The sequence below is a fragment of the Aegilops tauschii genome, chromosome 5, assembly GCF_002575655.3.
Source record: "Aegilops tauschii subsp. strangulata cultivar AL8/78 chromosome 5, Aet v6.0, whole genome shotgun sequence".
Classification (NCBI taxonomy): domain Eukaryota; kingdom Viridiplantae; phylum Streptophyta; class Magnoliopsida; order Poales; family Poaceae; genus Aegilops; species Aegilops tauschii.
Window position 1 is genome coordinate 511,993,355 of NC_053039.3, and position 71,336 is coordinate 512,064,690.

Consider the following 71,336-nt stretch of genomic DNA (forward strand, 5'->3'; position numbering starts at 1 on the left):
ACATAGTTCCTATTTGCAACAATAAGAACATCATTAATTCTTCCCATAGGTTTCTTAGTAGTAGAATCCGCAAGGTGCAAGTTTAGAGAGCAATCATCAAAATCACGGAAATCTAGCAAATCGCACAAAGTTTTGGGAATAGTGGAAACACTAGCACCCAAATCACACAAAGCATAGAACTCATGATCCTTAATCTTAATTTTAATAGTAGGTTCCCACTCATCATAAAGTTTTCTAGGGATAGAAACTTCCAACTCAAGTTTTTCTTCATAAGATTGCATCAAAGCATCAACGATATGTTTGGTAAAAGCTTTATTTTGACTATAAGCATGAGGAGAATTTAGCACGGATTGCAACAAGGAAATACAATCTATCAAAGAGCAATTATCATAATTAAATTTCTTGAAATCCAAAATAGTGGGTTTATCAACATCTAACGTTTTGATTTCTTCAATCCCACTTTTATCAATTTTAGCATCAAGATCTGAAAACTCCGAATTTTTGGAACGCCTTCTAGGTAAAGGTGGATCATATTCAGTCCCATCATTATCAAGATTCATATTGCAAAACAAAGATTTAATAGGGGACACATCAATAACTTTTAGATCTTCATCTTTATTTTCATAAAAATGCGAAGAACACGCTTTCATAAAGCAATCTTTCTTAGCACGCATCCTAGCTGTTCTTTCTTTGCACTCATCGATGGAAATTCTCATGGCTTTGAGAGACTCATTGATATCATGCTTAGGAGGAATAGATCTAAGTTTTAAAGAATCAATATCAAGAGAAATTCTATCAACGTTCCTAGCCAATTCATCTACTTTAAGCAATTTCTCTTCAAGCAAAGCATTGAAATTCTTTTGCGAATTCATAAAATATTTAACACTAGTTTCAAATTCAGAGGACATCTTATTAAAATTTCCATAAGAGTTATTGTAGGAATTACCGTAATTATTAGAGGAATTGCTAGGATAAGGCCTAGGATTAAAGTTTCCTCTATACGCGTTGTTACCAAAATTATTCCTACCAACAAAATTCACATCCATAGATTCATTATTATTCTAAATCAAAGTAGACAAAGGCATATCATTAGGATCAGAAGAAACACTCCTAGTAGCAAATAATTTCATAAGTTCATCCATCTTTCCACTCAAAACATTAATTTCTTCTATCGCATGCACTTTTTCATTAGTAGATCTTTCAGTGTGCCATTGAGAATAATTAACCATAATATTATCTAGGAGTTTAGTAGCTTCTCCTAAAGTGATTTCCATAAAAGTGCCTCCCGCGGCCGAATCTAAAAGATTTCTAGAAGCAAAATTCAATCCGGAATAAAAAATTTGTATAATCATCCACAAATTCAAACCATGAGTAGGGCAATTACGTATCATTAATTTCATCCTCTCCCAAGCTTGTGCAACATGTTCATGATCAAGTTGCTTAAAATTCATAATATCGTTTCTAAGAGAGATGATCTTAGCAGGAGGAAAATACTTAGAGATAAAAGCATCTTTGCACTTATTCCATGAATCAATACTATTTTTAGGCAAAGACGAAAACCAAGCTTTAGCACGATCTCTAAGCGAAAAAGGAAAAAGCTTCAATTTAACAATATCATTATCAACATCTTTCTACTTTTGCATATCACACAAATCAACGAAGCTATTTAGGTGAGTAGCGGCATCTTCACTAGGAAGGCCGGTGAATTGATCTTTCATGACAAGATTCAACAAAGCAGCATTGATTTCACAAGATTTAGTATCGGTAAGAGGAGCAATCGGAGTGCTAAGGAATTAATTATTGTTGGTATTGGTAAAGTCACATAATTTGGTATTATCTTGAGCCATCGTGACAAACAAGAAATCCAACACACGAGCAAACAAAAAACAAGCGAAAAAGAGGCAAACGGAAAAGAGAGGGCAAATAAAACGGCAAGGATGAAGTGGGGGAGAGGAAAACGAGAGGCAAATGGCAAATAAAGTAATGCGGGAGATAGGGGATTGTGATGGGTACTTGGTATGTTGACTTTTGCGTAGACCTCCCCGGCAACGGCGCCAGAAATCCTTCTTGCTACCTCTTGAGCACTGCGTTGGTTTTCCCTTGAAGAGGAAAGGGTGATGCAGCAAAGTAGCGTAAGTATTTCCCTCAGTTTTTGAGAACCAAGGTATCAATCCAGTAGGAGGCTACGCGCGAGTCCCTCGTACCTACACAAAACAAATAAATCCTCGCAACCAACGCGATAAGGGGTTGTCAATCCCTTCACGGGCACTTACGAGAGTGACATCTGATAGATATGATAGGATAACATTTTTGGTATTTTTGTGATAAAGATGCAAAGTAAAATAAAAGCAAAGTAAAAAAGCAAAGGAAATAACTAAGTGTTGGAAGATTAATATGATGAAGATAGACCCGGGGGCCATAGGTTTCACTAGTGGCTTCTCTCAAGAGCATAAGTATTTTACGGTGGGTGGACGAATTACTGTTGAGCAACTGACAGAATTGAGCATAGTTATGAGAATATCTAGGTATGATCATGTATATAGGCATCACGTCCGAGATAAGTAGACCGACTCCTGCCTGCATCTACTACTATTACTCCACTCATCGACCGCTATCCAGCATGCATCTAGAGTATTAAGTTCATGAAAACTGAGTAACGCTTTAAGCAAGATGACATGATGTAGAGGGATAAATTCATGCAATATGATAAAAAAACCCATCTTGTTATCCTCGATGGCAACAATACAATACGTGCCTTGCTGCCCCTACTGTCACTGGGAAAGGACACCGCAAGATTGAACCCAAACCTAAGCACTTCTCCCATTGCAAGAAAGATCAATCTAGTAGGCCAAACCAAACTGATAATTCGAAGAGACTTGCAAAGATAACCAATCATACATAAAAGAATTCAGAGAAGATTCAAATATTGTTCATAGATAATCTTGATCATAAACACACAATTCATCGTTCTCAACAAACACACCGCAAAAGAAGATTACATCGGATAGATCTCCACGAGAGAGGGGGAGAACATTGTATTGAGATCCAAAAAGAGAGAAGAAGCCATCTAGCTACTAACTATGGACCCGAAGGTCTGAGGTAAACTACTCACACTTCATCGGAGGGGCTATGGTGTTGATGTAGAAGCCCTCCGTGATCGATGCCCCCTCCGGCGGAGCTCCGGAACAGGCCCCAAGATGGGATCTCGTGGGTACAGAAGGTTGCGGCGGTGGAATTAGGTTTTTGGCTCTGTATCTGATCGTTTGGGGGTACGTAGGTATATATAGGAGGAAGGAGTATGTCGGTGGAGCAACAGGGGGCCCACGAGGGTGGAGGGCGCGCCCTGGGGGGTAGGCGCGCCCCCTACCTCGTGGCCTCCTGGAAGCTTCTCTTACGTAGGGTCCAAGTCTCCTAGATCTTGTTCGTTCCAAAAATCACGCTCCTGAAGGTATCATTCCGTTTGGACTCCGTTTGATATTCTTTTTCTGCGAAACTCTGAAATAGGCAAAAAAAACAGCAATTCTGGGTTGGGCCTCCGGTTAATAGGTTAGTCCAAAAAATAATATAAAAGTGAATAATAAAGCCCAATAATGTCCAAAACAGAAGATAATATAGCATGGAGCAATCAAAAATTATAGATACGTTGGAGACGTATCAAGCATCCCCAAGTTTAATTCCTGCTCGTCCTCGAGTAGGTAGATGATAAAAACATAATTTTTGATGCGGAGTGCTACTTGGCATAATTTCAATGTAATTCTTCTTAATTGTGGTATGAATATTCAGATCCGAAAGATTCAAGATAAAAGTTCATATTGACATAAAAATAATAATACTTCAAGCATACTAACTAAGCAATTATGTCTTCTCAAAATAACATGGCCAAAGAAAGTTCATCCCTACAAAATCATATAGTTTAGTCATGCTCCATTTTCGTCACACAAGAATGCTCTCATCATGCACAACCCCGATGACAAGCCAAGCAATTGTTTCATACTTTAGTAATCTCAAACTTATAAACCTTCACGCAATATATGAGCACGAGCCATGGACATAGCACTATGGGTGGAATAGAATATGATGATGGGGGTTATGTGGAGAAGACAAAAAAGGAGAAAGTCTCACATCAACGAGGCTAATCAATGAGCTATGGAGATGCCCATCGATTGATGTTAATGCAAGGAGTAGGGATTGCCATGCAACGGATGCACTAGAGCTATAAATGTATGAAAGCTCAACAAAAGAAACTAAGTGGGTGTGCATCCAACTTGCTTGCTCACGAAGACCTAGGGCACTTGAGGAGGCCCATTGTTGGATTATACAAGCCAAGTTCTGTAATGAAGAATTCCCACTAGTATATGAAAGTGACAAAACAAGAGACTCTCTATCATGAAGATTATGGTGCTACTTTGAAGCACAAGTGTGGAAAGGGATAGTAACATTGTCCCTTCTCTCTTTTTCTCTCATTTTTTTGGGCCTTCTCTTTTTTTATGGCCTTTCTCTTTTTTTAATTTTTTTATTCCTCACTTGGGACAATGCTCTAGAAAATGATGAGCATCACACTTCTATTTATTTACAACTCAATGATTACAACTCGATACTAGAACAAAGTATGACTCTATATGAATGCCTCCGATGGTGTACCGGGATATGCAATGAACCAAGAGTGACATGTATGAAAGAATTATGAATGGTGGCTTTGCCACAAATACTATGTCAACTACATGATCATGCTAAGCAATATGACAATGACGGACGTGTCATGATGAACTGGATGGTGGAAAGTTGCATGGCAATATATCTCGGAATGGCTATGGAAATGCCATAATAGGTAGGTATGGTGGCTGTTTTGAGGAAGATATAAGGAGGTTTATGTGTGAAAGAGCGTATCATATCACGGGGTTTGGATGCACCGGCGAAGTTTGCACCAACTCTCAATGTTAGAAAGGGCAATGCGCGGTACCGAAGAGGCTAGCAATGGTGGAGAGGTGAGAGTGGGTATAATCCATGGACTCAACATTAGTCATAAAGAACTCACATACTTATTGCAAAAATTTACAAGTCGTCAAAAACCAAGCACTACGCGCATGCTCCTAGGGGGATAGATTGGTAGGAAAAGACCATCGCTCGTCCCCGACCGCCACTCATAAGGAGGACAATCAAAGAACACCTCATGTTTCAAATTTGTTACATAACGTTTACCATACGTGCATGCTACGGGACTTGCAAACTTCAACACAAGTATTTCTCAAATTCACAACTACTCAACTAGCACGACTTTGATATCACTACCTCCATGTCTCAAAACAATCATCAAGCATCAAACTTCTCTTAGTATTCAACGCACTCATAAGAAAGTTTTTACTAATCTTGAATACCTAGCATATTAGGATTATTTAAGCAAATTACCATGCTATTTCAGACTCTCAAAATAATCTAAGTGAAGCATGAGAGATCAATAGTTTCTATAAAACAAATCCACCACCGTGCTCTAAAAGATATAAGTGAAGTACTAGAGCAAAAACTATATAACTCAAAAGATATAAGTGAAGCACATAGAGTATTCTAATAATTTCCAAATCATTTATGGCTCTCTCAAAAGGTGTGTACAGCAAGGATGATTCTGGTAAACTGAAAAACTAAAGACTCAATCATACAAGACGCTCCAAGCAAAACACATATCATGTGGTGAATAAAAATATAGCTCCAAGTAAAGTTACCGATGGAAGTAGACGAAAGAGGGGATGCCTTCCGGGGCATCCCCAAGCTTTGGCTTTTTGGTGTCCTTAGATTATCTTGGGGGTGCCATGGGCATCCCCAAGCTTAGGCTCTTTCCACTCCTTGTTCCATAATCCATCAAATCTTTCACCCAAAACTTGAAAACTTCACAACACAAAACTCAGGAGAAAATCTCGTGAGCTCCATTAGCGAAAGAAAACAAAAGACCACTTCAAGGTACTGTAATGAACTCATTCTTTATTTATATTGGTGTTAAACCTACTGTATTCCAACTTCTCTATGGTTTATAAGCTATTTTACTAGCCATAGATTTATCAAAATAAGCAAACAACACACGAAAAACAGAATCTGTCAAAAAGAGAACAGTCTGTAGTAATCTGCGAAACTCTGAAATAGGCAAAAAACAACAATTCTGGGTTGGGCCTCCGGTTAATAGGTTAGTCCCAAAAATAATATAAAAGTGAGTAATAAAGCCCAATAATGTCCAAAACAGAAGATAATATAGCATGGAGCAATCAAAAATTATAGATACGTTGGAGACGTATCACCCCCCCCCTTTCCTTTCTCCACCGGAGGGAATAGGAAGGAGAGGGGGAGGGAAAGGGAAGGGGGCGCCGCCCCTTCCTCCTTGTACTATTCGGACTCCCTAGGAGGGGGGCGCGCAGCCACCCCCGTGGGCTTCCCTCTCTCTCCCTTAGGCCCATGATGGCCTAACACTTCCCCGGGGGGTTCCGGTAACCCCTCGGTACTCCGAGAAAATACCCGAATCACTCGGAACCATTCCGATGTCCGAATATAACCTTCCAATATATGAATCTTTACCTCTCGACCATTTCGAGACTCCTCGTCATGTCCCTGATCTCATCCGGGACTCCAAACAAACTTCGGTCACTAAAACACATAACTCATAATACAAATCATCATCGAACGTTAAGCGTGCGGACCCTACGGGTTCGAGAACTATGTAGACATGACTGAGACACATCTCCGGTCAATAACCAATAGCGGAACCTGGATGCTCATATTGCTTCCTACATATTCTACGAAGATCTTTATCGGTCAAACCGCAAAACAACATACGTTATTCCCTTTGTCATCGGTATGTTACTTGCCCGAGATTCGATCGTCGGTATCATCATACCTAGTTCAATCTAGTTACTGGCAAGTCTCTTTACTCGTTCCGTACTGCATCATTTCGTAATTAACTTATTAGTCACATTGCTTGCAAGGCTTATAGTGATGTGCATTACCGAGAGGGCCCAGAGATAATTCTCCGAAACACGGAGTGACAAATCCTAATCTTGATCTATGCTAACTCAACAAACACCTTCGGAGACACCTGTAGAGCATCTTTATAATCACCCAATTATGTTGTGACGTTTGATAGCACACAAAGTGTTCCTCGGTATTCGGGAGTTGCATAATCTCATAGTCAGAGGAATATGTATAAGTCATGAAGAAAGCAATAGCAATAAAACTAAACGATCATAATGCTAAGCTAACGGATGGGTCTTGTCCATCACATCATTCTCTAGTGATGTGATCCTGTTCATCAAATGACAACACATGTCTATGGTCAGGAAACTTAACCATCTTTGATTAACGAGCTAGTCAAGTAGAGGCATACTAGGGACACTCTGTTTTGTCTATGTATTCACACATGTACTAAGTTTCCGGTTAATACAATTCTAGCATGAATAATAGACATTTATCATGATATAAGGAAATATAAATAACAACTTTATTATTGCATCTAGGGCATATTTCCTTCACAGAGGAGGGAGCTGTTGCAAAGTCCAGCGAGGTATATATATTAATTAAGCCTGTGCTGACTAATTGATGCATTACTTGTTTTGGTATGTACATATATTAAAGCTTCTTTCTTCTTTTATAGCCCTCCGGATCGAGCCAAACTTCGGTAACGAGACGAGGCCCGAAGAAAAGGTTGCGCCAGGATGAAAGGTTCACGATCACATCACTCACGGACGGTGGCCTACCGATTGAACCCAAGCGGACCAAGGACGCATTTGTTGCTCAGTGCAGAGCTGTTGTTAGGGACACCATCCCGATAAGCATCCAGAAATGGAATAAGCCTAAGGACGACCCTGAAGTTTCTTATGTCAATGATAGACAGAAAGCTGATCTTTGGACCTCGCTGAAGGCAAATTTCACCCTACCGCCAGAGGAGGATCTGAATAACCCAGTTATAGAGCCAAAGGTCAAGGCGTGTGCTCTTAAGAAGATGGCAGATCTATTCAGGAGGTGGAAGAAAGAGTTGAACACAAAGTTTGTCGGCAAAGGGAAGACTCCAGAATTCACCGGCCGATATGAGAAGATAAGAGATCACTGGCCCGCGTTTATGGCCTACAAGACATCGGATAAGGGTAAGAAAATGTTAGAGACAAACAAGATAAATGCTACAAAGAAGCAGTATCACCATCACATGGGGTCACGTGGCTACCTCAAAGCCCGGACGTTGTGGGACAAAGCAGAGAATGACCTGCTTGCTAAAGGGGTCGAACCGGCAACATTGAACTAGCCAGACCGTTCAAGGACTTGGTTCTTCGGGGTTGGGGAACTTTGGATCCTGAAACAGGGGAGTGCCTTTGGACGGACGAGAAACTTGCAATACCCGTCAAGAAGCTTCAGGAGTATATCACCGCAGCGCAGCAAGGGACGTTCATTCCCGGCAGAGAGAAGGACGAGCTGACTGAGGCCCTCGGGACTCCTGAGCACCCTAGACAAACACGAGGCACACCAGGCTCCGTTCCGTGGGTGGTTGGGTTTCCCGGCGCAGGCGGTTACAGAAGCCGGGAGAGAAAGAGGAAAGTGGAGCTGAGCGAAATGCAGAAGCTCAATGCAAGACTACTAAAGCTAGAGGAACTTGAGAGCCAGCGAGCTGCCGACCAACCATCTCAGCGGCACGAAGCTACCCCATAAGCTACCCCGCCATCTCAGCGGAGAAGCAGCGTGACTTCCATGGAGCTCGTTCAGCCTGACTTCATGGCTCCTAGCTACCCCGTGGATACTATCACGGAGGCTCAACATTGCCAGCTTATGACGAAATGGAAGAACCTCACTTTGAAGGCGGCTGTCGGCTTTGTTGCATTTCCTCAACCTGACAGAACTTTTCACTACCGTCCGATTCCACATGGCTATGCTGTTGTGACGGTGGATGAAGTAATGGAGGGATTTGAGGAGCTCGAGCTTGACCACCCTACAGGTGAAGGGGAGAATCAGCTGGGTTATGCTCTGAGGAGTACATATCTATGGCGGAAGGAGTACATCAAGCTTCCAAACTGGACGCCTCCGCCTCCTCCTCCTCCTCCTTTCCGGCTCCTCTGGCATGTGAGGGCACTCCGCCTCCTCCTTTGCCTCCTCTGGCGCATCCGAGCAGTCCTCCTCCTCCTCTGCCTCATCAGCAACGGTGGAAGACAGACGCCGCCGCTCCGGCTCCTCCGGCGCGTCGGAGCACTCCGCCTTGTAAGCAACGACAGAAGAGAGACACCGCCGCTCCGGCGGCTAGCAGTACAAGCAGAGGCGGGAGGCAATTCAGATACGGTCCATCTCTCAAGGCTCAGGAAAAGTTACCATACGAGGGGACCGAGAAGGAAAACACGGAGATCTGTGAATCCCAAGTGAGGGACTTTTTTGCAAAGAAACCTCCATCTCCGAAGGAGACGATAGATCCGGTGAAAGCAAAGCGCACTATCAATGCCCTGGAGCGACCACCACCGCCTCCGCCAGATTCCAACTATGTCCGCTGTCTTAAAAAGACATATCAAGATGTGTGGCCCTCCGGGAACTACTTCCAGTGATAAAAGGTTAGTAGAACGAAGAAGTGGGAAAAAATTCCCCAGCACGGCGAACAGGCGAACCAATCGTGCCCCCCGCTCAAGGTGTCTAGCGATATCGTCGCTAATCATCCGGGGATGGTGCCCGGTACCAATCCTGCTGATTACCTGAGCGATGATGTAGAGTTGAAACAATGGAGGTGGACGAATTCAGATACCAGTACGGGCAGCCTCTCATCAAACCTGATCATCGTCCTCTAACAACGATGATGCGAAGATTCCATGAATGGTACATGAAAACCTGCAGCGAGTCTGGGAAGGATACCTTGACGCTGAGAATTAAAGAGGAGCGCAACCTCGTTGGAATGGATCTGTTGTCTGTTGAATTTGACGAATTATTCCAGTTATACAATCAAAAGGCCCTCGACAACTTCAGGTGAGTGTTACTATCTTGTGCATATTCGGTTTCCCTTATTACTTGAGGTTATAGTAATGTAATTGATGAGTTATGCATGCGTGTGCAGCTTCCACTTTATTCTCCTAGAGATTAAGCTTGACCGGGGAGTAGTAACCGTCTTAGACTCGAGACGAAAAGATCCCCAGGACTATGCGAACATGACTGAAATGCTCCAGAAGTAAGTTCAATCGATCATTATCGCACCATATCGGCAACTTTGTTCATTTCCTGATATCAAGTAATTATTTTGTTTGTCTGGCAGGGTTTGGAAAGAGTTCACCGGAATTGTTCCGGGACTGCCGAGGGAGCAGTGGTTTACACACCCGAAAGTAAGTACTACTACCTAGTTTCTCGCATCTCCCATTGATTCTAGTTAGTTTCATCAATACCATCTATCATGCTTGGTTATCAGTTTGATTGAACTCTATTTCTTGTAAAGTGCTTGTGGCACGAAGGCGGGAATGATTTTTGTGGATACTACGTTTGCGAGTTCATCCGCCACTCGACCTGTGAGCGGGGCTACTCTGAAAAACAATATGAAGTGCATAAGCAAAAATATTCACAATTTTATTTTATCTGTGTTGAGTTTCATTCATATACATGTATTGACCCCCTTCTTCAAATTAGATCTGGCAGATGCGGGATGAACTCCTACCACATGATCACATACGAGCAATTCAAGAGGAATTGGCGGGATTCTTTCTTGACCACGTCATCAATAAAGCCGGAGAATACCATGTGCAAATTGACCTTAGATGTTAGGGATTGTAAGAGATCTTATATTGTATATATGTAGCTAGTAGCATCGGATAGATATACAAAAACTTGTTGTTCGACAAATCTCTCGGAGAAAGAGAGGTCACTCCTCTTTGTATATGTTCATGACGATCTTGTGTATCCTTCATTTGCTTACTAGCTAGCGTGTCGATTTCTCTCTATATGTATAGTAGCTAGTGTCGACCAAGCACGGAGATAAGAGAGGTCACTTCTCTCTATTAGCTAGCTAACACAATATATGAAACCCCTAAATTAATGTTCCAAAACCCCCTAAACCCCCCCCCTTTAAAAAAAACAAAAACCCCTGCTCCTGCCAGCTGCTGACGCGTGGATGCCTTTTTGAAAGGATCGAGAAGAGGTGTCTAGAGGGGGGTGAATAGACTCTAAGAAGAAAAGTTGCAGCTTTTAGATTCTTTAGGTTGATGTGGAGTTTTGGCACAAGTTTAAACATTCACAATACATATCAAGCAAGCATGACAAGAGTATATGAGCAGCGGAAAGTAAAGCATGCAAGTTGCAAGAATGTAAAGGGATGGGATTGGAGTGTGCAAACGCAATTTGGAGACACGGAGATTTTTTATCCGTGGTTCCGATAGGTGGTGCTATCGTACATCCACTTTGATGGAGACTTAAACCCACGAAGGGTAACGGTTGCGCGAGTCCACGGAGGGCTCCACCCACAAAGGGTCCACGAAGAAACAACCTTGTCTATCCCACCATGGCCGTCGCCCACGAAGGACTTGCCTCACTAGGGTAGATCTTCACGAAGTAGGCGATCTCCTTTCCCTTACAAACTCCTTGGTTCAACTCCACAATTTTGACGGAGGCTCCCAAGTGACACCTAGCCAATCTAGGAGACACCACTCTCCAAGAAGTAACAAATTGTGTGTTGATGATGAACTCCTTGCTCTTGTGCTTCAAATGATAGTCTCCCCAACACTCAACTCTCTCTCACAGGATTTGGATTTGGTGGAAAGAAGATTTGACTGGAAAGCAACTTGGGGAAGGCTAGAGATCAAGATTCATGTGGTTGGAATGGAATATCTTGACCTCAACACAAGTGTAGGTGGTTCTCTCTCAGAAAATATGTGTTGGAAGTGTAGGCATGTTCTGATGGCTCTCTCCACGAATGAAGAGTGGGTGGTGGGGTATATATAGCCTCCACACAAAATCTAACCGTTACACACAATTTACCAAACTCGGTGGGACCAAATTGCTGAACTCGGTCAGACCGATTTAGTTCATAATGTGACCATTAGGGTTTTCGGTGGGACCGAATGGATCAACTCGGTGGGACCGATGTGCTAGGGTTAGGGTAAATCCTCATCTCGGTTTGACCGATTACTCAAACTCGGTGGGAATGATTTGGGTAATAAGCAAAACAGAGAGTTGGCCAAGCAAACTCGGTGGGGCCGATTACATATCTCAGTGGGACCGAAATTATTGCAATAGGCAACAGAGAGTTTGCAAGCCCATCTCGGTGACACCGAGATCCCATCAGTGACACCGAACTGATTAGGGTTTCTGGCAGTGGCTATGTCAAGAGAACTCGGTGGCGCCGGATAGAAAGATTCGGTGGGGCCGAGTTTGACTTTTGGTCTGGGACATATGTGGATGTGGGAAAGTAGATGAGGGCTTTGGAGCATATCACTAAGCACTTTGAGCAAGCAAGCCATTAAGTAACACCTCATCCCCTCTTAATAGTATTGGCTTTCCTATGGACTCAATGTGATCTTGGATCACTAAAATAGAAAATGTAGAGTCCTGAGCTTTGAGCTTGAGCCAATCTTTTGTCCTCAGCAACTTGAAGGGGTTCCACATCCTCTAGTCCATGCCACTCCATTGTTGAACTTATCTGAAACATACTAAGTAGAAGCATTAGTCCAACAAGAGATATGTTGTCATTAATTACCAAAATCACCCAGGGAGCACTTGTGCTTTCAATCTCCCCCTTTTTGGTAATTGATGACAACATACATCAAAGCTTTAGATGAAGATATAGAGAATAACAAGTAAAGCTTTGGAAAGACATATAACATGCATAGGCTCCCCCTACATGTATGCAATCATATAAATATGGAGCATAAGAGCATGTGGATGCATAAGCATGACAGAGTAAGCCATGTGTTATATGTATCTTGGCTATATGCATTAGAGCAAATGATGTGAATATAGGAAATGTACCTCGATGCTCATGAGTCCTTCTTGCAAACAGTATGTACAACAGCAAGAGATCCTCATACACATGACTGTGATGCATATACTTACCTTGTGGTCTTGAGTTGGCTTAGGAAGAAATGAACCTGAGTAAACAAGGTTAGATAACACAGATACACCTACTAGCCAGAGCAAACAAAAGAAACCACAAGAGTACCAAGACTGGGATGACATGTAGAGAGTGAGTACTGAGTACTCTATTGGATATAGACATGTCCCCAAAGGTAAAGATATGCAATAAATTCAAGGATTTCCTTCCCTTAGATGTCTTGATCCCCCTGAATCTTGCATGGGATATTGGGAAAAGATAGAGAACAGAAAAAAACAGAGCAAAGACAAGAGACAGAGCTAATGCAAACAATCAAATATGAACATGTCTTTCCCCTCTTGAAGACATGTGACTTCTCTCCTCTTGAACACCAAGCATCCGGGGTTTCTATACTCTCCCCCTGAGTATTCTCTCCCCCTATAGAAATGATTAAGCTTTGATGTGATCTCTCTCTCCCCCTTTGACATCAATTTCCAAGAAGGGTTCTTCTGGATTTTTGTTTCAAATGGGTTTGGTCCTGGAGCCACAGAGCAAAGCAGCGAGTCGAATGTGATGCTGGTAGAGGACAAGAATCATTGAGTGGAGCTGGAGCAAAAAGAATGCAGGAACAAGTGGCAAGCTGTCTTTTCTGCAGTGAAATCGGTAGCACCGAGTGGTGTGCTTCGGTGGCACCAAAAGAATTCGGTTGGACCAAAGAAAACAGACCGGTGTGACCGAGTCCATCACAGTGAAAACACTTGTCACCTCAGCTCACTAGGCAATTAAGATCTCACAAGGATTTGCAAGGAATTAGCTGAAAGATTTGCAATGAATTGGATGCAGGGAATGCAGAACAAAAAAGAAATGAAATGAAAAGATCTAGATGAAGGTTTTTTTTTGAAAGGGGAAACACATATGCATGAGACAAAATGCAAGAGGCACGGGGAAACATAAGAGAACTTCATCTAGAATTGGGCGGTGACAAAGTCACCTATGTTAGAGTATATTGACTTAGGAGTCAAGTGAGGTCACTTGATATTTGGTCATACTCATCGTTTAAGCTCAAAATGGGGTTACCATTTTGCGTTTAAGCATCTTGATGTATTCACATCTTGTTGAGTTGCTTTGACCCATGACTTGGAGCAAAGCTTCTCTAAGATGGAATAACATACCTTGGGTGGTGGTGTTGATCTTGATCATGTAGTTGAACTTGTGTGGGTTGCTCAGGTTGATGTAGCTCATCAAGAGTTGGGAGCACCACTTGGAATTTGAGTTCATCTACCTACATGGGTTAGTCTTGCAAGGAAGAGCACTTGTGTATCCAAAATGACAATCATAAGACTTAACATAGAATTTGTCAAAGGATATGTTTGAAGGGTTTCGTGCTTCCTTGTCATCAACCACCATTGTGTAGAGACTTGGTGATGTAGACATTGCTCAAGATGTGAGTGGGTTGCAATCTCATAGATTTAGATTCATCCAAGTACCTACAAGGGTTAGATAGCATGCAAGGGTGCAAATATATTCAAGACATATAACTAGCATCATGAGAGAAATATCAAGGATTAGTCAAAGGCTCATGCCTTGCATGTATCCAAATGGAGTTCCTACTCCAAGTTTGAAGCATCAATGATGTTCAATTCACCTCTCAAACGACAAAAGACTTTCTCATCAAGCGGTTTGGTGAATATATCCGCCAATTGCTTATCGGTGCGAACATGCTTAAGATCAATGTCTCCTTTGGCAACGTGATATCGAATGAAATGATGACGAACTTCAATATGCTTAGTTTGAGAATGTTGCACGGGATTGTGAGCAATCTTAATAGCACTCTCATTGTCACAAAGCAATGGAACATGTTTCACATAAATCCCATAATCCTTAAGAGTTTGGGTCATCCAAAGTAATTGAGCACAACATGAACCGGCGGCAATGTATTTCGCTTCGGCGGCGGATAAGGATACCGAGTTTTGTTTCTTGGAGGACCAAGACACAAGAGATCTACCAAGAAATTGACATGTACCCGAAGTGGACTTTCTATCAACCTTGTCCCCGGCATAGTCTGAATCGGAGTAGCCGACAAGATCGAAAGAAGACCTCTTAGGATACTAAATGCCAAAATTTGGTGTATGTATTAAGTATCTCACTATCCTTTTCACAGCCTTAAGATGACATTCTTTGGGGGCCGCTTGATATCGTGCACACATGCACACACTTAGCATAATATCGGGCGAGAGGCACATAGATATAACAATGAACCGATCATAGAGCGATAAACCTTTTGATCAACCGGTTCACCATCTTTGGTCAAATCAAGATGTCCACTAGTAGGCATGGGTGTAGTCATACCTTTGCATTCTTGCATATTGAACTTCTTGAATAAGTCCTTGGTGTACTTTGTTTGAGAGACAAAGGTACCTTCCTTGGTTTGCTTGATTTGCAAACTGAGAAAGTGAAAGATCGTGGATGTCGCCTAGAGGGGGGGTGAATAAGCGCTTTAAAATAATTACGGTTTAGGCTTGAACAAATGCGGAATAAACCTAGCGGTTAATTTGTCAAGCACAAAACCTACAACAACTAGGCTCACCTATGTGCACCAACAACTTATGCTAAGCAAGATAAACAACTAGGTGATAGCAAGATATATGACAAGAAACAATATGGCTATCACAAAGTAAAGTGCATAAGTAAAGGGCTCGGGTAAGAGATAACCGAGGCACGCGGAGACGATGATGTATCCCGAAGTTCACACCCTTGCGGATGCTAATCTCCGTTTGGAGCAGTGTGGAGGCACAATGCTCCCCAAGAAGCCACTAGGGCCACCGTAATCTCCTCACGCCCTCGCACAATGCAAGATGCCGTGATTCCACTAAGGGACCCTTGAGGGCGGTCACCGAACCCGTACAAATGGCAACCCTTGGGGGCGGTCACCGAACCCGTACACTTTGGCAACCCTTGGGGGCGGTCACCGGAACCCATCAAATTGCTCGGGGCGATCTCCACAACCTAATTGGAGACTCCGACGCTTGCCCGGAGCTTTACACCACAATGATTGAGCTTCGAACACCACCAACCGTCTAGGGCGCCCAAGCACCCAAGAGGAACAAGCTCAAGGGTACCAAGCACCCAAGAGTAATAAGCTTCTCAACTTGTAACTTCCACGTATCACCGTGGAGAACTCAAACCGATGCACCAAATGCAATGGCAAGGGCACACGGAGTGCCCAAGTCCTACTCTCTCAAATCCCACCGAAGCAACTAATGCTAGGGAGGAAAATGAGAGGAAGAACAAGAAGGAGAACACCAAGAACTCCAAGATCTAGATCCAAGGGGCTCCCCTCACATAGAGGAGAAAGTGATTGGTGGAAATGTGGATCTAGATCTCCTCTCTCTTTTCCCTCAAAAACTAGCAAGAATCCATGGAGGGATTGAGAGTTAGCAAGCTCGAAGAAGGTCAACAATGGGGGAAGAACACGAGCTCAAAAAGATAAGGTTGAATGGGGAAGAAGAACCCCTTTTATAGGAGCTCCCGAATCCAACCGTTAGGTGCTCAGTCCGCGCACGAGCGGTACTACCGCTCAGGGGAGCGGTACTACCGCCCGGGCAGTAGAACATAGAGAGCGGAGCAAAACAGAGGGCGAGGCAGAGCCGTATGAGCGGCACTACCGCTGGAGCCAGCGGTACTACCGTTGGCCGCAGCAGTACTGCCGCTTGGCCCAGCGGTACTAGGGGCGGTGGTAGCCGCGGTACTACCGCACACGAGCGGTACTACCGCTCCTACTGCTGCTACTACTGCCGCTGAACCCAACACGAGAAAACCACGTCTCGAGTCGAGGCGGTACCAGCGCGGAACCGGAGCCATACTACCGCTTATGGCCATAGGCGGTACTACCGCTGTGGGACGGCGGTACTACCGCTTGTGGCGATATGCGGTACTGCCGCTCCGGTCCAGCGGTACTACCGCTGGCGCCAACCTTATGCCAAGTCCACGAAAACAAGTACACTCCAAGGAAGACCAGAACTGCCATAACTTCTGCAAATGAGCTCTTAATTGAGCAAACTCAAGCTTGTTGGATAGAGGAAGACGAGTAGCATCAACCGAGGAGGCAGGGGAGGTATGCCAACAACTAGAGGAGTGAAACCTCCAACCGAGAAGAACCGGCATAACCTCCAACATCGAAAACATCATAGAAGATGCGAGTGAACTCCGTTTTCGATAAACTCGAGCTTGTCATCAAGATGACCATAAGCTCCAAAACTCACAAAGAGAAGAACCAAACAAGAACCAATAAATATGATGCAAGGATGCAATGGTTTGAGCTCTCTATGAACGATACGAGCAAGCTACTCATCGAGAGCCCCCCTTGATAGTACGGCAATCGATCCTATAACCCGGTCTCCCAACTACCAACATGAGACCGGTAAAATAGAAAACCTATCAAGAGCAAACCTTTGCCTTGCACATGGTCCACTTGAGCTAGATGATGACGATCTTGACTCCCTCAAGATGGACCACCTTTCTTGATTGTGTTGGCTCGATGAAGACTAGTTGATTGCTCCCCCATATTCCACTATGGGTGAGCCACCCTTCCGCACATCTTCACAAGTCCATTGTCACCACAACGGCTTCAAGCATTTGATCTCTTCGTGATGCTTTACTTGAACTTGCCCGCTTCACTTGAACTTGCACACCGCAACCTAACCCCACAAAGAACTCTCACGAAGACCATGGGTTAGTACACATAGCGTAATTGACAATGCTTACCATACCATGGGATCGCTTGATCCCTCGGTACATCTTGTGCGCTTTGTGTGTTGATCAACTTGATTCACTCTTGACTTAGTCTTGATCAACATTGACTCTTTCCAACTCTCTTCATTTGGATGATGTCTTGAAGGTAAACATGAATGATCACACAATCTTCTTCTTCAAGACATGCTTGCAATAAGCTCAACTCTCACATGACCAATCTTTGGATAAACTCCTTGAAACCAACACATGGACTTCAAGAAATGCCTATGGACGAATCCTTCAAATATAAATCAAGGCAACCATTAGTCCATAGAGATTGTCATCAATTACCAAAACCAAACATGGGGGCACCGCATGTTCTTTCAGAAAGAATTTGAGTTCACTCATCATAGACATCTCAAACTTCTCCGACATTAGCTTTCCAAACTTCTCACTAAAATGAGGGTTAGTCGAACCAAATGTAATATCATCAACATAAATTTGGCACACAAATAGTTCTCCATTAACCCTTTTAGTAAAAAGAGTAGAATCTATTTTTTCCAATTTCAAACCCTTTTTCAATAAGGAACTTGGTCAAGCATTTATACCACGCTCTAGGAGCTTGTTTAAGACCATAAAGAGCTTTGTGAAGTTTGTAAACATGATTAGGTTTCTTAGGATTGACAAAGCCGGGAGGTTGCTTAACATAAACTTCCTCCTCAATTTCACCATTTAGAAAAGCACTTTTAATGTCCATTTGGTACAAGGTGATATCATGGCGATTAGCATAAGCAAGTAAGATGCGAATGGACTCAAGTCTAGCAACGGGAGCATATGTCTCACCATAGTCCATACCTTCGACCTGAGTGTAGCCTTGGGCGACTAGACGTGCTTTGTTGCGAACTACTTGTCCATCTTCATCTTGCTTGTTGCGAAACACCCATTTGGTACCGATGATGTTGTGGTTGTTGTCGGGCTTCTCAACCAATGTCCACACTTGATTTCTCTCAAAGTTGTGTAGCTCTTCATGCATAGCATTTATCCAATCCGGATCTTCCAATGCTTCTTCAATCTTCATAGGTTCAATGCTAGAGATGAATGAATAATGTTCACAAAAGTTAGCCAAACGAGTTTTAGAGCGAGTGATTCTCCCGGTTTGGATATCATTGTAGATTTGCTCGACGGGATGATCTTTGGCAACTCTTGCTCGAACTCGTGGGAGCTTTTGCTTTGATCGGGGTGGAACATCTTCTTCATCTTGTCCTTCTTCTTGGCCTTCTTCATTGTTGGCGTTGTCGTTCTCTTGTCATGGTGGAGAAGGAGGTTGTTGATGTTCATCTTGGTGTACTTCCTCATTTTCTTCGTCTTGGTGTGTCCCACTTGTGGATGCTTCCATATCAACTCTTGGTTCACCTTGTCATGAGGTAGAAGCTTCCACTTGGACAGACGAGGTACTCTCCTTCACCTCCGTTGGACGAATCTTGCCAATAGACAAGTCTTGGATTGCTTCCGAAGGGTCTTTGTCTCCTACATCAATTGGCAATTGCTCTACTAGCGAGCCGTTAGATTCATCAAACTTCACATCTACCGTCTCTTCAACCTTTCGGGTGAAATTGTTGTAGACACGGTAAGTGTGAGAGTTTGAGCCATAACCAAGTAGGAAACCTTCATGAGATTTAGGAGCAAATTTAGAACGATGATGCTTATCAAGAATGTAGCACTTTGAGCCGAATACTCGAAAGTATCCAACTTGGGGTTTGTTACCGGTGAGGAGCTCGTATGCCGTCTTGCCGAGTAGCTTGTGAAGATACAAGCGATTTGTTGCATGACAAGCTGTCTCGACCGCTTCCACCCAAAAGTGTTTTGGAGTCTTGTACTCATTAAGCATCGTTCTTGCCATCTCAATAAGAGTACGGTTCTTCCTCTCAACAACTCCATTTTGTTGAGGTGTGTACGTGGCCGAGAACTCGTGTGAAATCCCCTCTTCGTCAAGAAAGGTATCCACATTTGCGTTCTTGAACTCCGTTCCGTTGTCGCTCCGAACCTTCTTGATCTTCACTTCAAATTGATTTTGGGCCTTCCTAGCAAAGTTTTTGAAGATCTTTTGGACCTGCGATTTGTCATCGAGAAAGAACACCCACATAAATCTTGAAAAATCATCGACTATCACTAGACCAAATGAGTTACCACCGAGACTCTTGTAAGCATTGGGACCAAAGAGATCCATGTGAAGTAGCTCGAGCGGTCTTCTCGTGGTCATGATGTTCTTCACGGGGTGACTCCCTCCAACTTGTTTTCCTGCTTGACAAGCACTACAAAGTCTATCCTTGTCAAATATAACATCTTTTACTCCAAGGATATGATCACCTTTAATAAGCTTATCAAGATTTCGCATGCCCACATGACCTAACCTTCTATGCCACAACCAGCCTTTAGAAGATTTAGCAATTAAGCAAGTTCTAGGTTGAGCCTTTTCAGTGAAATCAACAATGTAAAGATCACCTCTACGAATACCGGTAAAGACCATTTTATGATTGTCTCTCCTAAACACTTGGCAATCTACTTCAGTGAATAGGACATTGAAACCGAAATCAGCAAGTCTAGATACTGAAAGTAAATTGTACCCAAGAGATTCAACGAGCATGAAATTTTGTATGGAGCTATCATGTGAGACGGCCACCTTACCTAGGCCAAGCACCTTACCCTTTGAGTTATCACCAAAGGTGACATACTTCTGAGGGCCGTCATTTTTAGCAAGCTCACGAAACATATCCTTGTCTTCGGTCATATGATCAGTACATCCACTATCAAGGACCCATTCCTTTCCTCCGGCCATGTAGCCGTGAAGGTTAGCCATAAGACCAAAGTGTCTCATCGCATCATCAAGATCATAGTCACTATCATCATCCTCATCATAGTATCCATGTTCAACATCGTCTTGTGATTGATCAACTCCTAGAGAGGGTAATTCATTAGATAAATGATCATCACAATAGTCATCTTTGTGAATTCTAATAGCTTCGGATATGATATTGCTAATGATTCCAACATTTCCTTTGGCACGCATGAGATTGGTAAGCTCAAATAGACAATCACCAAAGCTAGGATCACTAGAATTCATCTTACTCAAGGTAATAGACTTATGAAGAATTTCATCTAAGTTTTGCAAGGAACGGTTTGGAAATCTCTCCTCAAGAAATCTCCATATAGTGTAGGCACACTTAAGAGTAGGCAAACATCCAATCAAGTTTCTAGGCAATCATCTAGTGATAAGATTGACAGTTCTAAGGTTGCGGATCATGTCAATAGACTCATCAAGGGTAGGATGCAAAGGATCAACATGAGGTGCACAAGGGCTAGTAATGTACTTGTTCAAATGATATTCATTGAAAATCTCAAGCATCTCATTTTTCCACTCATGAAAGAACTCTCCATCAAGAATAGGCACTCTACGTCTAAGACTCCCAATGTAGACACATCCATCTTCCTCCAATGGTGATTAAACCAAGGCAATGGAGACCAAAGCTCTGATACCAATTGAAAGGATCGAGAAGAGGTGTCTAGAGGGGGGGGGGGGTGAATAGACTCTAAGAAGAAAAGTTGCAGTTTTTAGATTCTTTAGGTTGATGTGGAGTTTTGGCACAAGTTTAAACATTCACAATACATATCAAGCAAGCATGACAAGAGTATATGAGCAGCGGAAAGTAAAGCATGCAAGTTGCAAGAATGTAAAGGGATGGGATTGGAGTGTGCAAACGCAATTTGGAGACACGGAGATTTTTTATCCGTGGTTTCGATAGGTGGTGCTATCGTACATCTACGTTGATGGAGACTTCAACCCACGAAGGGTAACGGTTGCGCGAGTCCACGGAGGGCTCCACCCACGAAGGGTCCACGAAGAAGCAACCTTGTCTATCCCACCATGGCCGTCGCCCACGAAGGACTTGCCTCACTAGGGTAGATCTTCATGAAGTAGGCGATCTCCTTGCCCTTACAAACTCCTTGGTTCAACTCCACAATTTTGACAGAGGCTCCCAAGTGACACCTACCCAATCTAGGAGACACCACTCTCCAAGAAGTAACAAATGGTGTGTGGAACTCCTTGCTCTTGTGCTTCAAATGATAGTCTCCCCAACACTCAACTCTCTCTCACAGGATTTGGATTTGGTGTAAAGAAGATTTGAGTGGAAAGCAACTTAGGGAAGGCTAGAGATCAAGATTCATGTGGTTGGAATGGAATATCTTGACCTCAACACAAGTGTAGGTGGTTCTCTCTCAGAAAATATGTGTTGGAAGTGTAGGCATGTTCTGATGGCTCTCTCCACGAATGAAGAGTGGGTGGAGGGGTATATATAGCCTCCACACAAAATCTAACCGTTACACACAATTTACGAAACTTGGTGGGACCGAATTGTTAAACTCGGTCAGACCGATTTAGTTCATAATGTGACCGTTATGGTTTTCGGTGGGACCGAATGGATCAACTCGGTGGGACCGATGTGCTAGGGTTAGGGTAAATCCTCATCTCGGTTTGACCGATAACTCAAACTCGGTGGGACCGATTTGGGTAATAAGCGAAACAGAGAGTTGGCCAAGCAAACTCGATGGGGCCGATTACATATCTCGGTGGGACCGAAATTATTGCAATAGGCAACAGAGAGTTTGCAAGCCCATCTCGGTGAGTCTGCGATCCCATCGGTGACACCGAACTGATTAGGGTTTCAGGCAGTGGCTATGTCAAGAGAACTCGGTGGCGCCGGATAGAAAGATTCGGTGGCGCCGAGTTTGACTTTTGGTTTGGGACATATGTGGATGTGGGAAAGTAGATGAGGGCTTTGGAGCATATCACTAAGCACTTTGAGCAAGCAAGCCATTAAGTAACCCCTCGTCCCCTCTTAATAGTATTGGCTTTCCTATGGACTCAATGTGATCTTGGATCACTAAAATAGAAAATGTAGAGTCCTGAGCTTTGAGCTTGAGCCAATCTTTTGTCCTCAGCAACTTGAAGGGGTTCCACATCCTCTAGTCCATGCCACTCCATTGTTGAACTTATCTGAAACATACTAAGTAGAAGCATTAGTCCAACAAGAGATATGTTGTCATTAATTACCAAAATCACCCAGGGAGCACTTGTGCTTTCACTTTTGGTCCCTGTTGGTGTTACCAACCGGGACTAAAGGTCCTCCTGCCTGGGCGCCCCGCAGCGGCCACGTGGAGCCCCTTCTATCCTGGTTCGTAAGTGAACCGGGACTAAATTAAAGGTTTTGGGCTTTAGTCCCGACCCTTTAGTCCCGGTTCCAGAACCGGGGCTAAAGGGCCTCTGGAACCGGGACAAATGGGTCTTTTTCTACTAGTGCATGGAGACTTGATTCTATCTAGTCACTCTCAAAAGAATGTGACTCCCAAGTTATCCATGCATTCCACCGCCTTACGCTGGAACAGGTACTTTTGTCCATGTGTGTGGTAGCCGGTGATTTATTCGAGTCGTTCATCAAAATTAATGGAATATGTTTCTTGTAGCGGAGAAACAGTGTGCAATATGATAAGGTTAATGACCTAACTAAGCTACTTCCTTGCGAACATGAATTAATCCAAAGATTAATAATGATTTTTCTTGTGAATTCAATTCATCTATATGCTTTTATCTCATGTTAGTGTTCAAGTTTTTTAAATCTTGACCGCGTGTATAATAGTGTGCCTAACATCTTTGAGGAGGAGAGAGTACTGCATGGCTTCTGTTGTAGGAACACCGTACTATTAAGACGATTTCAGATAATCTATCATATGGCACAGAGACGATTCGAACCCCTCGGAATGTTTATGAAGATGGTGTTTTTCTTGCGTTTCATTTTCGGTGGACTTGAGTCATAGGAACACCGTACTATTAAGAGGGGTCCGCTTTGAAAAGGTTTGGGTGGAGTCAACACGTACATAGTCACTTTGCACTCTATTTCCTTCCAGGCAACTGAGATTATCCTTCCTTCTTGCTTGGGCCTTTCAGAACGGCATAAGCGGTAGTATCGCGCTCAGCAGTAGTACCGCTCCAGCGGTACTGCCGTAGTTCAGTACTGTCCCTACTTCCGCTTGTTTTTTGAGTTCTGTAAATGAGCGGTAGTAGAGCGGCAGTTCAGCACGGTAGTAACGCTCCAGTGGTACTATGCCCTAACCGCCACCCCACTACCATAAGTTTACCCGACATACTAAAGCTAAGTGGAAGTATCGCTCCGGTGGAACTACCGTTGTCTTCTACCGCATGGAGTACCGCTTATTGTTTGCATTCTGGAATGCTCAGTCCCTCGAGCAGAAGTAGAGCGGCAGTTAGTAGCAGTAGTACCGCCTAGGGGGCACTACCGCCCTGCCTTCCTCTACTACCGCGGGTTCCGGCTGCTGTTCAACACCAAGCGGAAGTACCACTAGTGGGAGCGGTAGTACCGCTCTGGTGGCACTACCGCCTCCCTGGTCTGCTCTATTGAACGCGGTGGCTGAAACATCCATAACTACCGCTTATGCACGGGTTGTGGGTGCATAACGGTTGGATTTCATCCCCCACTATATAAGTGAGTCATTTTCCCCAAGTTGACTTACCTCTTCCTTCCCCAAGCTCCATTGTTGCTCACAAGCTCATTTTCACCCGATCTCTCTCCCTAGCCAATCTAAGTTGTTGATTCTTTAGGGATTGTTTGAGAAGGCCTAGATCTACACTTCCACCAAGAGAAATTTGATTCCCCCCACTAATCCCTTGCGGATCTTGTTACTCTTGGGTGTTTAAGCACCCTAGACGGCTGAGGTCACCTCAGAGTCACATTCCATTGTGGTGAAGTTTCGTGGTGTTGTTGGGAGTCTCCAATTCGGTTGTGGAGAGAGCCCCAACCTTGTTTGTAAAGGTCGGGTTGCCGCCTTCAAGGGCACCACTAGTGGAATCGCGGCATCTCGCATTGTGTGAGGGCATGAGGAGAATACGGTGGCCCTAGTAGCTTATTGGGGAGCATTGTGCCTCCACACCGCTCCAACAGAGCGTACTTCCTCTCAAAGGGAAGGAACTTCGGTAACACATCCTCGTCTCCTTCGAATCCACTTGTGGTTATCTCTTACCTTTATTTTGTGCAAGATTTACTTGTGTTGTTTATCTTGCTTGCTTGTGTTGGTGTTGTTGCTAGCATCATATAGGTTGCTCACCTAGTTGCATATCTAGACAACCTATTTGTTGCTTAACCTAATTTGTTAAGAAAAGCTAAAAATTGGTAGTTCCTATTCACCCCCCCCCCCCCCCCTCTAGTCAACCATATTAATCCTTTCAACATGTCCACCACGGGGATGCCGCCACCACCATACTATCCCTGCTTGAACAGATAGCCACCAAGACTCATCACCAACCATAGATCATAACTTCGCGTAGTGAGAAGATCTCGAGTACTTTTGTGCACCACCGTCGTCACCCTCGCCGAAGCCAAACCATGAGGGACTAGAGTGCGACCGTCGAGCTTCCCAAGTTAAACAACCTTCGCGTGGGGCCCCATTATCATCCAACACACCCAGAAATCTCCCCAAAGAACGGCTCCCATGCCCCCTTGGCGGCACTGAAGCGTCAACCCCACCCTAATAAAGAAACTACTTCGGGCTTGGACCCACCTAAGAAATGAAACATGCATTTTTTTAGATTACGTATGTTTTGCTCACTATAGCATTTTTTATACCCGTTCTCAGTCTTCCAACATGTGGCTATTGAGGGGCTCATGGAAGCCACCTACCTACTAAACTTACAATGCTAACTCGGCCAACCCATCCCAATAACATACACATCTCTTTCACTACCCTTACATGGCCATGCTTTGAAGTCCATAGTATGCACTACAATCTTAGTCTCAACATATAGGTGGTGTCCATCATGATACTAAGAAGATTGATAGTTGAGTTAAAAGACCAAGGAAGATTGGATTCATGTATGCTGGGTGTATGTATGGGCTTGGTATCAATACAAATGTTGATGATTTTAAGAATGAAGGGCGTCATGGAGCAATTTTATTAGAAAAGCCATCAGACAAGTATGTAGTTGATGCCAGATCCGACCAAAACCAGACTTGGATGTTTGTTGAAGCCATCAAAATTGCCTAGGATGTTGCACGTAGAAGGATATGCCATGAACGTTGTTTTGGGTCCTAGTTGCAGCTGCGAGTTGGTATGTCCAGTGGATGTCTGAGTGGCGATGCCATATAACACCCCTTCTCCGGATAATTTTATCTAACTCTTCCACGTTAATCTCGTAGCTTGATCCTTAATGAACTGAGCCAATCACCAGGTTGAGCTTGTTAAGCTTAATAAGATGAACGAACAAGCTAACAGGTTCTTTCATTGTGGATTAATAGTGTAGGTCTTCTAAATGCAATATGCAGGTTTGTACATCTTCTGGTCTTCTTTCGTTATGGGTTACTTTGGTTACTGTGTTCAAAGTCACAAAGGAAGAAGCTTCTCCTATTCATCAGCAGCAGCAAGTTAGAAAAGGTCTTGTCAATTGAGTTTGGCCCAGGCTTCACTCTTTTAGTTGTGCTCTTGTACATAAAGAATGCCCATGTCCATGGCCTTGTAACTCAAGATAAATGTGTCCCTTTGCATTTGCAAGTAAGGTTTATGATTATCGGGTCTGATACGAGAAGACCCTTTTTTGAAGGTATAAATTGAAATCGTGATCTTTCAAATTTTGCTATGGTTCAGGGTCCTTGATCCTGAACAAGAGTTTCGGTCATTCTCACACGGAACTTATGATTCAGAAGTCGTCATTTAACAACATCTACAATTTTAGCTATCCAGGTAAATTTAATTTTACACCCCGCGTCCCAGCAAAACTATACCACTGAAAAAAAGCTCATGAGACAGAGACACGCGGACAGACAGAAGGGAAGTTTCAAAGTTGGAATTGGTCGGGGTGCAGCTAGGCTAGTGATAGATATCTCCTTCTCCGGTCTTGAGCTTCAGGCCGATGGTTGAGTCAGTGGAAATGTGGATAACTTTGGTTATGATGATGGTTGTTTCTGGAAGCTTGAGCCGGCTGTATAGCACGTTGAAGTACACTTCGGAAAGTTGTTAAAGAGTCTTGCGAACGAGCGGGGTGGCATGGCAGGTACCGGTTCGACTTGCTTGTGGTCGTGCTGAACTGATGGTGCAGCTAGTGTAGGCAGTGATAGATTCCTCCTTCTCTGACGTTGTGTTTCAACCCGACGGCTGGAGTCGATGGCATCTGGCTGTTTCTGTTTGCTACCAACAAAATTACGACCAGCAGAGGCAATACTAATGAGCCGCTTGAATGCGCCACCTGTTCTCGAGTAATTTTTGGAACAGTTCTTTCTCGAGGTGCTGCGGTGGAGGGATAGTCTGAACCATTCCAAAGCTGAAGGAGCACAGCCCAAGATTCAGGTTTTAGACAGGTCCAGAGAAGAAGTGTCCTCTCGTTCAAACAAATTTTGGATTTGATTTGGTTGGGGCGCGCCGGGCCCGGGCAGCAGTGCAACGCCCGGGCGACACGCGAGGACCCCAGTGGCAAGCCACTGTGGTGGGCCCTCCCCCACAAAAAATAAATTTAATATCGTTGTGGGCACATGGCCCACATATCAGATATTAAACTGATAAGAACAGATACTACACTTGATCTTAGCCAAAAGGCCGAGAAAGGTATGAGTTGCAAGCCGCGCCACCCCCTCCCTCTTATAGCCTCGCCGACCCCCTCGCCCTCCCTCGCCGCGCGATGTGGGACTAAACGAGACCACCAGCCTCCGCTCCTCTCACGCACCAGCGCAGCAGGTCCGACGATATGTGCTAGCCGCGTGGGCTTTTCGTTTCCGCCGGCCCGATGGGCTTCGACGCGAACGGGCCCGACTGCGCGACGGATGGGGAGCCCAGGCCCAGGCCGAGAGGGAAAGTGGGAGAGGAAAAGATAAGGCATCGGGTGCTACCCGGCCGCAGGCCGCAGCTCGCACGCAAGTATACGCAACGCAAGTCGTCATCGCACGGGACGGGACGAGTCGAGGTCCAAGTCGCTCGAGCGCAAGCCCGCCGTCGCTCTCGCGTCCGCCGCAGCTCCGACCTTCCAGAAGCTTCCGGGAGCCGTCCATGGCCACCGCGCCCGCGCCGACCGCAGCCGCCCCCGCGCCCGCCGCCGCGGCCGCGGCCGTCCCGTCCGCGTCGGTGCCGCGCGGGCAGGTGGATCTGGTCGACTTCATCGACTGGACCGGCGTCGAGTGCCTCAACCAGGACCCCGCCCACGGCATCGCCAACGCCCTCAAGCAGGTACGCCAAGCGGCTCCCGCTGCCACACGCGATCCCCGGCGCCGATCCGGCGTCGGCCCGTTCGATTTTCGCCGGGGGCACTCCCACCCTAGGGTTTCGTAGATTAGCGCCGTGTCACGGCCGTGTTAACCCTTCTTCGGATTTTAGTTTAGATGCCATTACGTTTCTGACGAGTGGTGGTTTTCAACAGGGTTACAGGGAGGATGAGGGGCTGCACCTCGCCAGCGACTCGGACGAGCAGCTGCTGATCTACATCCCCTTCATGCAGGTCATCAAGCTGCATTCCGCGCTCTTCAAAGGCCCCGAGGAAGAAGGTGAGATTTGTAACTCCACGTCACTGCATGAATGCTAGGTTGCTGCAACATTGATTACTTAGAGATAAGCCTCTTTTATGAGCTCAGGGAGGAGGAACTTGTCTATGTTCAAACCAGGGTGCTCGATTTAGTCTGTTGCGAATGCTAATAGATGGTTGAACACAAGTTATGTTTTTGTAAATGTATGATAACCAAGTTCTTTGGACCTTATGTGTGCCTGACCCATAGTTCAAAAAGGCGTTGTGCGCTAATTATGTGTTTAGGGACCTGCTTGCGTCTAGTTCGCCACTCCGTATGCGCACCCAAATGAAAAAGGCGCTAAGCGTAGGGGGTGCCTTGCACTTTTCCAAGCGCGCAAGACCAAAGCGCTGCGTCCGGCCGGCCGGCTCTTTGCACCCAGGCGCGCTTTTTTGAACTTTGGTCTGACCTGTCGTCTAGTGTTTAATGCTAAATAGAAGAGATTGTTACTTATGGTGCTATCGACATTATAGAGATTGTTATGTATGGTGTTTGCATTAAAGCAATGCAGAGCCTGGGGCTCCTTCCGTTTTGGGGGAAAACCTGGCATGATCTAGTGGCCTAGGACGCTTTGATTTGCCTCTTCTTCTTCGTTTATAAATAAAATTGACAATTTACAGCTAATATCTGTAGTTATTGATGCACTAGTGGGCTAGGGCACTCTTTTCTGATATCAGGTCTGCAAATGCTAGTAGAGAGTACAATTATATCTCTAAATTTATGGTCAGATATTAGTTGGTGGGACCTATGTGGTGACCATCTGACCTATCGCCTAGTGTTCCATGGTACATAAAAAAGATGGTTGCTTATCAGAACACTTTGGCACATGGGAGCATATGCTCCTGCCATCGAAAAGTATATTTCTTCTCTTTCAACATATTTTAGCTTTGTATAATGCTGAAAAGCTCAACAGTTCTTCTCTTTCAACGCTTTACAACAATATATAGCTTGATATGGGAATGCTAGGCTGCATGCTGCTTTTCTCTTACCACTTTTTTGTGTTCATGCTTCTTTTTCTCTACCTTTGAGTGAGTTATTTAGTTTGTAAGTAGTAGCCCCTTTCTTAAATCACTTCAGTGTTTCTCTTGGGTGTGTTGATGCTTTCTCAAATAGTTAATGCAATCTTCTTTGAACACAGGCCCAAAGACAGTTAAACTCTTCTCCAACAGAGAGCATATGGGTTTCAGGTATACTTCCTTTTAGTTTCACTGAAGCTCATTGATACCGACTTCTGAAAACATTTTGGGTTTTCCCTTATTCCTGACATAAATTTCTGTATTGATTGGCAGCAACGTCAATGACTTCCCTCCAAGTGACAGTGTTGACCTGTCATCCAGCCATTTACTGGAAGTATGTTGTTATCCTAAAATCTAAGTTTGTTTTTTATATTCTTTTCCTTGATGCCCATGTCTTAGCTTATGCATTACCTCAAATTGATGAGCCTTGGCTATTCTTTTCTGCAGAGTAAGCCTGTCACGCTAAAGTATGTGAAGTTCCAGAATGTTCGCAGGTATGTGCATCTCTCTCTAGCAGGTGGGTAACAGGCATTTTGTACTGCTATCTGATTCTTATAACCCCTTTTTTGCCGCCCCAGCCTGACTATGTTTATCGAAGACAATCAAAGCGGAGCTGACATCACAAAAATTCAGAAGATCGCGCTTTATGGAACCACGTAAGTTCTGTTAGCACCTAGTATTTCATAATTTGCACTGGATGTCTGGATGCACATATTATATTGTCCTTTTAGCTGGACTGCTCAGATTGTGGGAGATCTGTGATTAGTTGTGCCATCAGGAATCAGCATCATTAGTTCCTGAAGCTGCACAATAACCCAGAAGTATTTGTGTTGTACTCCCTCCGTCCGGAAATACTTGTCATCAAAATGAATAAAAAAGGATGTATCTAGGATGTATTTTAGTTGTAGATACATCCTTTTTGTCCATTTTGATGACAAGTATTTTCGGACGGAGGGAGTATATTCTTAGCAACAGCTTATTTTGGAAAGAAAAGATAATTGTAGGGTGAAAGCCATTATTTTAGCAAATCAGAACTGAATTTGCAAGAGTCATTACTGTATCGAGGCAATGGCGAAGTTTAAGCTCTTATTTCCCTTATCGTAGATAAAAAAATCACTTCATAGATATTGCAGACTGATTTTTACCCCCCATATACACATTTGATGAAAATCAGTCATTACTTGTGATTCATCTCCTGAACACATTTTTTTTTGTTCTTTTGCCAGTGTGGACACAACAAATATGAAGGACCTGAAGAAGATAGAAGAACATTAAGCAGACCCATCTAAGATAGTGTGTTTCAGTGGCTGTAAACATTTAACTGTTGTGGTTGATGCTGGCAACTTTGTGCCCCTATTTTACACATGAGGTATTTAAGAGCCCAGTTAGCCTCCTGTAGGCTGCAATTTCTGCGTGTGGGCTTGTTTGACAAAAGAAACAAATGTTCCTTGCTGAGAAAATTCATATCCATATCCCTTTTCCCTTGAGAGTTTGGTGTTGATGACGCTTGCCTTGGCTTGTCGATGATCATTCCATATGTTCGTCGCGACGAAAAATGTTGATTGGATTGGCAATACTACATTTCTGTTGATGTCCGATAACAGTTGACTCATGTTGAGAGCACGTAATAACTTTACATCCATGGTAATCTACATACGGTATCTAGTTTAGCATACATACATGTGCCAGGCAGGCAGAGGCGAATGAATCAGCATGTTAGGTTTGGCTGGTTTTCTCCGATCAAAATCAGTCGGCGGCATCGAGGGCCATGAGTATGGCCCTGAAGAGGTTGATGATGTCGAGGTAGAGGGTGATGGAGGCGGCGACGTACTCGTCGTAGGTGTAGCGCTTGATGAGGTTGTCGGTGTCGTAGATGATGAAGGCGGAGAAGATGAGCGCGGCTATGCAGCCGTAGACGAGCACGGCCGTCTTGCCCATGGGGAAGAGGATGATGACGATGGCGTAGAGCATGAGGATGACGCAGGCGGCGAAGAGGAAGGGCCCCAGGAACTCGAAGTCGTGGCCGCGCCTGCCCGCCCAGAAGGTGTAGGCGGTGAGCGAGACCACGACGACGAGCGTCATGCCCGCCGCCTCGAAGATGATGGGCCCGTGCTTGGTGAGGCACCCCAGCCCCACCGACAGGCTGACGCACACGGTGAAGATGCCCAGGAACACCAGGTTCACCGGGTGCTTCTGCCGGAAGTAGACCATCGGCAACATCACTGCGCTCACACCAACGGCGTCCATCAGCAATGCATGCATGGAGAATGTGAAAAGCGAAGCAGAGATAGGCTGGGTACCGACCGAGGAGGGGGGAGATGAGGATGATGATGAAGGCGACGAGGGCGGCGGGGGTGCGGGAGAGGAAGAAGTTGCGGACGCAGTCGGTGACGTTCATGGCGGCGGCTACGGCCACGGTGACGAGCATCTGGATGGAGACGATGACGTACACCTTGCGGATGAAGGCCCAGCGCAGCTCCGGGCTCTCGATCATGTACCCGTCGGGCGGGTAGCACGCCTCCACGTCGTGGTGGTGGTGGTGGTGGTGGTGGTGGTCGTGCTTCCCCATGGCCTTGGATCGGGGCCTGCCTTTCCTTGCCAGCAGGTAGAGGACGACGGACGGACGCACGGAGCGGCTGGTCGACGGTCGTGTCCCGGCCAAGCAATGGCGTCTCAATAGCTTCCGCCAGCCATGGACGTCAAGTCATTTAGAGGTCATGGCTGGAGACATCTATTCTGGGCGCGGTCGCTTCGAAATCTGCTTCCCCGTGCCTCTTTCTTCACCGTCCAAATAATTCCACCACGTTGTTGATAATAACGGAATACACAGCTAGGACTGACGGGGACTATACTCTTTTTTATGACAATTTGGGTTCTTTTTTCGAGAGCATGCAAACTGCGTGCCATAGCTTTATAAAAGGCACAAAATCCAAGAATTCCAGCAAGCTCTCACCACATGCCGGCCGAGTAGCAAGCTCGCTCCAACTCGAATGCACACAATACAACCCTTAAGTGCTTTGTCCTAAACCGACCAACAAAATCGCGTCCCGACCAACAACGCCAGTCACCTCTAAAGAGCATAACAACTCTAAATGAACTCTCTTTGTCGACACACCAACCAGCCTTGGATCGCCTGGATCGGTTGTCTGGCATTGTCGCTGCCCGCTCTGGGCCTGCAGGCGGCAGAGTAGAAGCAAGTGGCACGGTGCTCTGGCTTCCGGAGCCCCGTTGCGGTGGTTGTGGTGGTGCCAGCATCAACACAAGTAGTACACCATGGTGATGAGGGGGCCGTGTGGATTGGCTCCTGGTTCGCACTATGAAATTCAAGCGGAGACATGGCTTGGTCTCACATGGTTCGTTGTGGATTGGCTCCTACTCTAGGTCAGAGTTGGCGAGGCATAAGTGGGCGAAAGCCTTGTCCTTCGACGGGGGTCGTTGCCGGTGATGTTCCTTAGGCCTCGTTTGATACAAGGGGATTGGGGAGGCTTGTGGAGAGGGGGATTTGAGTGGATTGGGTGAATCCCTCTCCTCCACCCAATCCTCTCAATTCCCCACGAATCCTTCCTCCTTCAGAAATCCCTTTATTTGGTTAAACTTCCTACGACAGCAGCAGCATAGCAAGCGTTCAACTCTTCTCTGTTCCCGGGTTTCGTTGGTGCGATCATGCGCAGGTCTGGGCAAAAGCCTTTTGATCGACGGGTCGATGACTGGCACCGTTACCTTCTTGATGGTGGAAGAGGTCACATTAGGCAGCGTTTGGGGTGGCTTCTACAGTTCTTTTTAAGTTGTTTAATGGTTTTCGGCCTAGTCTTTCTTACAAACCGGCCAACTTTGTAATTTTTCCTCACTTAATGACATCAGCCGAGCTCCTGCCTTGGTCCTAAAAAAAGAGACATCGAGGACGCACATCACATCACAATAGGGGGGGAATGGAGATGTGTGATTCTCCTTTCCCTTTCTCTACGACACTCGAGTAGAGGATATCATATCACAAGATCAAAACACCCAGGATTTTGCATTCATGCCAACATGCAACATTCAGCGGAATTAAAATGGAACATTTCATAGCAAGGAATCAAATTCGCGTGTCTTGCAGTCACAAAGCACCAGTGAGTATATTTTCATCGTGCAGCTTGGTTTAATCACACATTGCATACTCCAGGAAGCTAGGAAACAAGACATGCGATGGAGTCTAGGACGGCAGAATTTACTGATAACGATTGTACATGCCTACAGGTATCTGCGGGCAATCATGAATTTTCTGCTATGCACAAGCTAGTGGACTAAAATCAAGGCGAGCAGGGCTCAGGTGCGCTCAGCTATCGGCTGCACGCAGAATTTGCATCAGATTCAGGAACAGGTTGATGATGTCGAGGTAGAGGGACACGGCAGCCCAGATGTACTCATCATACGTGTGGCGCTTGATGATGTTGTCCGTGTCGAAGATGATGTAGCCACAGAAGATGATCGACGCCACGGCCCCATATATCATGGTGGAGATCTTGCCCAGTGGGAAAAAGATCTGCCAGCACAAGTGTTATTAGTATTATCACGCAGGAACCAACGTGATCGAAATAGTTTTGCAATATCCATCTGAAGAAATATACTAGAAGGGGCATAAGGTGCAGCTGCCCAACCTGGATAAGTGAGAACACCATCAGCACCATAAGAGCTCCAAACAGGAACGGGCCCAGGAAGTTGAAGTCATGGCCTCTCTTTGCAGCCCAGAAAGTGTAGGTAGTCAAGCTGATGACCACCACTGCTGTGAGAATTGCAGCTTCCAAGATGATTTTTCCTGCGCACACAACAATAGTATAATCAATTCACAGTACAAGCCCCGCCCTATAATCAATTACTCCTATGGAGAGTAAGTATGACAACTGATGACAAAGATGAAGTGAAGACAGAAGAACATGCATCATGATAGCTGAAACAATTTGTTATTTTTAGTCCAAACTTTAGCGATGTAATTCAGATATCAAACAATCAAAAGCAAATTAAAAGATCACAAGAAGGGAGTAATGCCAAAGCCCTCACTGTCAACAACCATCAGTGATGTCTCAGCATCAAATCCAAAAGAGGCAACTTACAACATCCAAACATGCAGTGATGCCTCAAGTGCTTAGCGGAAATGTTCAACAGAAACACCAGAGAGTTAACATGGTATTCCTAAACAAAATAAGAATTTATGTAATGTGTAGATCTGAAAAACACCATTCAGAGCAATTCTAGACCCCTGGAGAAAACGCTCAATAAAGTCGTGCTACTCACTGAAAATTTAGACTACATCCTATATATAGACCTAAAGTGGTTGCATTATCAAAAGTTGATGTCGACGCTAGGAACTTTATGACATGCACATTAAGAAATATTACGGCAAGAAACACACATTGGATGACATTCTAGCTCTTCAAAAGGCCAATCGAATCATGCCTTGGGTTCCAAAAAATTAAAACTGCAACAGGGCTAAATCTGTGAAGGGGGGAAAAAGGACAAAGGGTTCGTTACTAAACAAACAAGACAACCTTTACAGTTTCAACAAGGGAACAACAAGAAAACTGAAGAAGGATCGACTCTACAGAAGTGGTGATATGGTAAATGCTTTTGTATTGGATAAGTGCATTATAGATTTTCTGACACCTCAAAACCTTGCCCCTAGTGGTAGCACAGTCACAAGAGACTTGGAATTATCACAACAAAATGGGAGGAACTAGAATGGCATTTGCTGATAAGAATTGATGCATTGTGTAGCTACACGTCATCCGGATCCTAGAACCTCACTGGAAATTTAGAGTACATCTGATAATATAGACCTCTCTATATTACCGATGGTAATATAGAAGTAAATACCGATGACATGTGGTTGCATTATGGAAGTAAATACAGGTGGTAGGATTTATTTATTTTGACATGCACATTACAAAAATACGAATGCAGAAAACACACACATGAGAACTCTCTAGCACTTCGAAAATGTTAATAGAGTCGCCCCTAAAACTGCAACAGGGATAAATCATAAATGTGTGAATGGGAAGAACAAAGGCAAGAGGTTCCACTGCTAAACAAACAAGACAACCTTTCGAGGGAACAAGAAGAAAACTGAAGAACTGTCGACTCTACTAACATGTGGAATTATGAATTATCATAACATAATGGGAGGGAGCAACTAGAACGACATTTGCAAAACTTTGCTGGACAGCCTGAAGTATAGCACAAACAAGATTGGCATAGTAATACATCGGGAACATATGTATGTAAAAGCTGTGGACCCAGAGGAAACTCAAACTTGCTGCCAGTACAAACAAATAGGATCATGTAATCAACAGATGGATCGAGCGAATCACTGCATTCTATTGACATGCACATTAAGAAATATGAAGGCAGAAAACACACACAGGAGAACTCTCCAGGTCTTTGAAAATGTTAATAGAGTCGCCCTTAAAACTGCAACAGGGATAAATGTATGAACTGGAAGAAAAAAGGCAAGGGGTTCCACTTCTAAACAAACAAGACAACCTTTCGAGGCAACAAGAAGAAAACTGAAGAAGTATCGACTCGTACTAACATTTGGAATTATCAGAATATAATGGGAAGGAGCAACTAGAATGGCATTTGCAAAAACTTTGCTGACTGATCTGAAGTATAGTACAAACAAGATTAGCATAGTAATACACCGGGAACCTATATATGTAAAAACCGTGGACCCAGAGAAAACTCAAACTTGCTGCCAGTAGAAACAATAGGATCCATGTAATCAACAGATGGACCAACGAATCACTGCATTCAATTGTTGCCTGTAGTACCAAAGGGGCAGATGCACACACATACTTCTGCTTTGCATCCTAAGTAGGAATCCAAAATTTATATGAGTAAAGTGTTCTACTTACGAAAACACCATCAGTATGAGCTAATGCTTGTGTGGAAAACGAAAGGGCAGATTCTCAATGTTAGAAGTGGTTTGCATTCACTAGTAATCTATTATCACGCATAACTGTTGCGGATACTCAAACAAGACCAAATAAAAACTCCATCCACAGACATATCTAGCAATCATTCGAGGACATGAGCAATAAATCAGAGTCTAATGCAAGGAACAAACAAAACCATTGCGTGGCATTAGAGCCCAATCATAATCATAATCTGACACAACTGATGAGGATGCTCACCAAGTCAAACTACAAAAATCAAGTAGCACACGGACAACGAACAATGATTTTACTGAAGGAACACTGATTTTAGTGAATGATGCAAGAGAGAAAAGGGTTCCATCTGTCACAATTAACACGAACAACAACAACTACTTCATCATAAGTTAATTTCAATCACAGATGAGACAACTACTTCATCATAAGTTAATTTCAATCACAGATGAAACAACTACTTCATCATAAGTTAATTTCAATCACAGATGAAACAACTACTTCATCACAAGTTAGTTTCAATCACAGATGAATAACCAACAATGATTTTAGTGAGCGATGCAAGAGAGCAAAGCGTGACAATTAACACACACAAATACTACTTGACCACAAATTAATATGCTCAATTTAGTTCACAGATGATAAACTAACTAGCAATGATTGAGAAATAACAGGGGAGCGAAGGATGTTATTTATTTGTTACCGCTGGTGAAGGCGCAAGTCATGCCGACGGCGAAGCTGATGGAGACGGTGAAGACGCCGAGCAGGATGAGGTTGACGGGGTGCTTCTGGTGGTAGTAACGCAGCGGGCAGAGCACTGCGGCGCGAACGAAGCAAGCAATTCCATCAGTCAACGCAGGAACCCGAATTTTAGAGAGGGGTCGGGGTCGGGGAGGCTCGACATAATAATTACTGTACCGATGAGGGGCAGGACGAGGAGGAAGATGTAGAGGCCGAGGCCGGCGTTGGAGGAGACGAAGAAGTCGGAGACGGCGGGGACCTTGACGACGAATCCGGCGACGGCGGCGGTCATGGCGAGCTGCACGGAGAGGATGACGTAGATCTTGCGGATGAAGGCCCAGCGCAGCTCCACGTCCTCCGTCATCCCCGGGTAGAGCGGCGCGGAGCCGCCCGCCTCGAGGTCGAGGTCCGGCGCCTTCCGGTAGCCGAACATCGCGGCTGGCTCTCGAGCTAGCTAGGGTTTCGGTGGGAGGGAGGGAGGGAGGAGGGGGATGGGGGGGAAGAGGAAAAGGAAAGCAGATGGAGTTGGGCACGCTTCGTCTCTCTTGGTCTTGGGGGATGGATGGGTAGGAGTAGAAGAAGACCGAACTGCCGGGTCAGGTCGGGTGGGTTCGTGCCTTGGCATCGAAGGATAGTTAAAGACTCTTTTTTTTTTTTTTTTTTTTGAGAACGGATGGTTAAAGACTCGGGACGGGACGGGACGGGAACGCACGCGACTGACTTGCGCCAAGACCGGCTCCGGCCCGGCCCGGCCCAGTTATGTGTGGTCTATGTGGGCCCACCAGGGGGCCCATCTCCCTCCCCGGTGACGCACGCGTCGCGTCTCTGTCCGTCCTCTCTGATCGGAAGGAGAGGATAATCCCCACGCCCCACCACCGCTTCCGGGGGATCGCATATCCGCACGCGCACCGCTTCCAGAACCTTCCATCCCCAAAGCGGCCCGCTGCTACGGCTACTCCCCCGTCACCTACCTGCCACCCTCGCATCCCCATCCTCCCTCCACGATCCGATCCCATCAACTCAACTGGTGGCGCGCCTTCACGGTCATCACGCCCACGCCGTGCTTGCTTGCGCCCGTGTCTCCGCGCACCCATTCCTCCGCCTTTGTCACGCGCAAACCGTGCCCACTTGGGCCGCCACTTGTATTTACATCCCCCTATCTCTCGTGCCTCCCTGCCGAAGCGAGGGGGTTCTCTCGGCTGGTGCCGTGAGCCACCGGATGATGAATCCGGTCAAGGTGGAGGGCCGCCCCACCCCCACCCCCACCCCCTCCCCGGCGGCCGCAGGCGGCGGAGGGGCGCCGAGGCCGATGGACGGGCTGGGCGACGCCGGGCCCACGCCGTTCCTCGCCAAGACCTACGACATGGTCGACGACCCCGCCACCGACGCCGTCGTCTCCTGGACCGCCACCAGCAACAGCTTCGTCGTCTGGGACCCGCACCTCTTCGCCACCCTGCTGCTGCCGAGCTACTTCAAGCACAGCAACTTCTCCAGCTTCGTCCGACAGCTCAACACCTATGTAAGTATCAGACCTCTCCCCCTTCTCCTTGCTGCTTTGCTTTGGGCCCTTTATGCCTAAATTGATTGATTGGTTGACGCCAGTTGCTGGTAAATCACAAGGGTTAGGAATGACTGGAGCTTGGGATTACTAAAAGTACTGGAGTATCTGCTCACCCGGGGATTACTGAAATTTTGATGTATCCAACTTTGCCTCGTGTTCACAGTCCTAGCGGCTCTAGTTCACAAAGTATGGCAGGGGATCATTGACATATGAATAGACCAAGTTAGTTAGAGAGTGATTGACATCACTAGTGGTTTGGGGGTCTCACAGTGGCATTGTGGCTTGAGGACTATGAGGATGAAGACAAGGTCCAGTTTGCAGTCTAATTAATAGATCAAATTTTAGCTACCATTATTCTCCCTACATACCTCCATCTTTATGGATGCTGTTTTAATTTCAATGAAGTTGTGCTGCAACATATTATGTACATGTTCGCCTAGGTACCTAAGAAGAAATAACCAATAGGATGATAGCCGATACTTGGTAGTACGTGTCATGTTTTCGTTTTATGCAACAATTCATAAAAATTCTCGGAATCTACAGAGTCAGTTGACATCAACTTGGAATGTACAAGCACACGATAACCTTAAAGCCAGCTGCTAGTTTGTGTGTGCTATTTTTATTTTTAGACAGTGGTTCGTAAAAATCCTTGAATTAACCAAAGTTGCAAGTACTTGAGTCAAATCCAAAACCTACAGAATTACCTGAGTGCAATCTGGAATTACAAGCACATGGTAAAATTGAAAATAGGCGAAAAGCCTAAGATAGTTGTGTTCTGAAATTGAAGATGTACAAAATTTAAAGCCTTGATACTTTGGCCAAAAGATCTGATCAGAAAGAGTAAAAAAGGATGTTTGTTATGCTACTGTCTGTGTTGCCTGTAGTAGAAAAATTGATATTTTGGCCAAAAGATCAGAAAGAGTAAGAGAGGAAGTATGGTATGTTAGTGTCTATGTTTCCTCTAGTAGCATTGCCGATAATGTGGGTTATTCTCTTATATATATGATATATCCTAAAAAGTCGCGTGTGTTGGAAGAACAAATGTTACAGGATGATTGTTGCATTTTTAGGAGAACCTTGAGATTTTTTTGTTTTGGGGAGGTTTGTGCGTTGAGTTAATCTGTGGGTAGTTTTATTGACCTTATAAGTCTTTGAGAGCATGTGTGCAGTCACCAACTCAATGCTTTCATGATGATGTTAGCTCCGAGTTGGTTTCACACATTATAGATAGGCTATCACCTGATCTTTTGAGTAAAATCTTCCAGTTGATACTTCATTTGTTTGCCTTGAGTAAAATCTTCCAGTTGATACTTCATTTGTTTGCCTTGAGTAAAATCTTCCAGTTGATACTTCATTTGTTTGCCTTGAGTAAAATCTTCCAATTGATACTTCATTTTGCCTTGAGTAAGCTTCCAGTTCATACAATACTAAAGGATGAAGATGAAGAGCAAAGTTGACAAATAAAGTGAAGAACTGAAATCAGCAAACTGAAAAATGTATGAAGTGAGTAAAATCTTCCTATTGATACTTCATCTTGCCTTGAGTAAGCTTCCAATTCATACAATATTAAAGGATGAAGATGAAGAGGAAAGTTGACAAATAAAGTGAAGAACTGAAACCAGCAAACTGAAAAATGTATCATGAGAACTGAAACTTGTCATAAAGAGGTAAATTAGATATTCTTACAGGCTCATCTTCTTCACACACACTCTCTCTCTCTCTTTGCCACTGTTGTTTCTCTAAATTTCTGAATGGTTAATTTGCTGTTGGATAAACTTTCTTTCTGCCTTATTTAATTATCCGATTTCTGACATGGTTGTTATCGCCTTTGGCAGGGCTTCAGAAAGGTGGATCCTGACAGGTGGGAATTTGCAAATGAGGGATTCTTGCGAGGGCAGAGGCACCTTCTCAGAAATATTAAGCGCCGGAAACCTACACATGGGTCTCAGAACCAGCAATCTCTTGGCTCCTACCTTGAGGTGGGGAACTTTGGACATGACGTGGAGATAGATCATTTGAAAAGGGACAAGCAGCTCTTGATGGCTGAAGTGGTGAAGCTCAGGCAGGAGCAACAGAACACAAGGTCAGATCTGCAAGCCATGGAAAAGAGGCTGCAAGGAACTGAGCAGAAGCAACAGCAGATGATGTCATTCTTGGCGCGAGTCATGCAGAATCCCATGTTCATACGCCAGCTGATCTCCCAGAGTGAGATGAGGAAGGAGCTGGAAGATGCCATCTCAAATAAAAGACGGCGCCGCATCGACCAGGGACCTGAAGTTGTCGATAGCATGGGCACTGGCTCTACCCTGGAGCAAGGGTCACAGGTAATGTTTGAGCAGCAGGAGCCAGTGGACTCGCTCGTGAACGGTGTCATATCCGATCTTGAAAGCTCGTCCGTCGATACAAAGGGAGCTGAGGTGCAGCAGAGTGTCGCTTCCAGCCGTTCGGAGCAACTGAGAGGCAGGCCCAGTGGAGAGCTAAATGATGATTTCTGGGAGGACCTGCTGCATGAAGGGGGGCTCGGCGAGGAGGCCAGCAACCTTGTGGTTCCAGATGACATGAACTTGTTGGCTGAGAAGCTGGACTAGCTCGACTCAAAGAACAGGAATTCCAGACAATAATCCATCGCATTCTATCGCCGAGCAGCCCTGAGAATCCTTACCAGAATGCCTGTTGTTATATATGTATATATATGTCTGTTTCGGCCATGATCAGTCAGTTGAGTGGATCACTGCTGCCTTTGGTGATGATGCCACCATATTATCTTAGCGTCGGTCTTATTTTCGTCAATGCCGTGTTTGGTTCAACTTCTGGGAGGATTCTAGTGGGTTGCTTGCGATTACGAGGGATCATCTATCTGCCAGTGTCTGCTGTGCAAAGATTTTAGTCGGATTGGGCTGTATGCCTGTATCCATCTAGTTTTCTGATAGCTAGTGTCATCCATATGAGAATAAATATGATAGTACCCAGTATATAGCACGCATATGTGCAGTGATTGTATCTGGATGATATTGATGTACAGTAGTATCATGGTGTGTCTATGTGTAATGTACTTGCTACCATCTTCTTTTAGGCAACTGTACTTGTTGCTTCCTTTGGGAGGCTTTGTACTGTATCCTGTATTCCTCACTAAGGAATTGGTATCTAAAGTTCCTCACATTAAGAAAGTTCATATCAGAAGTAAACAGCATTAATTCCTGACTTGTAAACCCTGATGCATTGCATTAGACCTGTAAGTTTATCACGGAGTATGTCACAATTTCTGTTGTTTTCTCCCACATTGCATTTGTGTAAGTTAAAATTTATTTGCTTGGTTTTAGAACAAAATACTTACTTCCATAAACTAGGTTGCAAGATAAATCACTTCACAAACCTAACAGCTTATACATTGCTTACCATATAGCTAATGAAGAGTTGATATATGTACTCGTTGTTTTATCTTCTGATACGGCCAAACTAAATATTACTTGAAACTCCACAGCCAGTCGCCAGGTATATATATAACTATAATAAAATAAATAAAAAATATGGCAAACCGATGCTTCGTTGAACATGCTTTTATCATAGAACAGATGCAGTAGAATCTTTTTCAAAATGTGGACAATAACTTTGCAGTATGGACATTACATTCCATTGGGTGTTGAATGATAGATTGGGCAGTACAACCGTTGAACAAAATTGAATACTTTCTCCACGAAATGTCAGAAATGCAAATCAAATCTAGACCCTCTTCTTCCGAGCAGAAGATGCCGGCGACGGCGGCGCCGAGCATGAGCAGAGACCGCGCAGAATGGCAATGACAGCAAACACGGCGTATGGAACATACATCTGAAGCAGCTTCGTGGTTGCCTTCCCTGAGCCCAGCATCTCACCAAATATTGCCGACTGAAACAATTGCAATCACTATTAGTAGGAACGGAATCAAGATAATAACCATAGTGATATGGTAGCGATTGACTGAAGCCGGCCACACTGAAAAATTATGCTGATCTATTCAACTGCGAAGCAAGAAAGCCTAGCCGGCCATGCATCGGATCAGATCATTCATCCGCACGAAATGGGCAGATCCACATCGTTGTCTCTAACTTATCACGAACATACATCTAGAAATGCTCTGCTGAGACGCGGAGTGATTGGGTTACTGTGGAGTTGACCTCTGATTTTGCAGATCCGAAGGACAGGCAGCACATTTAATCTCAGACCAACATGCTCTCAATAAATCGTGGGCAGGAAGGGGGCGGCAGACGAGGGTTACCAGGGAGGTGAGGGTGGTGACGCCGACCATGAGGGAGGTGGTGGCGGCCCATCGGCGGCGGGCGAGGACGCCGTAGACGGTGGCGACGGAGAGCGGCCAGAGGAAGGCGAGCTCGAGGCACAAGAGGCCGCGGAAGAAGGCCGGCGGCTGGGCCATGAGGTAGTCGTCGAACTCGGCGGCGTACCAGCGCTTGAGGTCCCGCAGCTGCGCCGGGTAGGCGTCGTGCGAGAGGACGGCCTGCGCGTCGATGAGCGGGACCCCCACCGCGATGGTGAGGGAGAAGAGGACGACCACCGCGTCCGCCACCGCCGAGACGACGCCCATCGCTTCTGCCGTGCCCGTGCGTGCCTGGTCGTGGTCGTGGTCGTGGGTGCGTGATGTACCTGGCTGGGATCTGAATATCTGATGAAATGGCTTGTTTTTGTTTCGCCTGCAGGGTTATTTTACGAGCCTGGGCAGAAACACACCAAAGGTGGGAGAAGAAGAGCATGTGAAAGCCTCAGAGTTATTCTCACTTACTCCCTCCGTCCGGAAATACTCGTCGGAGGAATGCATGTATCTAGATGTATTTTAGTTTTAAATACATTCATTTTTATGCATTTCTCCGACAAGTATTTTCGGACGGAGGGAGTACATACAACATGCAAACACACCCTCTCATAAGTTCATCTTTAACCGATCCCTTAAAAGCCTCTAACGAAGTATATATATATGAGAGACAAACGCACTTAGCCAATCTCTTAAACGGTTAAAGAAGTTAAAAGATAGATAAGAGTTGGCCTCCAAAAGCAGCTCGAGTCTCTCAAATATATTCTATCGGTGTCGCTTCTCAGGATAATTTTCGGCCGTCTCCACTACCGCCCGAGGCACCACCACAGCCCCCGATTCCGGCTGGAATAGATCCGAAGGCTCCTCCGCTACCCTGTCGGGTGCGACGGCATTGGAATGGACCCCCCCTCCCCCGCCCGTCAAGAAAGAGGTTGGGGATAAATAAAAAACTTGCTCCAGACCGGCGCGCCGTCTACAGCGACCGGTGGCAAGGCCGCGGCGGTCACGATGACGACATGCTGGCCTTCCCCTTGCTCCCGTCGGTGACAAGCGCACGAGAAAGCCGACGGAGGCGATGAAGGCGCTCACCGAGAAGGCAAATCTTGTATAATCATCGACAATGACAAGGCAATACCTCCTCCCTCCCAAGCTATCATAAGATGGAGGTCCAAAGAGATCCAAGTGAAGGAGCTCAAGGGGCCTCGTCGTGGTAATGATAGTCTTCACCTTATGTTCTTTTTCATGTAGCTTTCCGGCAATGCAAGCACTACAAGGATGATCTTTGACAAAAGACACATTGGTTAGTCCAAGAATGTGCTCCCCCTTTTAGAGAGATTCTAAATTTATCATGCCAACGTGGGCTAGCCGTTGGTTCCATGGCCACCCCACGTCGGCCTTGGCCATTTAGGCATGTTGCAATATGAGTTTTCTCTTTTAAGAAATCAACCACGTATAGACTGTTTTCAACATGCCCGTCAAAGACCGATTTGAGATTGCTCCTCTTAAAGATGGTCACAAGGAATTCACTGAAACGTGAATCATAACTGACACTTGCCTATTGAATAGTTGAAAATAAATTATAGAGAAGGGATTGAACAAGCTTGATATTTCGTAAGTGATGAATCGCTAGAGATTACCACCTTGCCCAATCCCAATACCTTGCCCTTGCTATTGTCACCAAAATTCTTTATGAGGAACCAAAATTGAAACTACTCGGGAGCATGTGACACGTCACTTGGTGATGCCGTGAAGAACCGTCAAAACTACACTGAGAACTGAAATTAGATTTGTGAAGAGCTGACGTATCACCTACATGGAACCGGGACATTCTTTATGAGGAATCGACATCCAACCTATTCGGAAGCGTACGACACATCACTGGGTGATGCCATGAAGAACTGTGAAAACTACACTAGGAACCAAAGTTAGATTTGCGAAGAACCAATGTACCGCCTACACGGAACCTAAAAATTCTTTATGAGGAACCAAAATCTAACCTACTGATAACCCACAAGTATAGGGGATCGCAACAGTTTTCGAGGGTAGAGTATTCAACCCAAATTTATAGATTCGACACAAGGGGAGCCAAAGAATATTTGTAAGTATTAGCAACTGAGTTGTCAATTCAGCCACACCTGGAGATTAATTATCTGCAGCAAAGTGATCAGGAGCAGAGTAGTTTGATAGTTTTGATAGTAGTAACAGTAGCAGCGGTAACAGTAACATTGATAGCAATATTTTTTAGCAGGTGTAACAGTGATGATAGCAGTAGTAACTTAGCAAGAATAATATAAGATAAATTCGTAGGCATTGGATCGGTGACTTGTTGGATGATATTCATCATGAGACAGTTATAACCTAGGGCGATACGGCACTAGCTCCAGTTTGTCAATATAATGTAGGCATGTATTCCGTAAAATAGTCATACATGCTTATGGAAACAACTTGCATGGCATCTTTTGTCCTACCCTCCCGTGGCAGCGGGATCCATATTGGAAACTAAGGGATATTAAGGCCTCCTTTTAATAGAGAACCGGAACAAAGCATTAACACATAGTGAATACATGAACTCCTCAAACTACGGTCATCACCGGGAGTGGGCCCGGTTGTTGTCACTCCGGGGTTGCCGGATCATAACACGTAGTAGGTGACTATAACTTGCAAGATCGGATCTAGAACATGGATATAATTATGATAACATAAACGGTTCAGATCTGAGTTCATGGCGCCCGGGCCCAAAGTGACAAACATTAAGCATAGCAAAGTCATAGCAACATCAATCTAAGAACATAGTGGATACTAGGGATCAATCCCTAACAAAATTATCTCGATTACATGATGAATCTCATCCAACTCCTCACCGACCAGCGAGCCTACGAAGGAATTACTTGAAGGAAATATGCCCGAGAGGCAATAATAAAGTTGTTATTTATATTTCCTTATATCATGATAAATGTTTACTATTCATGCTAGAATTGTATTAACCGGAAACTTAGTACATGTGTGAATACATAGACAAACAGATTGTCACTAGTATGCCTCTACTTGACTAGCTCGTTAATCAAAGATGGTTAAGTTTCCTAGCCATAGACATGAGTTGTCATTTGATGAACGGGATCACATCATTAGAGAATGATGTGATTGACTTGACCCATTCCGTTAGCTTAGCACTTGATCGTTTAGTATGTTGCTATTGCTTTCTTCATGACTTATACATGTTCCTATGACTATGAGATTATGCAACTCCCGAATACCGTAGGAACACTTTGTGTGCTATCAAACGTCACAACGTAACTGGGTGATTATAAAGATGCTCTACAGGTGTCTCCGATGGTGTTTGTTGAGTTGGCATAGATCGAGATTAGGATTTGTCACTCCGATTGTCGGAGAGGTATCTCTGGGCCCTCTCGGTAATGCACATCACTATAAGCCTTGCAAGCAGTGTGACTAATGAGTTAGTCACGGGATGATGCATTACGGAACGAGTAAAGAGACTTGCCGTTAACGAGATTGAACTAGGTATTGAGATACCGACGATCGAATCTCGGGCAAGTAACATACCGATGGCAAAGGGAACAACGTATGTTGTTATGAGGTTTGACCGATAAAGATCTTCGTAGAATATGTGGGAGCCAATATGAGCATCCAGGTTTCGCTATTGGTTATTGACCGGAGACGTGTCTCGGTCATCGCTTAACGTTCGATGACGATCGGTATTATGAGTTTATGTGTTTTGATGTACCGAAGGTAGTTTGGAGTCCCGGATATGATTACGGACATGACGAGGTGTCTCGAAATGGTCGAGACATAAAGATTGATATATTGGACGGCTATATTCGGACACCGGAAGTGTTCCGGGTGATTTCGGATAAAACTGGAGCGTCGGAGGGTTACCGAACCCCCCCCCCCCCGGGGGGGAACTAGTGGGCCTAGATGGGCCTTAGTGGAGAGAGAGAGGGGCGGCCAGGGCAGGCCGCGCGCCCCCTCCCCCTTGAGTCCGAATTGGACTAGGAGGGGGGTGGCGTCCCCCCTTTCCTTCTCCTCTCCTACTCCTTCCTTCCCCCTCCTAGTAGGACTAGGAAAGGAGGAATCCTACTCCTACTGGGAGGAGGATTCCTCCCCTCCTTGGCGCGCCCTAGGGCCGGCCGGCCTCCCCCCTTGCTCCTTTATATACGGGGGCAGGGGCACCCTAGAACACACAAGTTGACATTGTTTAGCCATGTGCGGTGCCCCCCTCCACAGATTTCAACCTCGGTCATATCGTTGTAGTGCTTAGGCGAAGCCCTGCGTCTGTAGCTTCATCAACACCGTCACCACGCCGTCGTGCTAACGGAACTCTCCCTCGACCTCAGCTGGATCAAGAGTTTGAGGGACGTCACCGAGCTGAACGTGTGCAGATCGCGGAGGTGCCGTACTTTCGGTACTAGGATCGGTTGGATCGCGAAGACGTTCGACTACATCAACCGCGTCACTTGACGCTTCCGCTTACGGTCTACGAGGGTACGTGGACAACACTCTCCCGCTCATTGCTTAGCATCACATAGATCTTGCGTGTGCGTAGGAATTTTTTTGAAATTTCTGCGTTCCCCAACAGTGGCATCCGAGCCAGGTTTATGCGTAGATGTTATATGCACGAGTAGAACACAAATGAGTTGTGGGCGATAATAGTCATACTGCTTACCAGCATGTCATACTTTGATTCGGCGGTATTGTTGGATGAAGCGGCCCGGACCGACATTACGCGTACGCGAGACTGGTTCTACCGACGTGCTTCACACACAGGTGGCTGGCGGGTGTCAGTTTCTCCAACTTTAGTTGAATCGAGTGTGGCTACGCCCGGTCCTTGTTGAAGGTTAAAACAACACACTTGACGAAAAATCGTTGTGGTTATGATGTGTAGGTAAGAACGGTTCTTGCTCAGCCCGTAGCAGCCACGTAAAACTTGCAACAACAAAGTAGAGGACGTCTAACTTGTTTTTGCAGGGCATGTTGTGATGTGATATGGTCAAGACATGATGCTAAATTTTATTGTATGAGATGATCATGTTTTGTAACAGAGTTATCGGCAACTGGCAGGAGCCATATGGTTGTCGCTTTATTGTATGCAATGCAATCGCCCTGTAATTGCTTTTTACTTTATCACTAAGCGGTAGCGATAGTCGTAGAAACAATAGTTGGCGAGACGACAACGATGCTATGATGGAGATCAAGGTGTCGCGCCGGTGACGATGGTGATCATGACGGTGATTTGGAGATGGAGATCAAAGGCACAAGATGATGATGGCCATATCATATCACCTATATTGATTGTATGTGATGTTTGTCCCTTATGTATCTTATTTTTCTTTGATTGACGGTAGCATTATAAGATGATCTCTCACTAAATTTCAAGGTATAAGTGTTCTCCCTGAGTATGCACCGTTGCTACAGTTCGTCGTGCCGAGACACCACGTGATGATCGGGTGTGATAAGCTCTACGTTCACATACAACGGGTGCAAGCCAGTTTTGCACACGCAGAATACTCAGGTTAAACTTGACGAGCCTAGCATATGCAGACATGGCCTCGGAACACTGAGACCGAAAGGTTGAGCGTGAATCATATAGTAGATATGATCAACATAGTGATGTTCACCATTGAAAACTACTCCATCTCACGTGATGATCGGACATGGTTTAGTTGATTTGGATCACGTGATCACTTAGATGATTAGAGAGATGTCTATCTAAGTGGGAGTTCTTAAGTAATATGATTAATTGAACTTTAATTTATCATGAACTTAGTACCTGATAGTATTTTTACATGTCTATGTTGTTGTAGATCTATGGCCCGTGCTACTGTTCCTTTGAATTTTAATGTGTTCCTTGAGAAAGCTAAGTTGAAAATGATGGTAGCAATTACACAGACTGGGTTCGTAACTTGAGGATTATCCTCATTGCTGCACAGAAGAATTATGTCCTGGAAGCACCACTAGGTGCAAGACCCGCTGCAGGAGCAACACCGGACGTTGTGAACGTTTGGCAGAGCAAAGATGATGACTACTCGATAGTTCAGTGTGCCATGCTTTACGGCTTAGAACCGGGACTTCAAAAATGTTTTGAACGACACAGAGCATATAAGATGTTCCAAGAGTTGAAATTGGTATTTCATACTCATGCCCGTATCAAGAGGTATGAGACCTCTGACGGAACTTTGCCTACAAAATGGAGGAGAATAGCTCAACCAGTGAGCATGTGCTCAGATTGTCTGGGTACTACAATTACTTGAATCAAGTGGGAGTTAATCTTCCAGATAAGATAGTAATTGACAAAGTTCTCTAGTCACTATCTCCAAGTTACTAGAACTTCGTAATGAACTATAATATGCAAGGGATGACGAAAGTAATTCCCAAGCTCTTCGCGATGCTGAAATCGACGAAGGTAGAAATCAAGAAAGAGCATCAAGTGTTGATGGTTAATAAGACCACTAGTTTCAAGAAAAGGGCAAAGGGATAGAAGGGGAACTTCAAGAAGAACGGCAAGCAAGTTGTTGCTCAAGTGAAGAAGCCCAAGTCTGGACCTAAGCCTGAGACTGAGTGCTTCTACTGCAATGGAAATGGTCACTGGAAGTGGAACTGCCCTAGATACTTGGCGGATAAGAAGGATGGCGGAGTGAACAAAGGTATATTTGATATACATGTTATTTATGTGTACTTTACTAATGTTTATAGCAACCCCTCGGCATTTGATACTAGTTCAGTTGCTAAGAGTAGTAACTCGAAACGGGAGTTGCAGAATGAACAGAGACTAGTTAAGGGTGAAGTGACGATGTGCGTTGGAAGTGGTTCCAAGATTGATATGATCATCATCGCACACTCCCTATACTTTCAGGATTAGTGTTGAACCCAAAAAAATGTTATTTGGTGTTTGCGTTGAGCATAAATATGATTTGATCATGTTTATTGCAATACGGTTATTCATCTAAAGACAGAGAATAATTGTTGTTCCGTTTACATGAATAAAACCTTCGATGGTCATACACCCAATGAAAATGGTTTGTTGGGTCTCGATCGTAGTGATACACATATTCATAATATTGAAGCCAAAAGATGCAAAGTTAATAATGATAGTGCAACTTATTTGTGGCACTGCCGTTTAGGTCATATTGGTGTAAAGCGCATGAAGAAACTCCATGCTGATGGGCTTTTGGAATCACTTGATTATGAATCTCTTAATTCTTGCGAACCATGCCTCATGGGCAAGATGACTAAGACTTAGTTCTCTGGAACAATGGAGCGAGCAACTGACTTATTGAAAATAATACATACTGATGTATGCGGTCCGATGAGTGTTGAGGCTCGCGGCGGGTATCGTTATTTTCTGACCTTCACAGATGATTTGAGCAGATATGGGTATATCTACTTGATGAAACATAAGTCTGAAACATTTGAAAAGTTCAAAGAATTTCAGAGTGAAGTGCAAAATCATCGTAACAAGAAAATAAAGTTTCTACGATCTGATCGTGGAGGTGAATATTTGAGTTATGAGCTTGGTGTTCATTTAAAATAATGTGGAATAGTTTCGCAACTCACACCACCTGGAACACCACAGCGTAATGGTGTGTCCGAACGTCGTAACCGTACTTTATTAGATATGGTGCGATCTATGATGTCTCTTACCGATTTACCACTATCGTTTTGGGGTTATGCATTAGAGACAGCTGCATTCACATTAAATAGGGCACTATCTAAATCCGTTGAGACGACACCATATGAACTGTGGTTTGGCAAGAAACCAAAGTTGTCGTTTCTTAAAGTTTGGGGCTGCGATGCTTATGTGAAAAAGCTTCAACCTGTTAAGCTCGAACCCAAATCGGAGAAATGTGTCTTCATAGGATACCCAAAGGAGACTGTCGGGTACACCTTCTATCACAGATCCGAAGGAAAGATATTCGTTGCTAAGAATGGATCCTTTCTAGAGAAGGAGTTTCTCTCGAAAGAAGTGAGTGGGAGGAAAGTAGAACTTGATGAGGTAACTGTACCTACTCCCTTATTGGAAAGTAGTTCATCACAGAAATCAGTTCCTGTGATCCCTACACCAATTAGTGAGGAAGCTAATGATAATGATCATGAAACTTCAGATCAAGTTACTACCGAACCTCGTAGGTCAACCAGAGTAAGATCCGCACCAGAGTGGTACGGTAATCCTGTTCTGGAGGTCATGTTACTTGACCATGACGAACCTACGAACTATGAGGAAGCGATGATGAGCCCAGATTCCGCGAAATGGCTCGAGGCCATGAAATCTGAGATGGGATCCATGTATGAGAACAAAGTGTGGACTTTGGTTGACTTGCCCGATGATCGGCAAGCCATCGAGAATAAATGGATCTTCAAGAAGAAGACTGACGCTGACGGTAATGTTACTGTCTACAAAGCTCGACTTGTTGCGACAGGTTTTCGACAAGTTTAAGGAGTTAACTACGATGAGACCTTCTCTCCCGTAGCGATGCTTAAGTCTGTCCGAATCATGTTAGCAATTAAAGCATTTTATGATCATGAAATTTGGCAAATGGATGTAAAGACTGCATTCCTGAATGGATTTCTAGAAGAAGAGTTGTATATGATGCAACCCGAAGGTTTTATCAATCCAAATGATGCCAACAAAGTGTGCAAGCTCCAGCGATCCATTTATGGACTGGTGCAAGCATCTCGGAGTTGGAATAAACGCTTTGATGGTGTGATCAAAGCATATGGTTTTATACAGACTTTTGGAGAAGCCTATATTTACAAGAAAGTGAGTGGGAGCTCTGTAGCATTTCTAATATTATATGTGGATGACATATTATTGATTGGAAATGATATAGAATTTCTGGATAACATAAAAGGATACTTGAACAAGAGTTTTTCAATGAAAGACCTCGGTGAAGCTGCTTATATATTGGGCATCAAGATCTATAGAGATAGATCGAGACGCTTAATTGGACTTTCACAAAGCACATACCTTGATAAAGTTTTAAAGAAGTTCAAAATGGATCAAGCAAAGAAAGGGTTCTTGCCTGTGTTACAAGGTGTGAAGTTGAGTCAGACTCAATGCCCGACCACTACAGAAGATAGAGAGAAAATGAAAGTTGGTCCCTATGCTTCAGCCATAGGCTCTATCATGTATGCAATGCTGTGTAGCAGACCTGATGTGTGCCTTGCTATTAGTTTAGGAGGGAGGTACCAAACTAATCCAGGAGTGGATCACTGGACAGCGGTCAAGAACATCCTGAAATACCTGAAAAGGACTAAGGATATGTTTCTCGTTTATGGAGGTGACAAAGAGCTCGTCGTAAATGGTTACGTTGATGCAAGCTTTGACACTGATCCGGATGACTCTAAGTCACAAACCGGATACGTATTTATATTGAACGATGGAGCTACCAGTTGGTGCAGTTCTAAGCAAAGCGTCGTGGCGGGATCTACGTGTGAAGCGTGTTGGGAAACGTAGTAATTTCAAAAAAAATCCTACGCACACGCAAGATCATGGTGATGCATAGCAACGAGAGGGGAGAGTGTTGTCCACGTACCCTCGTAGACCGACAGCGGAAGCGTTATCACAACGCTTGATGTAGTCGTACGTCTTCACGATCCGACCGATCAAGTACCGAACGCACGGCACCTCCGAGTTCTACACACGTTCAGCTCGATGACGTCCCTCGAACTCCGATCCAACCGAATGTTGAGGGAGAGTTTCGTCAGCACGACGGCGTGGTGACGATGATGATGTTCCACCGACGCAGGGCTTCGCCTAAGCTCCGCAACGGTATTATCGAGGTGTAATATGGTGAAGGGGGGCACCGCACACGGCTAAGAGATCTCAAGGATCAATTGTTGTGTCTCTGGGGTGCCCCCTGCCCCCGTATATAAAGGAGCAAGGGAGGAGGAGGCCGGCCCTACGAGGGGGCGCACCAAGTGTGGAGTCCTACTAGGACTCCCTAGTCCTAGTAGGATTCCACCTCCTATATGGAATAGGAAAAGAGGAAGGGAAAAAGAGAAGGAAGGAAGGGGGCGCCCCCCTTCCCTAGTCCAATTCGGACCAGACCAAGGGGAGGGGTGCGGTCACCCTTGAGGCCCTTTTCCTTCTTTCTCGTATGGCCCAATAAGGCCCAATACGTATTCCCGTAACTCTCCGGTACTCCGAAAAATACCCGAATCACTCGGAACCTTTCCGAAGTCCGAATATAGTCGTCCAATATATCGATCTTTACGTCTCGACCATTTCGAGACTCCTCGTCATGTCCCCGATCTCATCCGGGACTCCGAACTCCTTCGGTACATCAACATACATAAACTCATAATAAAACTGTCATCGTAACTTTAAGCGTGCGGACCCTACGGGTTCGAGAACTATGTAGACATGACCGAGACACGTCTCCGGTCAATAACCAATAGCGGGACCTGGATGCCCATATTGGATCCCACATATTCTACGAAGATCTTTATCGGTCAGACCGCATAACAACATACGTTGTTCCCTTTGTCATCGGTATGTTACTTGCCCGAGATTCGATCGTCGGTATCTCGATACCTAGTTCAATCTCGTTACCGGCAAGTCTCTTTACTCGTTCCGTAATACATCATCCCGCAACTAACTCATTAGTCACAATGCTTGCAAGGCTTATAGTGATGTGCATTACCGAGTGGGCCCAGAGATACCTCTCCGACAATTGGAGTGACAAATCCTAATCTCGAAATACGCCAACCCAACAAGTACCTTTGGAGACACCTGTAGAGCACCTTTATAATCACCCATTTACGTTGTGACGTTTGGTAGCACACAAAGTGTTCCTCCGGTAAACGGGAGTTGCATAATCTCATAGTCATAGGAACATGTATAAGTCATGAAGAAAGCAATAGCAACATACTAAACGATCGGGTGCTAAGCTAACGGAATGGGTCATGTCAATCACGTCATTCTCCTAATGAGGTGATCCCGTTAATCAAATGACAACTCATGTCTATGGCTAGGAAACATAACCATCTTTGATTAACGAGCTAGTCAAGTAGAGGCATACTAGTGACACTCTGTTTGTCTATGTATTCACACATGTATTATGTTTCCGGTTAATACAATTCTAGCATGAATAATAAACATTTATCATGATATAAGGAAATATATAATACTTTATTATTGCCTCTAGGGCATATTTCCTTCAGTCTCCCACTTGCACTAGAGTCAATAATCTAGTTCACATCGCCATGTGATTTAACATCAATAATTCACATCACCATGTGATTAACACCCATAGTTCACATCTCTATGTGACCAACACTCAAAGGGTTTACTAGAGTCAATAATCTAGTTGACATCGCTATGCGATTAACACCCAAAGAGTACTAAGGTGTGATCATGTTTTGATTGTGAGATAATTTTAGTCAACGGGTCTGCCACATTCAGATCCGTAAGTATTTTGCAAATTTCTATGTCTACAATGCTCTGCACGGCGCTACTCTAGCTAATTGCTTCCACTTTCAATATGTATCTAGACCGAGACTTAGAGTCATCTAGATTTAGTGTCAAAACTTGTATCGACGTAACCCTTTACGACGAACCTTTTTGTCACTTCCATAATCGAGAAATATATCCTTATTCCACCAAGGATAGTTTTGACCGCTGTCCAGTGATCTACTATTGTACTCCCTTGCCAAAATCAGTGTAGGGTATACAATAGATTTGGTACACAGCATGGCATACTTTATAGAACCTATGGCCAAGGCATAGGGAATGACTTTCACTCTCTTTCTATCTTCTGCCGTGGTCGGGCTTTGAGTCTTACTCAATTTCACACCTTGTAACACAGGCAAGAACTCTTTCTTTGACTGTTCTATTTTGAACTACTTCAAAATCTTGTTAAGGTATGTATTCATGGAAAAACTCATCAAGCGTCTTCATCTATCTCTATAGATCTTGATGCTCAATATGTAAGCAGCTTCACCGAGGTCTTTCTTTGAAAAACTCCTTTCAAACATTCCTTTATGCTTTGCAGAATAATTCTACATTATTTCTGATCAACAATATGTCATTCACATATACTTATCAGAAATGCTGTAGTGCTCCCACTCACTTTCTTGTAAATACAGGCTTCATCGCAAGTCTGTATAAAACTATATCCTTTGATCAACTTATCAAAGTGTATATTCCAACTCTGAGATACTTGCACCAGTCCATAGATGGATTGCTGGAGCTTGCATATTTTGTTAGCACCTTTAGGATTGACAAAACCTCCTGGTTGCATCATATACAACTCTTCTTTAATAAATCCATTAAGGAATGCAGTTTTGTTTATCCCTTTGCCAGATTTCATAAAATGCGGCAATTGCTAACATTATTCAGACAGACTTAAGCATCGCTACGGGTGAGAAGGTCTCATCATAGTCAACATCTTGAACTTGTCGAAAACCTTTTTGCGACAATTCTAGCTTTGTAGATAGTGATACTACTATCAGCGTCCGTCTTCCTCTTGACAATCCATTTATTCTCAATTGCTTGCCGATCATCGGGCAAGTCAACCAAAGTCCACACTTTGTTCTCATACATGGATCTCATCTCAGATTTCATGGCCTCAAGCCATTTTGCGGAATCTGGGCTCACCATCGCTTCTTCATAGTTCATAGGTTCGTCATGGTCTAGTAACATAACCTCCAGAACAGGATTACCGTACCACTCTGGTGCGGATCTTACTCTGGTTTACCTACAAGGTTTGGTAGTAACTTGATCTGAAGTTACATGATCATCATCATTAACTTCCTCACTAATTGGTGTAGAAGTCACAGGAACAGATTTCTGTGATCCAATAAGGGAGCATGTACAGTTACCTCATCAAGTTCTACTTTCCTCCCACTCACATCTTTCGAGAGAAACTCCTTCTCTAGAAAGGATCCATACTTAGCAACGAATGTCTTGCCTTCGGATCTGTGATAGAAGGTGTACCCAACTGTCTCCTTTGGGTATCCTATGAAGACACATTTCTCCGATTTGGGTTTGAGCTTATCAGGATGAAATTTTTTCACATAAGCATCGCAACCCCAAAATTTTAAGAAACGACAACTTTGGTTTCTTGCCAAACCACAATTCATAAGGCGTCGTCTCAACGGATTTTGATGCTGCCCTATTTAACGTGAATGTAGCTGTCTCTAATGCATAACCCAAAACGATAGTGGTAAATTGGTAAGAGACATCATAGATTGCACTATATCCAATAAAGTACGGTTATGACGTTCGGACACACCATTACACTGTGGTGTTCCAGGTGGCGTGAGTAGTGAAACTATTTCACATTGTTTTAACTGAAGGCCAAACTCGTAACTCAAATATTTTACCTCTGCGATCATATCGTAGAAACTTTTATTTTCTTGTTACGATGATTCTCCACTTCACTCTGAAATTCTTTGAACTTTTCAAATGTTTCAGACTTTGTGTTTCATCAAGTAGATATACCCATATCTGCTCAAATCATCTGTGAAGGTCAGAAAATAATGATACCTGCTACGAGCCTCAATATTCATCGGACCACACACATCTGTATGTATGATTTCCAACAAATCTGTTGCTCTCTCCATAGTTCCGGAGAACGGCGTTTTAGTCATCTTGCCCATGAGGCACGGTTCGCAAGCATCAAGTGATTCATAATCAAGTGATTCCAAAATCCCATCAGTATGGAGTTTCTTCATGCGCTTTACACCAATATGACCTAAACGGCAGTGCCACAAATAAGTTGCACTATCATTATTAACTTTGCATCTTTTGGCTTCATTATTATGAATATGTGTATCACTACGATCGAGATCCAACAAACCATTTTCGTTGGTGTGTATGACCATAAAAGGTTTTTATTCATGTAAACAGAACAACAATTGTTCTCTAACTTAAATGAATAACCGTATTGCAATAAACATGATCAAATCATATTCATGCTCAACGCAAACACCAAATAACACTTATTTAGTTTCAACACTAATCCCGAAAGTATAGGGAGTGTGCGATGATGATCATATCAATCTTGGAACTACTTCCAACACACATCGTCACCTCGCCTTTTACTAGTCTCTGTTTATTCTGCAACTCCCGTTTTCGAGTTACTACTCTTTAGCAACCGAACCAGTATCAAATACTGAGGGGTTGCTATAAACATTAGTAAGTACACATCAATAACATGTATATCCAATATACCTTTGTTCACTTTGCCATCCTTCTTATCCACCAAATACTTGGGGCAGTTCCGCCTCCAGTGACCAGTCCCTTGCAGTAGAAGCACTTAGTCTCAGGCTTAGGTACAGACTTGGGCTTCTTCACTTGAGTAGCAACTTGCTTGCCATTCTTTTTGAAGTTCCCCTTCTTCCCTTTGCCCTTTTCTTGAAACTAGTGGTCTCGTCAACCATCAACACTTGATGTTTTTCTTGATTTCTACCTTCGTCGATTTCAGCATCACGAAGAGCTCGAGAATTACTTTCGTCATCCCTTGCATACTATAGTTCATCACGAAGTTCTACTAACTTGGTGATGGTGACTAGAGAATTCTGTCAATCACTATTTTATCTGGAAGATAAACTCCCACTTGATTCAAGCGATTGTAGTACCCAGACAATCTGAGCACATGCTCACTAGTTGAGCGATTCTCCTCCATCTTTTAGCTATAGAACTTGTTGGAGATTTCATATCTCTCAACTCGGGTATTTGCTTGAAATATTAACTTCAACTCCTGGAACATCTCATATGGTCCATGACGTTCAAAACGTCTTTGAAGTCCCGATTCTAAGCCGTTAAGCATGGTGCACTAAACTATCAAGTAGTCATCTTATTGAGCTAGCCAAACGTTCATAACGTCTGCATCCGCTCCTGGAATAGGTCTGTCACCTAGCGGTGCATCAAGGACATAATTTTTCTGTGCAGCAATGAGGATAATCCTCAGATCACGGATCCAATCCGCATCTTTGCTACTAACATTTTTGAACATAATTTTTCTCTAGGAACATATCAAAAATAAACACAGGGAAGCAACAACGCGAGCTATTGATCTACAACATAATTTGCAAAATACTATCAGGACTAAGTTCATGATAAATTTAAGTTCAATTAATCATATTACTTAAGAACTCCCACTTAGATAGACATCCCTCTAATCATCTAAGTGATTACGTGATCCAAAGCAACTAAACCATGTCCGATTAACACGTGAGATGGAGTAGTTTCAATGGTGAACATCACTATGTTGATCATATCTACTATATGATTCACGCTCGACCTTTCGGTCTCTGTGTTCCGAGGCCATATCTGTATATGCTAGGCTCGTCAAGTTTAACCTGAGTATTCCGCGTGTGCAACTGTTTTGCACCCGTTGTATTTGAACGTAGAGCCTATCACACCCGATTAACACGTGGTGTCTCAGCACGAAGAACTTTTGCAACGGTGCATACTCAGGGAGAACACTTTTATCTTGAAATTTTAGTGAGAGATCATCTTATAATGCTACCGTCAATCAAAGCAAGATAAGATGCATAAAGGATTAACATCACATGCAATCAATATAAGTGATATGATATGGCCATCATCATCTTGTGCTTGTGATCTCCATCTCCGAAGCACCGTGCTTGTGATCTCCATCTCCGAAGCACCGTCATGATCACCATCGTCACCGGCGCGACACCTTGATCTCCATCGTAGCATCGTTGTCGTCTCGCCAACTTATTGCTTTTACGACTATCACTACCACTTAGTGATAAAGTAAAACTATTACATGGCAATTGCATCTCATACAATAAAGCGACAACCATATGGCTCCTGCCAGTTGCCGATAACTCGGTTACAAAACATGATCATCTCATACAACACATTATATCACATCATGTCTTGACCATATCACATCACAACATGCCCTGCAAAAACAAGTTAGACGTCCTCTACTTTGTTGTTGCAAGTTTTACGTGGCTGCTACGGGCTTAGCAAGAACCGTTCTTACCTACGCATCAAAACCACAACGATAGTTTGTCAAGTTGGTGTTGTTTTAACCTTCGCAAGGACCGGGCGTAGCCACACTCGGTTCAACTAAAGTGAGAGAGACAGACACCCGCTAGTCACCTTTAAGCAACGAGTGCTCCGAACGGTGAAACCAGTCTCGCGTAAGCGTACGCGTAATGTCGGTCCGGGCCGCTTCATCTCACAATACAGCTGAACCAAAGTATGGCATGCTGGTAAGCAGTATGACTTATATCGCCCACAACTCACTTGTTTTCTACTCGTGCATAGCATCAACGCATAAAACCAGGCTCGGATGCCACTGTTGGGAAACGTAGTAATTTCAAAAAAATTCCTACGCACACGCAAGATCATGGTGATGCATAGCAACGAGAGGGGAGAGTGTTGTCCACGTACCCTCATAGACCGACAGCGGAAGCGTTATCACAACGCGGTTGATGTAGTCGTACGTCTTCACGATCCGACCGATCAAGTATCGAACGCACGGCACCTCCGAGTTCTACACACGTTCAGCTCGATGACGTCCCTCGAACTCCGATCCAGCCGAGTGTTGAGGGAGAGTTTCGTCAGCACGACGGCGTGATGACGATGATGATGTTCCACCGACGCAGGGCTTCGCCTAAGCTCCGCAACGGTATTATCGAGGTGTAATATGGTGGAGGGGGGCACCGCACATGGCTAAGAGATCTCAAGGATCAATTGTTGTGTCTCTGGGGTGCCCCCCTGCCCCCGTATATAAAGGAGCAAGGGAGGAGGAGGCCGGCCCTACGAGGGGGCGCACCAAGTGTGGAGTCCTACTAGGACTCCCTAGTCCTAGTAGGATTCCACCTCCCATATGAAATAGGAAAAGAGGAAGGGAAAAAGAGAAGGAAGGAAGGGGGCGCCCCCCTTCCCTAGTCCAATTCGGACCAGACCAAGGGGAGGGGTGCGGTCACCCTTGAGGCCCTTTTCCTTCTTTCTCGTATGGCCCAATAAGGCCCAATACGTATTCCCGTAACTCTCCGGTACTCCGAAAAATACCCGAATCACTCGAAACCTTTCCGAAGTCCGAATATAGTCGTCCAATATATCGATCTTTACGTCTCGACCATTTCGAGACTCCTCGTCATGTCCCCGATCTCATCCGGGACTCCGAACTCCTTCGGTACATCAACATACATAAACTCATAATAAAACTGTCATCGTAACTTTAAGCGTGCGGACCCTACGGGTTCGAGAACTATGTAGACATGACCGAGACACGTCTCCGGTCAATAACCAATAGCGGGACCTGGATGCCCATATTGGATCCCACATATTCTACGAAGATCTTTATCGGTCAGACCGCATAACAACATACGTTGTTCCCTTTGTCATCGGTATGTTACTTGCCCGAGATTCGATCGTCGGTATCTCGATACCTAGTTCAATCTCGTTACCGGCAAGTCTCTTTACTCGTTCCGTAATACATCATCCCGCAACTAACTCATTAGTCACAATGCTTGCAAGGCTTATAGTGATGTGCATTACCGAGTGGGCCCAGAGATACCTCTCCGACAATTGGAGTGACAAATCCTAATCTCGAAATACGCCAACCCAACAAGTACCTTTGGAGACACCTGTAGAGCACCTTTATAATCACCCATTTACGTTGTGAAGTTTGGTAGCACACAAAGTGTTCCTCCGGTAAACGGGAGTTGCATAATCTCATAGTCATAGGAACATGTATAAGTCATGAAGAAAGCAATAGCAACATACTAAACGATCGGGTGCTAAGCTAACGGAATGGGTCATGTCAATCACGTCATTCTCCTAATGAGGTGATCCCGTTAATCAAATGACAACTCATGTCTATGGCTAGGAAACATAACCATCTTTGATTAACGAGCTAGTCAAGTAGAGGCATACTAGTGACACTCTGTTTGTCTATGTATTCACACATGTATTATGTTTCCGGTTAATACAATTCTAGCATGAATAATAAACATTTATCATGATATAAGGAAATATATAATACTTTATTATTGCCTCTAGGGCATATTTCCTTCAAAGCGGAGTACATAGATGCTTCGGAAGCTGCAAATGAAGGAGTCTCGATGAAGGAGTTCATATCTGATCTAGGTGTCTGCTACCTCTTGAGCACTGCGTTAGTTTTCCCTTGAAGAGGAAAGGGTGATGCAGCAAAGTAGCGTAAGTATTTCCCTCAGTTTTTGAGAACCAAGGTATCAATCCAGTAGGAGGCTATGCGCGAGTCCCTCGTACCTACACAAAACAAATAAATCCTCGCAACCAACGCAATAAGGGGTTGTCAATCCCTTCACGGTCACTTACGAGAGTGAGATCTGATAGATATGATAGGATAATATTTTTGGTATTTTTATGATAAATATGCAAAGTAAAATAAAAGCAAAGTAAAAAGCAAAAGAAATAACTAAGTGTTGGAAGATTAATATGATGAAGATAGACCCGGGGGCCATAGGTTTCACTAGTGGCTTCTCTCAAGAGCATAAGTATTTTACGATGGGTGAACGAATTACTGTTGAGCAATTGACAAAATTGAGCATAGTTATGAGAATATCTAGGTAAGATCATGTATATAGGCATCACGTCCAAGACAAGTAGACCGACTCCTGCCTGCATCTACTACTATTACTCCACTCATCGACCGCTATCCAGCATGCATCTAGAGTATTAAGTTCATGAAAACAAAGTAACGCCTTAAGCAAGATGACATGATGTAGAGGGATAAATTCATGCAATATGATAAAAAAACCATCTTGTTATCCTCGATGGCAACAATACAATACGTGCCTTGCTGCCCCTACTGTCACTGGGAAAGGACATTGCAAGATTGAACCCAAAGCTAAGCACTTCTCCCATTGCAAGAAAGATCAATCTAGTAGGCCAAACCAAACCGATAATTCGAAGAGACTTGCAAAGATAACCAATCATACATAAAAGAATTCAGAGAAGATTCAAATATTGTTCATAGATAAACTTGATCATAAACCCACAATTCATCGGTCTCAACAAACACACCGCAAAAAGAAGATTACATCGAATAGATCTCCACAAGAGAGGGAGAGACATTGTATTGAGATCCAAAAAGAGAGAAGAAGCCATCTAGCTACTAGCTATGGACCCGAAGGTCTGAGGTAAACTACTCACACTTCATCGGAGAGGCTATGGTGTTGATGTAGAAGCCCTCCGTGATGGATGCCCCCTCCGGCGGAGCTCCGGAACAGGCCCCAAGATGGGATCTCGTGGGTACAGAAGGTTGCGGCGGTGGAATTAGGTTTTTGGCTCCGTATCTGATCGTTTGGGGGTACATATATATATATAGGAGGAAGAAGTACGTCGGTGGAGCAACAGGGGGCCCACGAGGGTGGATGGCACGCCCTGGGGGGGGGGGCAGGCGCGCCCCCTACCTCCTGGCCTCCTGGAAGCTTCTCTTACGTAGGGTCCAAGTCTCCTGGATCATGTTCGTTCCAAAAATCACGCTCCCGAAGGTTTCATTCCGTTTGGACTCCGTTTGATATTCTTTTTCTGCGAAACTCTAAAATAGGCAAAAACAGAAATTCTGGGCTGGGCCTCCGGTTAATAGGTTAGTCCCAAAAATAATATAAAAGTGAATAATAAAGCCCAATAATGTCCAAAACAGTAGATAATATAGCATGGAGCAATCAAAAATTATAGATACGTTGGAGACGTATCAAGCATCCCCAAGCTTAATTCCTGCTCGTCCTCGAGTAGGTAAATGATAAAAACAGAATTTTTGATGCGGAGTGCTACTAGGCATAATTTCAATGTAATTCTTCTTAATTGTGGTATGAATATTCAGATCCGAAAGATTCAAGATAAAAGTTCATATTGACATAAAAATAATCATACTTCAAGCATACTAACTAAGCAATTATGTCCTCTCAAAATAACATGGCCAAAGAAAGTTCATCCCTACAAAATCATATAGTTTAGTCATGCTCCATTTTCGTCACACAAGAATGCTCTCATCATGCACAACCCCGATGACAAGCTAATTATTTCGTACTTTAGTAATCTCAAACCTATAAACTTTCACGCAATATATGAGCGCGAGCCATGGACATAGCACTATGGGTGGAATAGAATATGATGATGGGGGTTATGTGGAGAAGACAAAAAGGAGAAAGTCTCACATCAACGAGGCTAATCAATGAGCTATGGAGATGCCCATCGATTGATGTTAATGCAAGGAGTAGGGATTGCCATGCAACGGATGCACTAGAGCTATAAATGTATGAAAGCTCAACAAAAGAAAATAAGTGGGTGTGCATCCAACTTGCTTGCTCACGAAGACCTAGGGCACTTGAGGAGGCCCATTGTTGGAATATACAAGCCAAGTTCTATAATGAAAAATTCCCACTAGTATATGAAAGTGATAAAACAAGAGACTCTCTATCATGAAGATTATGGTGCTACTTTGAAGCACAAGTGTGGTAAAGGATAGTAACATTCTCCCTTCTCTCTTTTTCTCTCTTTTTTTGGGCCTTCTCTTTTTTTATGGCCTTTCTCTCTCTCTCTTTTTATTCCTCACTTGGGACAATGCTCTAGAAAATGATGATCATCACACTTCTATTTATTTACAACTCAATGATTACAACTCGATACTAGAACAAAGTATGAATCTATATGAATGCCTCCGGCGGTGTACCGGGATATGCAATGAATCAAGAGTGACATGTATGAAAGAATTATGAACGGTGGCTTTGCCACAAATACTATGTCAACTACATGATCATGCTAAGCAATATGACAATGATGAACGTGTCATGATAAACGGAATGGTGGAAAGTTGCATGGCAATATATCTCGGAATGGCTATGGAAATGCCATAATAGGTAGGTATGGTGGCTGTTTTGAGGAAGATATAAGGAGGTTTATGTGTGAAAGAGCGTATCATATCACGGGGTTTGGATGCACCGGCGAAGTTTGCACCAACTCTCAATGTGAGAAAGGGCAATGCACGGTACCGAAGAGGCTAGCAATGATGGAAGGGTGAGAGTGCGTATAATCCATGGACTCAACATTAGTCAAAAGAACTCACATACTTCTTGCAAAAATCTACAAGTCATCAAAAACCAAGCACTACGCGCATGCTCCTAGGGGGATAGATTGGTAGGAAAAGACCATCGCTTGTCCCCGACCGCCACTCATAAGGAGGACAATCAAAGAACACCTCATGTTTTAAATTTGTTACATAACGTTTACCATACATGCATGCTACGGGACTTGCAAACTTCAACACAAGAATTTCTCAAATTCACAACTACTTAACTAGCACGACTTTGATATTATTACCTCCATATCTCAAAACAATCATCAAGTATCAAACTTCTCTTAGTATTCAATACACTCATAAGAAAGTTTTTACTATTCTTGGATACCTAGCATATTAGGATTATTTAAGCAAATTAGCATGCTATTTAAAACTCTCAAAATAATCTAAGTGAAGCATGAGAGATCAATAGTTTCTATAAAACAAATCCACCACCGTGCTCTAAAAGATATAAGTGAAGTACTAGAGCAAAACTATATAACTCAAAAGATATAAGTGAAGCACATAGAGTATTCTAACAAATTCCAAATCATGTATGGCTCTCTCAAAAGGTGTGTACAGCAAGGATGATTGTGGTGAACTAAAAAGCAAAGACTCAAATCATACAATACGCTCCAAGCAAAACACATATCATGTGGTGAATAAAAATATAGCTCCAAGTAAAGTTACCGATGGAAGTAGACGAAAGAGGGGATGCCTTCCGGGGCATCCCCAAGCTTTGGCTTTTTGGTGTCCTTAGATTATCTTGGGGGTGCCATGGGCATCCCCAAGCTTAGGCTCTTGCCACTCCTTGTTCCATAATCCATCAAATCTTTCACCCAAAACTTGAAAACTTCACAACACAAAACTTAAAAGAAAATCTCGTGAGCTCCGTTAGCGAAAGAAAACAAAAGACCACTTCAAGGTACTGTAATGAACTCATTCTTTATTTATATTAGTGTTAAACCTACTGTATTCCAACTTCTCTATGGTTTATAAACTATTTTACTAGCCATAGATTCATCAAAATAAGCAAACAACACACGAAAAACAGAATCTGTCAAAAACAGAACAGTCTGTAGTAATCTGTAACTAAAGCAAACTTCTGGAACTCCAAAAAACCAGACAAAATAGGACGACCTAGGAAATTTGTTTATTGATCAGCAGCAATTGGAATCAATATTTTATCACGTTCTGGTGATTTTAACAATTATTTTCGTGAACAGAAAGTTTCTGGAAATTTCTGCAAGATCAAATAACTATCATCCAAGAAGATCCTATAGGTTTAACTTGGCACAAACACTAACTAAACCACAAAAACACATCTAACCAGAGGCTAGATCAAAGATTTATTTCTAAACAGAAGCAAAAAGCAAAAACTAAAAATAAAATTGGGTTGCCTTCCAACAAGCGCTATCGTTTAACGCCCCTAGCTAGGCATAAAAGCAAGGATAGATCTAGGTATTTCCATCTTTGGTAGGCAATCCATAAGTGGCTCTCATGATAGATTCATATGGTAGTTTTATTTTCTTCCTAGGGAAGTGTTCCATGCCTTTCTTTAATGGAAATTGGAATCTAATATTCCCTTCCTTCATATCAATAATTGCACCAATCGTTCTAAGGAAAGGTCTACCAAGAATAATAGGACATGAAGGATTGCAATCTATATCAAGAACGATAAAATCTACGGGCACATAATTCCTATTTGCAACAATAAGAACATCATTAATTCTTCCCATAGGTTTCTTAATAGTGTAATCCGCAAGGTGCAAGTTTAGAGAGCAATCATCAAAATCACGGAAATCTAGCAAATCGCACAAAGTTTTGGGAATAGTGGAAACACTAGCACCCAAATCACATAAAGCATAGAACTCATGATCCTTAATCTTAATTTTAATAGTTGTTTCCCACTCATCATAAAGTTTTCTAGGGATAGAAACTTCCAACTCAAGCTTTTCTTCATAAGATTGCATCAAGGCATCAACGATATGTTTGGTAAAAGCTTTATTTTGACTATAAGCATGGGGAGAATTTAGCACGAATTGCAACAAGGAAATACAATCTATCAAAGAGGAATTTTCATAATTAAATTCCTTGAAATCCAAAATAGTGGGTTTACTAGCATCTAGGGTTTTGATTTCTTCAATCCCACTTTTATCAAATTTAGCATCAAGATCTAAAAACTCCGAATTTTTGGAACGCCTTCTAGGTAAAGGTGGATCATATTCAGTCCCATCATTATCAAGATTCATATTGCAAAACAAAGATTTAATAGGGGACACATCAATAACTTTTAGATCTTCATCTTTATTTTCATAGAAATTTGAAGAACACGCTTTCATAAAGCAATCTTTCTTAGCACGCATCCTAGCGGTTCTTTCTTTGCACTCATCAATGGAAATTCTCATGGCTTTGAGAGACTCATTGATATCATGCTTAGGAGGAATAGATCTAAGCTTTAAAGAATCGATATCAAGAGAAATTCTATCAACGTTCCTAGCCAATTCATCAACTTTAAGCAATTTCTCTTCAAGCAAAGCATTGAAATTCTTTTGTGAATTCATACACTCTTTAACACTAGTCTCAAATTCAGAGGGCATCTTATTAAAATTTCCATAAGAATTGTTGTAGGAATTGCCATAATTATTAGAGGGATTACTAGGATAAGGCCTAGGATTAAAGTTTCCTCTATACGCGTTGTTACCAAAATTATTCCTACCAACAAAATTCACATCCATAGATTCATTATTATTCTCAATCAAAGTAGACAAAGGCATATCATTAGGATCAGAAGAAACACTCTTAGTAGCAAATAATTTCATAAGTTCATCCATCTTTCCACTCAAAACATTAATTTCTTCTATCGCATGCACTTTTTTATTAGTAGATCTTTCAGTGTGCCATTGAGAATAATTAACCATAATATTATCTAGGAGTTTAGTAGCTTCTCCTAAAGTGATTTCCATAAAAGTGCCTCCCGCGGTCGAATCTGAAAGATTTCTAGAAGCAAAATTCAATCCGACATAAATTTTTTGTATAATCATCCACAAATTCAAACCATGAGTAGGGCAATTACGTATCATTAATTTCATCCTCTCCCAAGCTTGTGCAACATGCTCATGATCAAGTTGCTTAAAATTCATAATATCGTTTCTAAGAGAGATGATCTTAGCGGGAGGAAAATACTTAGCGATAAAAGCATCTTTGTACTTATTCCAAGAATCAATACTATTTTTAGGCAAAGACGAAAACCAAGCTTTAGCACGATCTCTAAGCGAAAAAGGGAATAGCTTCATTTAACAATATCATTGTCAACATCTTTCTTCTTTTGCATATCACACAAATCAACGAAGCTATTTAGATGAGTAGCGGCATCTTCACTAGGAAGGCCGGCGAATTGATCTTTCATGACAAGATTCAACAAAGCAGCATTGATTTCACAAGATTCGGTATCGGTAAGAGGAGCAATTGGAGTGCTAAGGAAATCATTATTGTTGGTATTGGTAAAGTCACATAATTTGGTATTATCTTGAGCCATCGTGACAAACAAGCAATCCAACACACGAGCAAACAAAAAGCAAGCGAAAAAGAGGCGAACGAAAAAGAGAGGGCGAATAAAACGGCAAGGGTGAAGTGGGGGAGAGGAAAACGAGAGGCAAATGGCAAATAATGTAATGCGGGAGATAAGGGATTGTGATGGGTACTTAGTATGTTGACTTTTGCGTAGACCTCCCCGGCAACGGCGCCAGAAATCCTTCTTGCTACCTCTTGAGCACTGCGTTGGTTTTCCCTTGAAGAGGAAAGGATGATGCAACAAAGTAGCATAAGTATTTCCCTCAGTTTTTGAGAACCAAGGTATCAATCCAGTAGGAGTCTACGCGCGAGTCCCTCGTACCTACACAAAACAAATAAATCCTCGCAACCAACGCGATAAGGGGTTGTCAATCCCTTCACGGTCACTTACGAGAGTGAGATCTGATAGATATGATAGGATAATATTTTTGGTATTTTTATGATAAAGATGCAAAGTAAAATAAAAGCAAAGTAAAAAGCAAAAGAAATAACTAAGTGTTAGAATATTGATATGATGAAGATAGACCCGGGGGCCATAGGTTTCACTCGTGGCTTCTCTCAAGAGCATAAGTATTTTACGGTGGGTGAACGAATTATTGTTGAGCAATTGACAGTATTGAGCATAGTTATGAGAATATCTAGGTATGATCATGTATATAGGCATCACGTCCAAGACAAGTAGACCGACTCCTGCTTGCATCTACTACTATTACTCCACTCATCGACCGCTATCCAGCATGCATCTAGAGTATTAAGTTCATGAAAACAGAGTAACGCCTTAAGCAAGATGACATGATGTAGACGGATAAATTCATGCAATATGATAAAAACCCCATCTTGTTATCCTCGATGGCAACAATACAATACATGCCTTGCTGCCCCTACTGTCACTGGGAAAGGACACCGCAAGATTGAACCCAAAGCTAAGCACTTCTCCCATTGCAAGAAAGATCAATCTAGTCGGCCAAACCAAACTAATAATTCGAAGAGACTTGCAAAGATAACCAATCATACATAAAAGAATTCAGAGAAGATTCAAATATTGTTCATACATAAACTTGATCATAAACCCACAATTCATCGGTCTCAACAAACACACCGCAAAAAGAATATTACATCGAATAGATCTCCACGAGAGAGGGGGAGAACATTGTATTGAGATCCAAAAAGAGAGAAGAAGCTATCTAGCTACTAGCTATGGACCCGAAGGTCTGAGGTAAACTACTCACACTTCATCGGAGAGGCTATGGTGTTGATGTAGAAGCCCTCCGTGATGGATGCCCCCTCCGGCGGAGCTCCAAAACAGACCCCAAGATGGGATCTCGTGGGTACAGAAGGTTGCGGCGGTGGAATTAGGTTTTTGGCTCCGTATCTGATCGTTTGGGGGTACGTAGGTATATATAGGAGGAAGAAGTACGTCGGTGGAGCAACAGGGGGCCCACGAGGGTGGAGGGCGCGCCCTGGGGGGGGGGGGGGTAGGCGCGCCCCTACCTCGTGGCCTCCTGGAAGCTTCTCTTACGTAGGGTCCAAGTCTCCTGGATCATGTTCGTTCCAAAAATCACGCCCCCGAAGGTTTCATTCCGTTTGGACTCCGTTTGATATTCTTTTTCTGCGAAACTCTGAAATAGGCAAAAAACAGCAATTCTGGGCTGGGCTTCCGGTTAATAGGTTAGTCCCAAAAATAATATAAAAGTGAATAATAAAGCCCAATAATGTCCAAAACAGTAGATAATATAGCATGGAGCAATCAAAAATTATAGATACGTTGGAGACGTATCAGTGTCATACCTAGTGCATCGGGTCCAATGAAAATCTTTTGTGACAATACTGGTGCAATTGCCTTGGCAAAGGAATCCAGATTTCACAAGAGAACCAAGCACATCAAGAGACGCTTTAATTCCATCCGCGATCAAGTCAAGGAGGGAGACATAGAGATTTGCAAGATACATACGGATCCGAATGTTGCATACCCGTTGACTAAGCCTCTCTCACGAGCAAAACATGATCAGCACCAAGACTCCATGGGTGTTAGAATCATTACTGTGTAATCTAGATTATTGACTCTAGTGCAAGTGGGAGACTGAAGGAAATATGCCCTAGAGGCAATAATAAAGTTGTTATTTATATTTAATTATATCATGATAAATGTTTATTATTCATGCTAGAATTTTATTAACTGGAAACTTAGTACATGTGTGAATACATAGACAAACAGAGTGTCACTAGTATGCCTCTACTTGACTAGCTCGTTAATCAAAGATGGTTAAGTTTCCTAGCCATAGACATGAGTTGTCAGTTGATGAACGGGATCACATCATTAGAGAATGATGTGATTGACTTGACCCATTCCGTTAGCTTAGAACTTGATCGTTTAGTATCTTGCTATTGCTTTCTTCATGACTTATACATGTTCCTATGACTATGAGATATGCAACTCCCGAATACCGGAGGAACACTTTGTGTGCTATCAAATGTCACAACGTAACTGGGTGATTATAAAGATGCTCTACAGGTGTCTCCGATGGTGTTTGTTGAGTTGGCATAGATCGAGATTAGGATTTGTCACTCCGATTGTCGGAGAGGTATCTCTGGGCCCTCTCGGTAATGCACATCACTATAAGCCTTGCAAGCAATGTGACTAATGAGTTAGTCACGGGATGATGCATTACGGAACGAGTAAAGAGACTTGCCGGTAACGAGATTGAACTAGGTATTGAGATACCGAGGATCGAATCTCGGGCAAGTAACATACCGACGACAAAGGGAACAACATATGTTGTTATGCGGTTTGACCGATAAAGATCTTCGTAGAATATGTGGGAGCCAATATGAGCATCCAGGTTCCGCTATTGGTTATTGACCGGAGACGTGTCTCGGTCATGTCTACATAGTTCTCGAACCTGTAGGGTCCGCACGCTTAACGTTCGATGATGATCGGTATTATGAGTTGATGTGTTTTGATGTACCGAAGGTAGTTCAGAGTCCCAGATATGATCACAGACATGAAGAGGAGTCTCGAAATGGTCGAGACATAAATATTGATATATTGGACGGCTATATTCGGGCACCGGAAGTGTTCCGGGTGATTTCGGATAAAACCGGAGTGCCGGAGGGTTACCGGAACCCCCCCGGGGAACTAGTGGGCCTAGATGGGCCTTAGTGGAGAGAGAGAGGGGCGGCCAGGGCAGGCCGCGCGCCCCCTCCCCCTTGAGTCCGGATTGGACTAGGAGGGGGGGGGGTGGTGCCCCCCTTTCCTCCCCCTCTCCTACTCCTTCCTTCCCCCTCCTAGTAGGACTAGGAAAGGTGGAATCCTACTCCTACTAGGAGGAGGATTCCTCCCCTCCTTGGCGCGCCCTAGGGCCGGCCGGCCTCCCCCCTTTCTCCTTTATATACGGGGGCAGGGGGGCACCCTAGAACACACAAGTTGACATTGTTTAGCCGTGTGCGGTGCCCCCTCCACAGATTTCCACCTCGGTCATATCGTTGTAGTGCTTAGGAGAAGCCCTGCGTCGGTAACTTCATCAACACCGTCACCACGCCGTCGTGCTGACGGAACTCTCCCTCGACCTCAGCTGGATCAAGAGTTCGAGGGACGTCACCGAGCTGAACGTGTGCAGATCGCGGAGGTGCCGTACTTTCGGTACTACGATCGGTTGGATCGCGAAGACGTTCGACTACATCAACCACGTCACTTGACACTTCTGCTTACGGTCTACGAGGGTACGTGGACAACACTCTCCTGCTCGTTGCTTTGCATCACATAGATCTTGCGTGTGCGTAGGATTTTTTTTGAAATTTCTGCGTTCCCCAACATTACTCACTCCC

General features: G+C 43.9%; 5 protein-coding genes, 1 long non-coding RNA gene and 1 other non-coding gene across 7 annotated transcripts; 2 read left to right on the forward strand and 5 right to left on the reverse strand.

The window, feature by feature from the left end:
• Positions 1 to 27,210: 27,210 nt before the first annotated feature.
• Positions 27,211 to 27,407, reverse strand: LOC120965506 (U2 spliceosomal RNA). The gene has a single exon (XR_005758558.1). It is a non-coding gene; the product is annotated as a U2 spliceosomal RNA (small nuclear RNA).
• A 299-nt stretch (positions 27,408 to 27,706) lies between these two features.
• On the forward strand, positions 27,707 to 30,853 carry LOC109773039 (PITH domain-containing protein At3g04780). Its single transcript, XM_020331742.4, has 7 exons — positions 27,707 to 28,018; positions 28,209 to 28,332; positions 29,489 to 29,537; positions 29,640 to 29,700; positions 29,814 to 29,860; positions 29,945 to 30,022; positions 30,593 to 30,853. Exons 1-7 carry the CDS (start codon positions 27,842 to 27,844, stop codon positions 30,639 to 30,641), a joined length of 585 nt encoding a protein of 194 aa, XP_020187331.1. The 5' UTR covers positions 27,707 to 27,841; the 3' UTR covers positions 30,642 to 30,853.
• LOC109773043 (protein LIFEGUARD 2-like) lies at positions 30,701 to 32,039 on the reverse strand. Its single transcript, XM_020331745.4, has 2 exons — positions 31,671 to 32,039; positions 30,701 to 31,588 (listed from the first exon to the last, which is right to left on the reverse strand). Exons 1-2 carry the CDS (start codon positions 31,933 to 31,935, stop codon positions 31,113 to 31,115), a joined length of 741 nt encoding a protein of 246 aa, XP_020187334.2. The 5' UTR covers positions 31,936 to 32,039; the 3' UTR covers positions 30,701 to 31,112.
• A 1,371-nt stretch (positions 32,040 to 33,410) lies between these two features.
• On the reverse strand, positions 33,411 to 37,750 carry LOC109773038 (protein LIFEGUARD 2). Its single transcript, XM_020331740.4, has 4 exons — positions 37,205 to 37,750; positions 36,990 to 37,103; positions 34,004 to 34,161; positions 33,411 to 33,888 (listed from the first exon to the last, which is right to left on the reverse strand). Exons 1-4 carry the CDS (start codon positions 37,458 to 37,460, stop codon positions 33,682 to 33,684), a joined length of 735 nt encoding a protein of 244 aa, XP_020187329.1. The 5' UTR covers positions 37,461 to 37,750; the 3' UTR covers positions 33,411 to 33,681.
• Positions 35,961 to 36,982, reverse strand: LOC141022171 (uncharacterized). The gene is made up of 2 exons (XR_012183299.1): positions 36,824 to 36,982; positions 35,961 to 36,783 (listed from the first exon to the last, which is right to left on the reverse strand). It is a non-coding gene; the product is annotated as an uncharacterized lncRNA (long non-coding RNA).
• A 165-nt stretch (positions 37,751 to 37,915) lies between the features above and the next one.
• Positions 37,916 to 41,755, forward strand: LOC109773037 (heat stress transcription factor A-2e). The gene is made up of 2 exons (XM_020331739.4): positions 37,916 to 38,546; positions 40,424 to 41,755. Exons 1-2 carry the CDS (start codon positions 38,247 to 38,249, stop codon positions 41,174 to 41,176), a joined length of 1,053 nt encoding a protein of 350 aa, XP_020187328.1. The 5' UTR covers positions 37,916 to 38,246; the 3' UTR covers positions 41,177 to 41,755.
• A 375-nt stretch (positions 41,756 to 42,130) lies between these two features.
• LOC109773036 (uncharacterized) lies at positions 42,131 to 43,275 on the reverse strand. Its single transcript, XM_020331738.4, has 2 exons — positions 42,844 to 43,275; positions 42,131 to 42,473 (listed from the first exon to the last, which is right to left on the reverse strand). The coding sequence occupies exons 1-2, from the start codon at positions 43,165 to 43,167 to the stop codon at positions 42,309 to 42,311; spliced, it is 489 nt and encodes a 162-aa protein (XP_020187327.1). The 5' UTR covers positions 43,168 to 43,275; the 3' UTR covers positions 42,131 to 42,308.
• Positions 43,276 to 71,336: the final 28,061 nt, after the last annotated feature.

Excerpts from the sequence above, each read along its gene's own strand:
- LOC109773039 (XM_020331742.4), top strand. The coding sequence starts at position 27,842 with ATGGCCACCGCGCCCGCGCCGACCGCAGCCGCCCCCGCGCCCGCCGCC. Across the intron at positions 29,538-29,639 it reads AGAGAGCATATGGGTTTCAG|CAACGTCAATGACTTCCCTC; the intron begins GTATACTTCCTT and ends ATTGATTGGCAG. Across the intron at positions 30,023-30,592 it reads ATCGCGCTTTATGGAACCAC|TGTGGACACAACAAATATGA; the intron begins GTAAGTTCTGTT and ends TTCTTTTGCCAG.
- LOC109773043 (XM_020331745.4), bottom strand. The coding sequence starts at position 31,935 with ATGGGGAAGCACGACCACCACCACCACCACCACCACCACCACGACGTG. Across the intron at positions 31,589-31,670 it reads CCTCATCTCCCCCCTCCTCG|TGATGTTGCCGATGGTCTAC; the intron begins GTCGGTACCCAG and ends GTGTGAGCGCAG.
- LOC109773038 (XM_020331740.4), bottom strand. The coding sequence starts at position 37,460 with ATGTTCGGCTACCGGAAGGCGCCGGACCTCGACCTCGAGGCGGGCGGC. Across the intron at positions 34,162-36,989 it reads GACTTGCGCCTTCACCAGCG|GAAAAATCATCTTGGAAGCT; the intron begins GTAACAAATAAA and ends TTGTGTGCGCAG. Across the intron at positions 33,889-34,003 it reads TGGTGTTCTCACTTATCCAG|ATCTTTTTCCCACTGGGCAA; the intron begins GTTGGGCAGCTG and ends TTGTGCTGGCAG.
- LOC109773037 (XM_020331739.4), top strand. The coding sequence starts at position 38,247 with ATGATGAATCCGGTCAAGGTGGAGGGCCGCCCCACCCCCACCCCCACC. Across the intron at positions 38,547-40,423 it reads TCCGACAGCTCAACACCTAT|GGCTTCAGAAAGGTGGATCC; the intron begins GTAAGTATCAGA and ends CGCCTTTGGCAG.
- LOC109773036 (XM_020331738.4), bottom strand. The coding sequence starts at position 43,167 with ATGGGCGTCGTCTCGGCGGTGGCGGACGCGGTGGTCGTCCTCTTCTCC. Across the intron at positions 42,474-42,843 it reads TCACCACCCTCACCTCCCTG|TCGGCAATATTTGGTGAGAT; the intron begins GTAACCCTCGTC and ends CAATTGTTTCAG.